Genomic DNA, 72,089 nt, shown 5'->3' with positions numbered 1-72,089 from the left:
CATGATTATTTTGTTTCCATTTCTAAGTAGGACTGAAGTATCCACACTTTGGTCTTCCTTCTTCTTGAACTCCATATGGTCTGTGAATTGTATCATGGTATTCTGAGCTTTTGCCCTAATATCCACTTATCACTGACTCAAAATGAAATTCATGGTAATTTTGGAGCTGTTTGACCCATTTAGACATGTTATATTTTATTTATATTTTGCTTATATATTATGGTTTCTAGTTTTGTGCTTATGTTGTGTGTGTGTGTGTGTGTGTGTGTGTGTGCATGAGCATGTAAGTGTGCACATGTGTGCTCAAGCACATACTGTTTTTTGTTTTGTTTTGTTCTTTTGTATTTTTTGTTGTTGTTGTTGCTTTGTTTAGTTCTGGTTTATTTGTTTTTCATTATAATGTTTTGAAAGAAAAAAGAAAGGAAGGAAGGAAAGACAGATGACAGACAGAAAGCATGCAGGTATGTGTTATCTGAGTAGGGGTGGTAGTAGAAAGGATCTATGAGGAGACAGGGGAGGGCAATCATGATCAGAATATAGTATATGAAAAATACTATCAATAAAAAAGAAAATCACATTATTCATGAAACCTGATAATATTCAAATAAAAACATGTACTAGCAGAACTATTGTTCCTGTACAAGACAAAATTCTAGCAAGTATTTTGTAGCTAGGCATTCTAGAACACTGATTTTTTGACAGACCATACAAGCTTCACCCTGAAGCAATCCTTTCTGAAGTAAGGATGTCCCTTTTCTGATGTGACCAAGAGGAATTGCAGGTACTGGGGACCTTTGAAGCTATGCTTCTTTCTATCTTAATTCTGAAAGCATGACAGGTTACAATGAAACAGAATTTCAGGTTAAGTTTATTTCATTTACATTTCAACAACATAGTAGTGATAGTCTGTTACTTAAGATTCTTACCATATGCCTGGGGAGATTGCTTAATGGTTAAGAGCACTAGCTCTTCCAAAGGATGCAAGCTCAATTCCCAGCACCACAAAATTACTGACAACTGCCTATAACTCTAGTCTCAATGAATCAAGCACCTTTTTCTGGCCTCTGTAGGCACCAGGCATGTGCATGGTACACAGGCATACATTTAGGCATAAAAAAAACCCATCCCCATATGCATAAAATAAGCAAAACAAAATTTAAAAAGTTATTATCACAGACATAAAGCAGGTAGTCATACTCTTGATTCTTTTATACTAAATAAATACTTCACATGTATCTTTTTTTCCTAGTGAAATATTTAAGATGAAGACTATTAAGGGTTCTTTTTTTTTTAAATGGGTCTCTGTTAACAGTGATGAAATTTTGTTAAACTGTCACAAAGATGATGGATATAAAATAGAAAATTTGTGACCAAAATACTACCAGTGTCTAAAATCTAGCACAAATATAAAATAATGAGCTGAAGGAAAGATAGAGATCAGTGTGTCTCCTGATCATGGAAGCAATTAGAGCCAGGGTCTGACCTTGTCTGTGAAAGCTCAAAGGTTCTCTGATGGAGTGACATTTGCCTGCTAGGAACCCTGAGCCAATATCTCTACTTGAAGCAGCACAAGAGAGACAATGGGAACAAATATTTGTGGTTTCAAGAGTGATATAGAAAATTGAAATAGAATAACACAAATACAAAGTAAAGGTTGCCAACTAGTTGAAAGGGGTTGCCGATTTTTCAGTTGTTTCTACAAGGATAGAAGATTCCAGATGTATTTGTAGGTTCTGATTCTACACAAGAGGCCTAGGGACTTAAGGATATAGCCACAAACTCCAAGGCCAGAGAAATGTCAGCAAAAAGAAGGAATGAGTAAATCAAAACAGGAAGGATAGACCAAACACCAAAACTCACCCTAGTCAATATACGATTAGAAACTAATGTTCTAAAAGATGTAAATTTAAGGTTTATTTTTTTTAAATCAACAGGAAATTCTTGAGTTTATTGTAGATAAGATTGCATTTATAAAATACATTTAAGAACCCTGTGCCAGTGCTCTCTGTACCCAAATCCCACTGGGAGAACTGGTCTCCCAAGAGTGCTGACATACCTGAGAACACAGGTAAGATCACCACTTCTGCTCAAAGATCTGGCACAAGAGGGACCCACACAGAGCCATCAGGACACAGGAACCAAGGAACAGCCAGGGTCAGGATCCTTTTGGTTTCCTTTTGTGCCCTGGAGCTGACCCTGAGCCACAACTGTCCATACCCAAATACCTCCTGGAGAGAACTGGTCTCTCAGGATTGCTGACACACAGGCTTACAGGAAGGACAAGCCACAGTCAGAGTCAGCAAGACCAGGTAACACCAGAGATAACCAGATGTCAAGAGGCAAGTGCAAGGACATAAGCAACAGAAACCAAGGCCACTTGGCATCATCAGAACCTAGTTCTCTCACCACAGCAAACCCTGGAAACCCCAACACACTGGAAAAGCAAGACTCTGATTTAAAATCACATCTCATGATGATGATAGAAACATTAAGAAAGACATAAATAACTCCCTTAAAAAATACAGGAGAACACAAGTAAACAGGTAGAAGCCCTTAAAGATGAAACACAAAAGTCCCTTAAAGAATTACAGGAAAACATGAACAGGTGAAGGAAGTGAACAAAACCATCCAGGATACAAAAATGGAAATAGAAACAATAAAGAAATCACAAAGGGTGACAACCTTGGAGATAAAAACCTAGGAAAGAGATCAGGAATCATAGATGCAAGCATCAACAACAGACTACAAGAGATAGAAGGGAGAATCTCAGGTGCAGAAGATACCATAGAAAACATTGACACAACAGTCAAAGAAAATGCAAAATGCAAAATGCTCCTAACCCAAAACATCCAAGAAATCCAGAACACAATGAGAAGATCAAACCTAAGGATAGTAGGTATAGAAGAGAGCAAAGATTCCGAAATTAAAGGGCCAGTAAATATCTTCAACAAAATTATAGAAGAAAACTTTCCTGACCTAAAGAAAGAGATGCCCATGAATAGACAAGAAGCCTACAGAACTCCAAATAGACTGGACAAGAAAAGAAATTCCTCTTGTCACATAATAATCAAAACACCAAATGCAGTAACAAAAAAAGAATATTGAAAGCAGTAGGGGGAAAAGTTCAAGTAACATTAAAAGGCAGACCTATCAGAATTAAAACAGGCTTCTCAATAGAGACTATGAAAGTTAGAAGATCCTGGCAGATGTCATACAGAACCTAAGAGAATACAAATGCCAGCCCAGGCTACTATACCCAGCAAAACTCTCAATTACTGTAGATGGAGAAACCAAGATATTCCATGATAAAAACAAATTTACAGAATATCTTTCCACAAGTCCAGCCCTTCAAAGGATAATACATTAAAAAAACAAAACAAAACAAACAAACAAACAAAAAAACTCTAACTCAAGCAGGGAAACTACACCTTAGAAAAAGCAAGAAAGTAATCTTCTTTCAACAAACCCAAAAGAAGATAGCCACACAGACATAATTCCACCTCTAACAACAAAAATAATAGGAAGCAACAATCACTTTTCCTTCATATCTCTTAACATCAATAAACTCATATCCCTCAAAAAAGACACAGACTAATGGACTGGACATGTAAACAGGACCCAGCATTTGGCTTTATAGGGGAAATACAATTTAGTGACAAAGACAGATACTACCTCAAAGTAAAAGCCTGGAAAACAATTTTCCAAGCAATTGGTCCCAAGAAACAAAGCTGGAGTAACCATTGTAATATAGAATAAAATCGACTTTAAACCACCAGCTATCAAAACAAATAAGCAAGGACACTTCATCCTCATCAAAGTAAAAATCTACCAAGATGAACTCTCAATTCTGAACACTTATGCTCCAAATGCAAGTGTATCCACATTCATAAAAGAAACTTTAGTAAAGCTCAAATAGACATTTCACGTCATACAATAATAGTGGAAATGTCAACGCTCCACTCTCATAAATCGACAGTTCATAGAAACAGAAACTAAACAGATAGTTGAAACTAACTGAAGTTATGAACCAAATGGATTTAACAGATATCTATAAAACACTCAGTCATAAAACAAAATAATATACCTTCTTCTCAATACCTCAAGGTACCTTCTCCAAAATTGACCATATAATCTGTCACAAAGCAGGCCTCAACAGATACAAGAAGATTGAAAGAATCGTATACATCCTATCAGATCACCAAGGATTAAGACTAGTCTTCAATAACAATACAAACAACAGAAGGCCCACATATACATGGAAGCTGAACAATGCCCACTCAATAATAATTGATCAAGGAAGAAATAAAGAAAGAAATTAAAATGTTTTAAGAATTTACTTGAAACAAAGGCACAACATACACAAACTTATGTGACACAATAAAAGCAGCACTAAGAGAAAAACTTTTTTGGAGCTTTGAATACTTCCAAAAAGAACCTGGAGAGAACACACACAAACAGCCTGAGAACACACGTGAAATCTCCAGAACAAAAAGAAGCAAATACACCCAAGAGGAGTGTACAGCAGGAAATAATCAAACTCAGGGCTAAAATCAACCAAGTAGAAACAAAAAGATCTATACAAAGAATCAACAAAACCAGGAGCTGGTTCTTTGAGAAAATCAACAAGATAGATAAACCCTTAGTCAGACTAACCAGAAGGGACAGAGGCAGTATCCGAATTAACAAAATAAGAAATGAAAATGGAAATGTAACAACAGAAACTTAAGAAATTTAAAAAAAAATATATATATATGTATGTATATGTATATAAGATCCAACTACAAAAGCCTATACTCAACAAAACTGAAAAAATCTGGATGAAATGGACAATTTTCTAGACAGATACCAGGTACCAAATTTAAATCAGGATCAGATAAACCATCTAAACAGTTCCATAACCCCTGAAGAAATAGAAGCAGTCATTAAAAGATATGTACTCACTGATAAGTGGATAGTAGCCCAGAAACTTAGAATACCCAAGATACATGAAACAATTTGCAAAACACATGAAACTCAAGAAGAACGAAGACCAAAGTGTGGACACTTTGCCCCTTCTTAGAATTGGGAACAAAACACCCATGGAAGGAGTTACAAAGTTTGGAGCTGAGATGAAAGGATGGACCATCTAGAGACTGCCACACCCGGGGATCCATCCCATAATCAGCCTCCAAACGCTGGCACCATTGCATACGCCAGCAAGATTTTGCTGAAAGGACCCTGATATAGCTGTCTCTTGTGAGGCTATGCTGGTGCCTGGCAAACAGAAGTGGATGGTCACAGTCAGCTATTGGATGGAACACAGGGCCCCCAATGGAGGAGCTAGGGAAAGTACCCAAGGAGCTAAAGGGGTCTGCAACTCTATAGGTGGAACAACAATATGAACTAACCAGTACTCCCAGAGCTCGTGTCTCTAGCTGCATATGTAGCACAAGATGGCCTAGTCGGCCATCATTGGGAAGAGAGGCCCCTTGGTCTTGCAAACTTTATATGCCTCAGTATGGGGGAACATCAGGGCTAAAAAGTGGGAGTGGGTGGGTAGGGGAGTCAGGGGGTAGGGTCTGGGGGACTTTTGGGATAGCATTTGAAATGTAAATGCAGAAAATACCTAATTAAAAAATATATAAAATGAAAAACGAGCAAATAAACAATCAAAAAATGTCTCTTAACCAAAAAAGGCCCAGGACCAGATGGGTTTAGTGGAGAATTTTTTCAGCCCTTCACAGAGACCTAATGCCTTCACAGAGACTCTTCAAACTACTCCACAAAACAGAAATAGAAGGAATACTACTCAATTTGTTTTATGAAGCCACAGTTATGGGTGATATCAAAACTACAAAATGAACCAACAAAGGAAGAGAACTTCAGATAAACTTCCCTTATGAATATTGATACAAAAATACTCAATAAAATTCTGGCAAAATGAATCCAAGACCACATCAAAATGATTAATCACCAAAATCAAGCAGGCTTCATCCCAGGGATACAGGGATGGTTCAATATATGGAAATCCATCAACCGAATCCACCACATAAATAAACTCAAAGGAAAAAAAAACAACATGATCATCTCATTAGATGCTGAGAAAACATTTGACAAAATTCAACATCCCTTCATGATAAAAGTCTTGGAAAGATCAGGAATTCAAGGCACATACATAAACCTAGTAATATACAGAAAACTAGTAGCCAAAATCAAATGAAATGGAGAGAAACTTGAATCAATCCCTCTAAAATCAGGGACTGCCCCCTCTCTCCCTGTCTATTCAATACAGTACTTAAAGTTCTAGTTAGAGCAATTAGATAACAAGAGGAGTCCAAAGGGATACAAATTGGAAAGGAAAACGTCAAAATATCACTATTTTGCAGATGATATGATCATATACTTTTGTGACCCCAAAAATCCCCCAGAGAACTTCTAAACCTGATATCATTCCATCTTCTGAGGTCTTAAATTTCTTTCTTCAGAGACTTGAAGGTGTCTGAACAGAACAGAACTTTTACTTGTCTGGTTAGGGTCACACCAAGATATTTTATTTTATTTGTGACTATTGTGAAGGTTATCATTTCCCTAATTTCTTTCTCAGTCCATTTATCCTTTGAGTATAGGAAGACCAATGATTTGTTTGAATTAATTTTATATCCAGCCCATCAAAATTCTAACTCAATTCTTCACAGAGTTAGAAAGTGCAACTCTCAAATTAATATGGAATAACAACAAAAAAAATCTAGGGAAACTATTCTGAACAATAAAAGAACTTCTAGGGGAGTTCACCATCACAGCTGAACTCACGCTGTACTACAGAGCAATAGTAAAAAATCTCAGATAGGAGCATCGGCAGCAGACATCTTCGTTCCAGGACTCTGCCAAGAGTATTCTGCATAGGTGAGAGTGCAGAATACAGAAGCTAACAGCTTCTGGGACAGGTGGGAGCCACAGAGCTTCTAATGCAGCCCCCTTTTCAGGCCCCAGACTTCCGGCCACTTTCCTGGCCAGAGGATAGGTGTCTGCCCGGCCTGGGAGCTCTTGGCCTGAGCATCTGCTCCAGACATTTTGGTTCCAGGACTCCTCCTAGAGTACTCTACACAGGTGAGAGTGTAGAATACAGAAGTTAACAGCTTCTAGATCAGGCCAAAGCAACTCAGCTTCGGGACAGGTCCTATTTTGGGCCTTCATCTTCAGCCAGGAGGGAGGTCCTAATGCCAGATATCTGTTCACACCTCCCCTGTAAGAGGAGAGCTTGCCTGCAGAGAGTGCTCTGACCAGTGACACTCAGAGGAGAGATCTAGTCTCCCAGGTCTGCTGATAGAGGCTAACAGAATCACCTGAGGAACAAGCTCTAACCAGAGACAACTAAATCAACTAACTCCAGAGATTCCCAGATGGCAAAAGGTAAACTTAAGAATCTTACTAACAGACAGCAGATGCTGGCGAGGATGTGGAGAAAGAGGAACACTCCTCCATTGTTGGTGGGATTGCAAGCTTGTACAACCACTCTGGAAATCAGTCTGGCGGTTCCTCAGAAAATTAGACATAGTACTACCGGAGGATCCAGCAATACCTCTCCTGGGCATATATCCAGAAGATGCCCCAACTGGTAAGAAGGACACATGCTCCACTATGTTCATAGCAGCCTTATTTATAATAACCAGAAGCTGGAAAGAACCCAGATGCCCCTCAACAGAGGAATGGATACAGAAAATGTGGTACATCTACACAATGGAGTACTACTCAGCTATTAAAAAGAATGAATTTATGAAATTCCTAGCCAAATGGATGGACCTGGAGGGCATCATCCTGAGTGAGGTAACACATTCACAAAGGAACTCACACAATATGTACTCACTGATAAGTGGATATTAGCCCAAAACCTAGGATACCCAAGATATAAGATACAATTTCCTAAACACATGAAACTCAAGAAAAATGAAGACTGAAGTGTGGACACTATGCCCCTCCTTAGAAGTGGGAACAAAACACCCATGGAAGGAGTTACAGAGACAAAGTTTGGAGTTGAAATGAAAGGATGGACCATGTAGAGACTGCCATATCCAGGGATCTACCCCATAATCAGCATCCAAATGCTGACACCATTGCATACACTAGCAAGATTTTATGGAAAGGACCCAGATGTAGGTGTCTCTTGTGAGACTATGCCGGGGCCTAGCAAACACAGAAGTGGATGCTCACAGTCAGCTAATGGATGGATCACAGGGCTCCCAATGGAGGAGCTAGAGAAAGTACCCAAGGAGCTAAATGGATCTGCAACCCTATAGGTGGAACAACGTTATGAACTAACCAGTACCCCGGAGCTCTTGACTCTAGCTGCATATGTATCAAAAGATGGCCTAGTCGGCCATCACTGGAAAGAGAGGCCCATTGGACACGCAAACTGTATATGCCCCAGTACAGGGGAACGCCAGGGCCAAAAAGGGGAAGTCGGTGGGTAGGGGAGTGGGGATGGGTGGGTATGGGGGACTTTTGGTATAGCATTGGAAATGTAAATGAGCTAAATACCTAATAAAAAATGGGAGAAAAAAGAATCTTACTAACAGAAACCAAGACCACTCACCATCACCAGAACCCAGCACTCCCACCTCACCCAGTCCAGGGCACCCTAACACACCCAAAGAGCTAGACATGGATTTAAAAGCATATCTCATGATGATGGTAGAGGACATCAAGAAGGACCTTCATAACTCACTCAAAGAAATACAGGAGAACACTGTTAAACAGGTAGAAGATCTTAAAGAGGAAGCACAAAAATACCTTAAAAATTACAGGCAAACATGACCAAACAGGTGATAGAATTGAATAAAACCATCCAAGACCTAAAAATGGAAGTAGACACAATAAAGAAAAGCCAAAGTGAGGCAACGCTGGAGATAGAAACCATAGGAAAGAAATCTAGAACCATAGATGAGACCATCAGCAACAGAATACAAGAGATGGAAGAGAGAATCTCAGATGCAGAAGATTCCATAGAGAGCATTGGCACAACAATCAAAGAAAATACAAAATTCAAAAAGATCCTAATTCAAAACATCCAGGAAATCCAGGACACAATGATAAGTCCATACCCAAGGATAATAGATACAGATGAGAATGAAGATTTTCAACTTTAGGGCCAGTAAATATCTTCAATAAAATTATGGAAGCAAACTTCCCTAACATAAAGGAAGAGATGCCCATGAACATACAAGAAGCCTACAGAACTCCAAATAGACTGGGCCAGAAAAGAAATTCCTCCTGACACCTAATCATCAGAACAACAAATGCACTAAATAAAGATAGAATATTAAAAGCAGTAAGGGAAAAGGATCAAGTAAATATAAAGGCAAGTCTATCAGAATTACACCAGATTTTTCAACAGAGACTATGAAAGCAAGAAGAGCTTGGACAGATGTTATACAGACACTAAGAGAACACAAATGCCAACCCAGGATACTATACCCAGCCAAACTTTCAATAAACTTAGGTGGAGAAACAAAAGTATTCCACTACAGAACCAAATTCAAACATTATCTTTCCATGAATCCAGTCCTTCAAAGGATAATAACAGAAAAAAAAAACAATACAAGGATGGAAACCACATCCTAGAAAAAGCAAGAAGGTAATCCCTCAACAAACCTAAAATAAGGCAGCCACAAGAACAGAATGCCAACTCTAACAACAAAAATAATAGGAAACAACAATTACTTTTCCTTAATATCTCTTAATATCAATGGACTTAACTCCCCAATAAAAAGACATAGACTAATAGACTGGCTACACAAAGAGGATCCAACATTTTGCTGCTTACAAAAACCCATTTCAGGGAAAAAGATAGATACTACCTCAGAATGAAAGGCTGGAAAAAAATTTTCCAAGCAAATGGTCTGAAGAAACAAGCTGGAGTAGCCATTCTAATATGTAATAAAATCAACTTCCAACCCAAGGTCATCAAAAAAGACAAGGAGGGGCACTTCATACTCATCAAAGGTAAAATCCTCCAAGAGGAACTCTCAATTCTGAATATCTATGCTCCAAAAACAAGAACAGCCACATTCATAAAAGAAACTTTAGTAAAGCTTAAAGCACACATTGCACCTCACACAATAATAGTGGGGGACTTCAACACACCACATTCACCAATGGACAGATCATGGAAACAGAAACTAAACAGGGACACAGTGAAACTAACAGAAGTTATGAAACAAATGGATCTAACAGATATCTACGGAACATTTTATCGTAAAACAAAAGGATATACCTTCTTCTCAGAACCTCATGGTACCTTCTCCAAAATTGACCACATAATTAGACACAAAACAAGCCTCAACAGATACAAAACTATTGAAATTGTCCCATGCATCCTATCAGATCACCATGGACTAAGGCTGATCTTCAATAACAAAACCAATAATAACAAGCCTCAACAGATACAAAACTATTGAAATTGTCCCATGCATTCTATAAGATCACCATGGACTAAGGCTGATCTTCAATAACAAAACAAATAATAGAAAGCCAACATTCATGTGGAAACTGAACAACACTCTCCTCAATGATACCTTGGTCAAGGAAGAAATAAAGAAAGAAATTAAGGACTTTTTTGAGTTTAATGAAAATGAAGCCACAACATACCCAAAGTTATGGGACACAATGAAAGCATTTCTAAGAGGAAAACTCATAGCTCTGAGTGCCTCCAAAAAGAAACTAGAGAGAGCACACATTAGCAGCTTGACAACACACCTAAAAGGTCTAGAAGAAAAGGAAGCAAATTCACCCAAGAGGAGTAGACTGCAGGAAATAATCAAATTCAGAGGTGAAATCAACCAAGTGGAAAAAAAGAACTATTCAAAGAATCAAACAAACAAGGAGCTGGTTCTTTGAGAAAATCAACAAGATAGATAAACCCTTAGCCAGACCCACTAGAGGACACAGAGAAAGCATTCTAATTAACAAACTCAGAAATGAAAAGGAAGACATAAGAACAGGTCCTTAGAAATCAAAAACACCATCAGATCCTTCTACAAAAGGCTATACTCAACAAAATTGGAGAGCCTGGATGAAATGGACAAGTTTCTAGACAGATACCAGGTTCCAAACTTAAATCAAGATCATGTTAATGATCTAAACAGTCCTATATCCCCTAAAGAAATAGAAGCAGTCATTAATAGTCTCCCAAACCAAAAAAAAAAAAAAAAAAGCCCAGGACCAGATGAGTTAATTCACAGTTCTATCAGACCTTCAAAGAAGATCTAATCCCGGATCTTCACAAACTATTCCACAAAATAGAAACCGAAGGTACTCTACCCAACTCATTCTACGAAGCCACAATTACTCTGATACCTAAACCACAAAATGACCCAACAAAGAGAACTTCAGACCAATTTCTCTCATGAATATCAATGCAAAAATCCTCAATAAAGTTCTCCCTAACCAAATCCAAGAACACATCAAAACAATCATCCATCTTGACCAAGTAGGTTTCATCCCAGAGATGCAGGGATGGTTCAATATATGAAAATCCATCAACATAATCCATTATATAAACAAACTCAAAGACAAAAACCACATGAGCATCTCGTTAGATGTGGAAAAAGCATTTGACAAAATCTAACACCCATTCATGATAAAAGTCTTAGAAAGATCAGGAATTCAAGACCCATACCTAAACATGATAAAAGCAATCTACAGCAATCCAGTAGCCAACATCAAAATAAATGGTGAGAAGCTTGAAGCAATCCCACTAAAATCAGGGACTAGACAAGGCTGCCCACTTTCTCCCTACATATTCAACATTGTACTTGAAGTCCTAGCCAGAGCAATTCGACAACAAAAGGAGATCAAGGGGATACAAATTGGAAAGGAAGAAGTCAAAATATCACTTTTTGCAGATGATATCATAGTATATATAAGTGACCCTAAAAATTCCACCAGAGAACTCCTAAGCCTGATAAACAGCTTCAATGAAGTAGCTGGATATAAAATTAACTCAAAGAAGTCAATGGCCTTCCTGTACATAAAGGATAAACAGGCTGAGGAAGAAATTAGGGAAACAACACCCTTCTCAATAGTCACAAACAATATAAAATACCTTGGCGTGACTCTAACTAAGGAAGTGAAAGATCTGTATGATAAGAACTTCAAGTCTCTGAAGAAAGAAATTAAAGAAGATCTCAGAAGATGGAAAGATCTCCCATGCTCATGGATTGGCAGGATCAATATAGTAAAAATGGCAATCTTGCCAAAAGCAATCTACAGATTCAGTGCAATCCCCATCAAAATTACAATTCAATTCTTCAATGAATTAGAAAGGGCAATCTGCAAATTCATCAGGAATATCAAAAAACCTAGGATAGCAAAAACTATTCCCAACAATAAAAGAACCTCTGGAGGAATCACCATGCCTGACCTCAATCTGTACTACAGAGCAATTGTGATAAAAACTGCATGGTCCTGGTATAGTGACAGAGAAGTAGACCAATGGAATAGAATTGAAGACCGAGAAATGTACCCACACACACATGGTCACTTGATCTTTGACAAGGGAGCAAAAACCATCCAGTGGAAAAATGACAGCATCTTCAACAAATGGTGCTGGCACAACTGGCGGTTATCATGTAGAAGAATGCGAATTGATCCATTCCTTTCTCCTTGTACTAAGGTCAAATCTAATTGGATTAAGGAACTCTACATAAAACCAGAGACACTGAAAGTTATTGAGGAGAAAGTAGGAAAAACCCTCGAAGATATGGGTACAGGGGAAAAATTCCTGAATAGAAGAGCAATGGCTTGTGCTATAAGATCAAGAATCTACAAATGAGACCTAATAAAATTGCAAAGCTTCTGTAAGGCAAAAGAAACCGTCAATAAGACAAAAAAACCACCAACAGATTGGGAAAGGATCTTTACCTATCCTAAATCAGATAGGGGACTAATATCCAATATATATATATATATATAACTCAAGAAGGTGGACTCCAGAAAATCAAATAATCCCATTAAAAAATGTGGCTCAGAGCTGAACAAAGAATTCTCACCTGAGGAATACCGAATGGCAGAGAAGCACCTGTAAAAATGCTCAACATCCTTAATCATCAGGTAAATGCAAATTAAAACAACCTTGAGATTCCACCTCACACCAGTCAGAATGGCTAAGATGAAAAATTCAGGTGACAGCAGATGCTGGCAAGTATGTGGAGAAAGAGGAACACTGCTCCATTGTTGATGGGATTGCAAGCTTGTATAACCACTCTGGAAATCAGTCTGGCGGTTCCTCAGAAAACTGGATATAGTACTACGGGACGATCCTGCAATACCTCTCCTGGGCATATATCCAGAAGATTTCCAACCCGTAAGAAGGACACATGCTCCACTATGTTTATAGCAGCCTTATTTATAATAGCCAGAAGCTGGAAAGAATCCAGATGCCCCTCAACAGAGGAATGGATACAGAAAATGTGGTACATTTATACAATGGAGTACTATTCAGCTATTAAAAAGAATGAATTTATGAAATTTCTAGGCAAATGGATGGACCTGGAGGGCATCATCCTGAGTGAGGTAGCCTAATCACAAAGGAATTCACACAATATGTACTCACTGATTAGTGGATATTAGCCCAGAAACTTAGGATACCTGAGATATAAGATACAATGTGCTAAACGCATGAAACTCAAGAAGAACAGAAACCAAAGTGTGGACAGTTTGCCCCTTCTTAGAATTGGGAACAAAACACCCATGGAAGGAGTTACAGAGACAAAGTTTGGAGCTGTGTTGAAAGGATGGGCCATCTAGAGCCCGCCATATCCAGGGTTCCATCCCATAATCAGCTTCCAAACGCTGACACCATTGCATACACTAGCAAGATTTTGCCGCTAGGACCCTGATATAGCTGTCTCTAGTGAGCTGGGGCCTAGCAAACACAAAAGTAGATGCTCACAGTCAGCTATTGGATGGATCACAGGGCCCCGAATAGAAGAGCTAGAGAAAGTACCCAAGGAGCTAAAGGGATCTGCAACCCTATAGGTAGAAAAACATTATGAACTAACCAGTACCCCGGAGCTCTTGACTCTAGCTGCATATGTATCAAAAGATGGCCTAGTCGGCCATCACTGGAAAGAGAGGCCCTTTGGACTTGTAAACTTTATATGCCCCAGTACAGGGGAACGACAGGGTCAAAAAGTGGGAGTGGGTGAGTAGGGGAGTGGGCGGAGGGTATGGGTGACTTTTGGGATAGCATTGGAAATGTAAATGAGGAAAATATCTAATAAAAAGTATAAAAAATAAATCTCAGATAAATGCAAATCAAAATGACCCTGTGTATCTACCTCACATCAATCATAATGGCTAAGATTAAAACCTCAGGTGACAGCACATGTTATAGAGGATGTTGAGAAAGATGAACAGTCCTCCATTGCTGGTGGGATTGCAAACTGGTACAGCCACTCTGAGTATCAATCTGGAGGTTCCTCAGAAAATCTATGTGAATATCTAGCAATATCATCTTGGTAATATACCCAAAGATGCTGTACCATGCCACATGGGTATGAGTTACACTATGTTCATAGAAGCCTTATTTGTGATGGCTAGAAGCTGGAAACAACTCAGCTGTCCCACAACAGAAGAATGGATACAGAAAATATGGTTCATTTACACAATGGAATACAATTCAGCTATTAAGAATGAGGACATCCTGAATTTTGCAGGCAAATGGATGGACCTAGAAAATATCTCAAGTGAGGTAACTCAGACCCAAAAGGACATGCATAGTATGTACTCACTAATAAGTGGATATTGGCCAAGCAAAACAAACAAAATTGCCGAATACCGAAGATATAGCCCACAGAACTTAAAAAAATCAATAAACTGAAGAGACCAAGGAGAAGAAACCAACCACAAAGGGGGAGAGAGGGAGGAATCTGGGAAGGACAGGGCATGAGGGGGTGTGTAGAGAGGGAAACATCATCAGGTATTGGGAAAAGGACTGAAATCCCTGAGGGCCAGTAGAAAGAATGGAAACATGCAACCTCGGGAGGTAGGATATGTGTGTGTGTGTGTGTGTGTGTGTGTGTGTGTGTGTGTGTGTGTGTGTGTGTGTGTGTAAGGCTCCAGAATGTTCCAGAGTCCTGGGAGGTGAGAGACCCTCAGGACGCAAAGAGAGGGAACTTAGATGAAGTGCCATACATTGGGGAGAGTGAACTTGTAGAGCCAACCTCCAGCACAAAGACAGGGCATCAAGTGAGGGGTGAGGTTGCGATCCCACAGTCAAAACTCTGATCCGTAATTGTTCCTGTCTGAAAGAACTGCAGGATGGAAATGGAGAGGAGCCTGAGGAAAAGAAGCTCCAGCGACAGGCCTAAAGTGGGGTGGAGCTCAAGGGGAGGTCCAAAGACCTGACACTATTATGGAGGCCATGGAACACTCACAAAAAGGGACCTATCCTGACTGTCCTCCAAAAGACCCAACAAGCAGCTGAAGAGTAAAATACAGATATTTACACCTAACCAATGGACAGAATCTGCTGACCCCTGTGGTTGAATTAGGGAAAAGCTGGAAGAAGCTGAGGAGGAGGATTGAGGAGGAGGATGACCCTATAGAAGGACCAGCAGTCGCAATTAACCTGGACCCCTGAGATCTCTCAAATACTGGACCACCAATGAGGCAGCATACAGCAGTTGATTTGAGGGCCCCAACACATATACCACAGAGGACTTCTGGGTCATTATTTAGTCAGAGAAGATGCATCTAACTCTCAAGAGACTGGAAGCCACAGGGAGTTTAGAGGTCTGGTGGGGTAGGGGATCAAGGGGGAACAGGAGGGCAGGGAGGAGGTATGGGATGTGGAACAGTTGGAGGGTAGACCGGGAGGGGATATAAAACCCGGAGTTTTAAACAAACAAACAAACAAACAAAATACTGCATGGTATTGGTACAGTGACAGGCAGATAGATCAATGGAATATAATTGAAGACCCAGAATTGACCCCACATACCAATGGGCACTTAATCTTTGACAAAGGAGCTAAAACCATCCAGTGGGGAAAAAGACAGTATTTTCAACAAATGATGCTGGTTCAACTGGTGGTCAACATGTAGAAGAATGAAAATTGATCCATTCTTATCTCCCTGTATGAAGGTCAAGTCCAAGTGGATCAAGGACCTCCACATTAAATCAGATTCACTGAATCTAATAGAAAAGAAAGTGGGGAAAAGCCTTGAACACAAGGGCACAGGGGAAAAATTCACTCTAAGATCAAGAATCGACAAATGAGACCTCATAAAATTGCAACGCTTTGGTAAGGCAAAGGACACTGTCAATAGGACAAGAACCAACAGATTGGGAAAAGAACTTTAACAATCCTACATCTGCTAAAGGGCTACTATCCAATATATATGAAAAATTCAAGAAGTTTGACTCCAGAGAACCAAATAACCCTATTAAAAATGGGAAAAAGAGCTAAAGAGAGAATTATCAACCAACCAAGGAAACTCGAATGGCTGAGAAATACATAAAGAAATGTTCAGCATCTTTAGTCAGTCATCAGGGAAATGCAAATCAAAAGGACTCTGAGATTCCACCCCACACCAGTCAGAATGGCTAAGATTAAAAAAAACTCAGGTGACAGCAGATGCTAAGGAGGATGTAGAGAAAGAGCAACACTCCTTTTTTTGTTGTTGGTAATGCAAGCTGGTACAACCACTCTGGAAATCAATCTGATAATTTTCAGAAAATTGGACATAGTACTACCTGAGTTCCCAGGTATACCACTCCTGGGCATATACCCAGAACACACTTCAGCATGTACTAAGGACACATGCTCCACTATGTTTATAGTAGCCATATTTATAATAGCCAGAAGTTGGAAACAATCCAGATGTTCCTCAACTGTGGAACAGATTCAGAAAATGTGGTACATTTACATTATGAAATACTTCTCAGCTACTAAAAACAATGACTGCATGAAATTTGCAGGCAACTGGAAATATCATCCTGAGAGAAGTGACTCAGTTACAAAAGAAAACACATGGTATGTACTCACTGATAAGTGGTTATTAGGCAAAAAACATGGAATATCCATGATTCAACTCATGGACTGCATGAAGCTGAAGATCAAGGAAGACTGAAGAGTGGACACTTCAGTCCTACTTAGAAGAGTGAACAAAATAATCATGGGATGTAACGTGTGAGAGGGACTTGGGAGGAAGAGAAGAGGGGGAGGGAAAAGAGAGGGGCAGAATCAGGTATGGGATGAGATGGAGGAGATATACAGAAGGCACAGGAAATTGAAGAGTGGTGTGTAGCAATAGGGGATGGAGAATTGGGGCAGCAACCAACCAGAAAGTTCCAAATGCCAGGAAAGCCAGCTTCTCAGGACCCCATGAGGATGACATTAGCTGAAACACCCCAATATGGGGAGGAAGAACTTTTTGAGACTATATCCAGAGATTAGGAATGGCTCCCAGGTTGAGGGATGGGGCCACTCACCATCTCCAAAGTTTAACCCAGAAATGCTCCTGTCTAAAGGAAATATAGGCATAAAGAGTGGAGCAGAGACTGAAGGAAAGGCCATCCAAAGACTACACCACCTGGGGATCTATTCCACATGCAGACACCAAACCCAGACACTATTGCAGATGCCAAGAAGTGCTTACTGACAGGAGCCTGATACAGCTGTCTCCTGAGAGGCTCTGCCAGATCTTGACCAATACAGATGCAGAGGCTTGGAGCCAACCAATGGACTGAACACAAGGACCCTAATGGAGAAATTAGGTGAAAGACTGAAGGAGCTGACGAAGCCTTATCTGGCATCAAGAGGAGGGGAGACCCTTGGTCCTGTGAAAGCTTGATGCCTCAGTGTAGAGGAATGCTAAGATGGTGAGGTGGAAGTGGGTGGATGGGTGGGGGAGCACCCTCATAGAATCAGGGTATAGGGAAATGGGAGATGGGCTTTGCAGAGGGGAAACTGGGAAGGGGAATATCATTTGAAGTGTAAATAAATGAAATATCCAATTAAAAAAAAACAAAATACATTTAAAATATTTTAAGTTAATTCACATTCAATATTAAAAGAGAAAAATAAAAATATAATTCCTTTTAAGGTGATAGAGGATTTTCTTAATACAAACAAATATTTCTTTAAAAAATGTGTTGTTTTAATTTCATTTATTGCAAGGAATCCAATTCTCATTTTTTATAGATCCTCATTTTTAGCTTTTTCTCTACAGAGAAGCAAATAACATTATAATTTAAAAGACCAATAGTGCTTTCAATAATTTATAATTTTAAAGAAATGAAATTTTATCTGTTTTCTAGGGAAGATATAGTCTCTGAGGGCATGATTAAAAACCACTCATGAAAAATTAGTGATTATCCATTTATAATTTTTAAATTTATAAGTCATTTAAATTTTTATTAGATATTTTCTTCATTTACATTTCAAATGCTATAGCCTTTCTTAGTTTTCTCTCCAAAAGTCCCCTATAGGTCCCCTCACCCTGCTCCCCAACCCACACACACCCACTTCTTGGCTCTGGCATTCTCCTGTACTGAGGCATATAATCTTCCTCCAATAGGATTGCAGAACCCTTTAGCTCCTTGGGTATTTTCTCTAGCTCCTTTATTGGGGGCCCTGTGTTCAATACAAAAGATGACTGTGAGCATACACTTCTGGATGTGGAAGGCACTGGCATAGCCTCACAAGAGATAGTTATATTAGGGTCCTGTTACCAAAATCTTGCTGGGATATGCAATAGAATCTGGATTTGATGGGATGGATCCCTGAGTGGGGCAGTCTATGGATGGTCTTCCTTCAGTCTCTGCTCCAAACTTTGTCTTTGTAACTCCTTCCATGGGTATTTTGTTCCCCATTCTAAGAAGGAACGAAGTATCCACACTTTGGTCTTTTCTTCTTGAGTTTCATGTGTTTTGCAAATTGTATCTTGGGTATTCTAAGTTTCTGGGCTAATATTCACTTATCTATCAGTGAGTGCATATCATGTGATTTCTTTTAGATTGGGTTACCTCACTCAGGACGATAGCCTCCAGATCTATCCATTTGCCTAAGAATTTCATAAATTAACTGTTTTTAATAGCTGACTAGCACTCCATTGTGTAAATGTACCACACTTTCTGTATCCATTCCTCTGTTCAGGGACGTCTGGTTTGTTTCCAGCTTCTGGCTATTATAAATAAGTCTACTATGAATATAGTGGAGCATGTGTCCTTATTACCAGTTGTAACATCCTCTGGGTATATGCCCAGGAGAGGTATTGCTGGATCTTCTGGTAGTACTATGTCCAATTTTCTGAGGAAACACCAGACTGATTTCCAGAGTGGTTGTACCAGCTTGCAATCCCACCAGCAATGGGGGAGTATTCTTCTTTCTCCACATCCTCACCAGCATCTGCTATCACCTGAATTTTTTATCTTAGCCACTCTGACTGGTGTGAGGTGGAATCTCAGGGTTGTTTTGATTTGCATTTCCCTGATGATTAAGGATGTTGAACATTTTTTTCAGGTGCTTCTCAGCCCTTCTGTATTGCTCCATTGATAATTCTTTGTTTAGCTCTGTACCACATTTTTAATGGGGTTATTTGAATTTATTGAATTCAGCTTCTTGAGATCTTGTATATATTAGATATTAATCCCATATAAGATTTAGAATTGGTAAAGATCCTTACCCAATCTGTTGGTGGCCTTTTTATCAAATTGACAGTGTCTTTTGCCTTACAGAAGCTTTGCAATTTTATGAGGTCACATTTGTTGATGCTCCATCTTAGAGAACAAGCCATTGCTGCTCTGTTCAAGAATTTATTCTCTGTGACCATATTTTCAAGGCTTTTCCCCACTTTCTCCTCTATAAGTTTCAATGTCTCTGGTTTTATGTGGAATTCCTTGATCCACTTAGACTTGAGCTTTGTACAACGAGCTAAGTATTAATCAATTTGCATTCTTTTATATGATAACAACCAGTTGAGCCATCACCATTTGTTGAAAATGCTGTCTTTTTTCCACTGGATGGTTTTAGCTCCTTTGTCAAAGATCAAGTGACCATAGGTGTGTGGGTTCATTTCTGGGTCTTCAATTCTATCCCATTCATCAACCTGTCTGTTGCTGTATGAGTAACATGCATTTTTTTTTTTATCACAATTGTTCTGTAGTACAGATTGAGGTCAGGCATGGTGATTCCACCAGAGGTTCTTTTATTGTTGAAAATAGGTTTTGCTATCCTAGGATTTTTGTTTTTCTAGATGAATTTGCAGATTGCCCTTTCTAACTCTGTGAAGAATTGAGTTGGAATTTTGATGGGGATTGCATTGAATCTATAGAGTGCTTTCAGCAGGATAGCCATTTTACAATATTAATCCTGCCAATCCATGAGCATGGGAGATCTTTCCATCTTCTGAGGTCTTTGATTTCTTTCTTCAGAGACTTGAAGTTCTTATCATACAGATCTTTCACTTCCTTAGTTAGAGTCACGCCAAGGTATTTTATATTGTTTGTGACTATTGAGAAGGGTGTTGTTTCCCTAATTTCTTCCTCAGCCTGTTTATCCTTTGTGTACAGGAAGGCCATTGACTTCTTTGAGTTAATTTTATATCCAGCTACTTCATTGAAGCTGTTTATCAGGCTTAGGAGTTCTCTGGTGGAATTTTTAGGGTCACTTATATATACTATGATATCATCTGCAAAAAGTGATATTTTGACTTCTTCCTTTCCAATTTGTATCCCCTTGATCTCCTTTTGTTGTCTAATTGCTCTGCTAGGACTTCAAGTACAATGTTGAATATGTAGGGAGAAAGTGGGCAGCCTTGTCTAGTCCCTGATTTTAGTGGGATTGCTTCAAGCTTCTCACCATTTATTTTGATGTTGGCTACTGGATTGCTGTAGATTGCTTTTATCATGTTTAGGTATGGGCCTTGAATTCCTGATCTTTCCAAGACTTTTATCATGAATTGGTATTGGATTTTGTTCAAGGCTTTCTCATCACCTAACTAGATAATCATGTGGTTTTGTCTTTGAGTTTGTTTATACAGTGGATTATGTTGATGGATTTCTGTATATTAAACTATCCCTGCATCCCTGGGATGAAGCTTACTTGATCATAATGAATGATCGTTTTGATGTGTTCTTGGATTTGGTTTGTGAGAATTTTATTGATAATTTTTGCCTGTATATTCATAAGGAAAACTGGTCTGAAGTTCTCTATCTTTGTTGGGTGTTTATGTGGTTTAGGTATCAGAGTAATTTTGGCTTCATAGAATTAATTGGGTAGTGTACCTTCTGTTTCTATTTTGTGGAATGGTTTGAGGCAATAGGAATTAGTTCTTTGAAGGTCTGATAGAACTCTGCACTAAACCCATTTGGTCCTGGGCTTTTTTGTTTGTTTGTTTGTTTGGGAGACTATTAATGACTACTTCTATGTTTTTAGTGGATATAGGACTGTTTAGATTGTTAAACTAATCCTGATTTAACCTTGGTACCTGGTATCTGTCTAGAAAACTGTCCATTTCATCCAGGTTTTCCAGTTTTGTTGAGTATTGGCTTTTGTAGTAGGATCTGATGACTTGGATCTCCTCAGATTCTGTTATGTCTCCCCTTTCATTTCTGATTTTGTTAATTAAGATACTGTCCTATGCCCTCTAGTTAGTCTGGCTAAGGGTTTATCTATCTTGTTGATTTTGTCAAGAAAACAGCTCCTTGTTTGGTTGAGTCTTTGAATAGTTCTTTTTGTTTCCACTTGGTTGATTTCAGCCCCCAGTTTGATTATTTCCTGCTGTGTACTCCTATTGGGTGAATTTGCTTCCTTTTGTTCTAGAACTTTTAGGTGTGCTGTCAAGTTGCTAGTATATTTTCTCTCTAGGTTCTTTTTGGTGGTGGCACTCAGTGCTGAGTTTTCCTCTTAGTACTGCTTTCATTGTGTCCCATAAATTTGGGTATGTTGTATCTTCATTTTCATTAAACTCTAAAATGTCTTTTCTCTCTTTCTTTCTTTCTTTCTTTCTTTCTTTCTTTCTTTCTTTCTTTCTCTCCTTCCTTCCTTCCTTCCTTCCTTCCTTCCTTCCTTCCTTCCTTCCTTCTTTCTTTCTTTCTTTCTTTCCTTCCTTCCTTCCTTCCTTCCTTCCTTCCTTCCTTCCTTCCTTCCTTCTTTCTCTTTCTTTCTTTCTTTCTTTCTTTCTTTCTTTCTTTCTTTCTTTCTTTCTTTCTTTCTTTCTTTCTTGATCAAGTTTTCATTGAGTAGTGTTTTTCAGCTTCCATAACAATATTGGCTTTCTATTATTTATGTTGTTATTGAAGATCAGCCATAGTCCTCGGTGATCTGATAGGATGCCTGGGATAAGTTCAATATTTTTGTATCTGCTGTGGTATGTTTTGTGACCAATTATATGTTCAGTTTTGGAAAAGGTACCAAGAGGTGCTGTGAAAGGTATATCCTTTTGTTTTAGAATAAAATATTCTGGAGATATCTGTTAAATCTATTTGTTTCATAACTTCTGTTAGTTTCAATTTGTCTATGTTTAGAGTCTTTTTCCTGGGTTTGTCCATTGATGAGAGTGTGGTGTTGAAGTCTCCAACAATTATTGTGTGAGGTGCAATGTGTGCTTTGATCTTTACTATAATTTCTTTAATGACTGTGGATGCCCTTGCATTTGGAGCAATAATATTCAGAATTGAGGGTTCATCTTGGAAGATTTTACCTTTGATGAGTATGAAGGGCCCCTCCTTGCCTTTTTTGATAACTTTGGGTTGGAAGTTGATTTTATTCCATATTAAGATGGCTACTGTAGCTTGTTTCTTTGGACCATTTGATTGGAAAATTATTTTCCAGCCTTTTACTCTGAGGTAGTGTCTGTCTGTTTTCCTGAGATGGGTTTCTTGTATGCAGCAAAATGTTGGGTCCTGTTTCCTTAGCCAATGTTTTAGTCTATATCTTTTTAATGGGGAATTGAGTCCATTGATATTAAGAGATATTATGGAAAAGTAATTGTTGTTTCCTGTTATTTTTGTTGTTAGAATTGGGGTTGTGTTCTTGTGGCTGTCTTCTTTAGGTTTGTTGAAGGTTTTACTTTCTTCCTTTTTCTAGGTCATAATGTCCCTCCTTGTGTTGGAGTTTTCCCTTTATTATTCTTTGAAGGGTTGGATTCCTGGAAAGATATTGTATGAATTTGGTTTTGTCATGGAATACATTGGTTTCTCCATCTATGGTAATTGAGAGTTTTGCTGGGTATAGTAGCCTTGGCTGGCATTTGTTTTCTCTTAGGGTCTGTAAAACAACTGTCCAGGATCTTGTCCCTATGAAAGTCTCTGTCTGGTGAGAAGTCTGGTGTAATTCTAATAGGTCTGCCTTTATATGATACTTGACCTTTTTCCCTTACTGCTTTTAATATTCTATCTTTATTTAGTGCATTTGTTGTTCTGATTATTATGTGTAAGGAGGAATTTCTTTTCTGGTCCAGTCTATTTGGAGTTCTGTAGGCTTCTTGTATGTTCATGAGCATCTCTTTCTTTATGTTAAGAAAGTTTGCTTCCATAATTTTGTTGAAGATATTTACTGGACCTAAAATTGAAAATCTTCATTCTCGTCTGTACCTATTATCCTTAGGTTTGGCCTTCTCATTGTGTCCTGGATTTCCTGGATGTTTTGAATTAGGATCTTCTTGCATTTTGCATTTTCTTTGTTTGCTGTGTCCATGTTTCCTATGGAATCTTCTACACCTGAGCTTCTCACTTCCATCTCTTGTACTCTGTTGCTGAGGCTTGCATCTATGGTTCGTGATCTCTTTCCTAGAATTTCTATCTCCAGATTTGTCTCCCTTTGTGATTTCTTTATTGATTATACTTTAATTTTTAGATCTTGGACAGTTTTGTTCAATTTCATCACCTGTTTGGATGTGTTTTCCTGTAAGTCTTTTAGGGATATTTTTGTTTCCTCTTTAAGGACTCCTACCTGTTTAGCAGTGTTCTCTTGTATTTCTTTAACTGAGTTATTAATGCCTTTCTTAAAATTCTCTACCAGCATCATGAGATTTGATTTTAAATTAGAAATTTGTTTTTCAGGTGTGTTGGGGTATCCAGCACTCACATTGTTGGAAGTACTGTGTTCTGATGATGCTGAGTGGTCTTGGTTTCTGTTAGTAAGTTTCTTACATTTGCCTTTTGCCATCTGGTAATATTTAGTGTTAGATGTTCTAGCTCTCTCTGGCTGGAGCTTGTTCCTCCTGTGATTCTGTTAGCCTCTGTCAGCACTCCTGAGAGTCCAACTCTCTCTTGAGTTCTAGTGGTCACAGCACTCGCTGCAGGCAAGCTCTCCTCTTGCAGGGAAGGTGTACAGAGTTCTGTAGCTCAGCTCTCCTTCCTGGGTGAAGATGAAAGCCCAAAGTGACCCTGTCCAAGAAGCTCTGTTGCTTTTGCGACCTGTGTGCTCCACTGCCTGGACTGGTCTCTGAGAGACCCAGGAAACAAATGGTGCTCTCACCTCTGTCCCAGCGTCAGAGCCCTCCCTGGAGGACAACTCTTACAATCCAATTTTTATGCTCTATAAATTGAGATAAGGTAGCTGTCTAATCTTTTAGAAACACCAAAGATGTATTTCTGTAGTTTTAGAATTTTCAAGAAACTATTTTGAGTGGCAGTGGTTTCTCAGGAAGATGATTATATCACTGTGTAATAACATTTATGTTATGTTTTATGTATTGCTTTTGAGTGACACATTAGCTTTTTTAAACCTTCTTCATGATTTTGTCACATACATGGTTCCAATAATATTGACTCAAAAATATTACTTCTCAGCATGCAACAGAAGTATATACATATATATCACATTTGACTAGAACCCTACATATTTTGTTTGATAGTGAATTTTTCAGTCTTGTAAATCCATTTAAAATTGAAAGAAAAGGAACATCCTATAAAACATTGGTGTATTTATTTATTGTAAGTTTAAATATATATATTTTATAATTATACTAAAAGTGGTCCTAGATGAACCAGTATTTGTTATAATATTTCACAAAAAATGTATTCATTATTTCAGTATCTGAATGGGAAAAGCAACAATGTTAAATTTTATAACAATTATCCAAGAATGTATTCAAAGTTTCTGTATGACAGATGACATTGCTTAAAACAGAATGACAAGGTGGGATCTATTTTTTGCACACAGGAGGAAAAATGCAATATCAGATATATATGAACAACTTCTAGAAGTTAATAGGGAAAGAAAGTCCAAGAAAAGAATGAGAAGCTTCCTCCTGCAGCAGACAGGAATAGATACAGGAACCCACAGCTAGAAAGAATGCAGAAATAAAACATCCTTGAAAAACACACCTCTAAAAGGGATGCCTCCATCAAATCCCTCCCCTTAGAGTTCAGGAAACACTGGAAAGAGGATGCTGATTGCCTATAAGATTCAGAGGGAATAGAGGGCACCAGGAGAGAGAAGCCTTCTGAATCAACTGAGTAAGGCCCATATGAATGCACAAAGACAGAAGAAGCATGTACAGGGATCTGCATTGCATCCTCTGTGTCTATGTTGTAGCTTTCAGCTTAGTATTTTTATGGGACTCCCAAGTGTGGGAATGACTGGGTGTCTGATTCTTGTGCCTACTCTTGAGGCTCTTCTTTTCTGTTGAGTTCCCCTGTCCAGCCTCTATGTGATGATTTCATTTCATCTTATTTTTAATTTGACGTTTGGTTGGTATTTCTTGGAAGCCTGTGCTTTTCTAATGAGAGAAAAAAATGGGAGTGGATCTGGAGTGGAAAGGAAGTGGGGGAGGACCTAGGAGGAGCAGAAGGAGGGGAAATTGTAATCAAGATATGTTTTATCAGGAAAAAAAACTATTTTCAATAAAATGAAACTAACAAAACAAAATAAGCAAAAAGAGGAAAGAAAGAAAACTGAGTAGAATCTGTGAGTACAGGATTTACATACCAAGCATGCACCTCAATTTGCCAGCAACAAGTAATCTTTCTTTTCAGTTAAAGTTTTAATCAGCTTTATGTATTGATGGTATCCACATGAGAGTTCATTCTCACTATTTAAAAGAATATTCTCTATATTTAAACTTGAGAAATGTTTGGATGAATGGACCTTGGGTTAGTAGTGATAATTAGATTACCTAATCACCTAAATTAGAAAAAAAAAGCATTCAAATATTAGGGAACTAAATATATGCAGACAGCTCAAAATGCAATTTTTTTTTTGTTTTTTTTTGTTTTTTTTTTTCCATTTTTTATTAGGTATTTAACTCATTTACATTTCCAATGCTATACCAAAAGTCCCCCATATCCACCCACCCCCACTCCCCTGCCCACCCACTCCCCCTTTTTGGCCCTGGTATTCCCCTGTACTGGGGCATATAAAGTTTGCAAGTCCAATGGGCCTCTCTTTCCAGTGATGGCCGACTAGGCCATCTTTTGATATATATGCAGCTAGAGTCAAGAGCTCCGGGGTACTGGTTAGCTCATAATGTTGTTCCACCTATAGGGTTGCAGATCCCTTTAGCTCCTTGGCTACTTTCTCTAGCTCCTCCATTGGGAGCCCTATGATCCATCCATTAGCTGACTGTGAGCATCCACTTCTGTGTTTGCTGGGCCCCAGCATAGTCTCACAAGAGACAGCTACATCTGCGTCCTTTCAATAAAATCTTGCTAGTGTATGCAATGGTGTCAGCGTTTGGATGCTGATTATGGGGTGGATCCCTGGCTATGGCAGTCTCTACATGGTCCATCCTTTCATCTCAGCTCCAAACTCCGTCTCTGTAACTCCTTCCATGGGTGTTTTGTTCCCAAATCTAAGGAGGGGCATAGTGTCCACACTTCAGTCTTCATTCTCCTTGAGTTTCATGTGTTTAGCAAATTATATCTTATATCTTGGGTATCCTAGGTTTGGGGCTAATATCCACTTATCAGTGAATACATATTGTGTGAGTTTCTTTGTGAATGTGTTACCTCACTCAGGATGATGCCCTCCAGGTCCATCCATTTGGCTAGGAATTTCATAAATTCATTCTTTTTAATAGCTGAGTAGTACTCCATTGTGTAGATGTACCACATTTTCTGTATCCATTCCTCTGTTGAGGGGCATCTAGGTTCTTTCCAGCTTCTGGCTATTATAAATAAGGCTGCTATGAACATAGTGGAGCATGTGTCCTTCTTACCTGTTGGGGCATCTTCTGGATATATGCCCAGGAGAGGTATTGCTGGATCCTCCGGTAGTACTATGTCCAGTTTTCTGAGGAACCGCCAGACTGATTTTCAGAGTGGTTGTACAAGCCTGCACTCCCACCAACAATGGAGGAGTGTTCCTCTTTCTCCACATCCTCGCCAGCATCTGCTGTCACCTGAATTTTTGATCTTAGCCATTCTGACTGGTGTGAGGTGGAATCTCAGGGTTGTTTTGATTTGCATTTCCCTGATGATTAAGGATGTTGAACATTTTTTCAAGTGCTTCTCTGCCATTCGGTATTCCTCGGGTGAGAATTCTTTGTTCAGTTCTGAGCCCCATTTTTTAATGGGGTTATTTGATTTTCTGAAGTCCACCTTCTTGAGTTCTTTATATATGTTGGATATTAGTCCCCTATCTGATTTAGGATAGGTAAAGATCCTTTCCCAATCTGTTGGTGGTCTTTTTGTCTTATTGACGGTGTCTTTTGCCTTGCAGAAACTTTGGAGTTTCATTAGGTCCCATTTGTCGATTCTCGATCTTACAGCACAAGCCATTGCTGTTCTGTTCAGGAATTTTTCCCCTGTGCCCATATCTTCAAGGCTTTTCCCCACTTTCTCCTCTATAAGTTTCAGTGTCTCTGGTTTTATGTGAAGTTCCTTGATCCACTTAGATTTGACCTTAGTACAAGGAGATAAGTATGGATCGATTCGCATTCTTCTACACGATAACAACCAGTTGTGCCAGCACCAATTGCATTCATTAATATGTTTATGTACTTTCCCTTGAATTCCTGACATTTCTGTTACTTTTCTAGGAACAAATACTGTGCCACACCAAGCTCATAGTAAAGCTGAGCAAGATACTGTGATGTGCTTATTATTTTCAAACTGATTCCCCATACTCACTTAATATTATGAATAACAGACTAATAAAATGGCTCAGCAGTGGCTAAAGGCAATTTCTGTGCAAGCATTATGACATGAGTTAGATCAGGAGAAGTGAAGATGGAAAGGGACAAGAGTATCCTGACAGCCACAGTATGCTTTGTGGCACATGTGCACCCGGACACATGCTCATCATATATAAATATAATAATAATAAGTGGAAACTTTAAAAGTAAATTTAAATTTTCCTGTTACGTCACAGTAAGTTTCCAAATGGATAAGAATCCTTATAATTAGTTCAAACGGGGTTTTATTTTTATTTTAAAATTAAGCATTTCTATTTTGAGTATATTTAGTAGAAATGAAGCAAAATAGTTTCCAAATAAGATTTCTATTTTGTTTTAACTATACCTTTTATCTTCTTTCTTATATTAAAAGTTGAGTTAATATAGGAGTTTGCTGAGTGAGTCTCTAATTCATACTAACTTCTGTATCTTTACAGTCCCCTACATAGCTCCAGTAGAAAAAGAAACATAAATTTAAAATGTTATTCAAGATAAAATAAGCTGATAAATATTCTATCCCAATAAGTTGAACTGTTACTAATGCTTTGACTTGCTTTCTCCTACTTAGCATAATTATATATTGCACATTTTACATATGATCAGAAATAATTCTAGCAAGTGTCACATGTGAAATCAATTTGCAAACCTAGACAGTTCAACATATATCCCAATATTTTGAGTTTGTCTATTTGTACCTATACAATCAAAAACAGTATCACCCAGCCTTACAGATAGTACAGCTCATACTATTCACCAAAATCTAAATTTTCTATTTTTTATTGTCTCATGTTGTACTGCTTTGTCATGGTTAAGTTACTGTTCTTAATAGTGGTTGTAGGTATGAAAGGTGGTGTATCATTCCTTCCAAAACTGCAAAGTTGTGCTCTTTTACATGAACTATTTAAACTTGCCTGCTGGACCAATGAACAGGATCCACTGAAGAGCTGTAAGTGCCTAGTGGAAAAGAGGGGATCCTAGAGACAAACAGCCTATGTCTCTGCTAGCAATCTGAAAATACAAGAAAACTAATTATATATGTTCCCATTTGAACTTGAAGGCCAGAGAGCTAGGCAGGACAATGGAGCTGGCCCAGAAATTGAGATGCTGTATTGATTTGAATAAAAATAGGAAAAACTTAATAGCCCAGATTGTCTTAGTTAAGGTTTTACTACTGTGATACCATGACCAAGGCAACTTTTATAAAGAGCAACCTGTAATTGGGGCTGCCTTACAGGTTCAGAGGTTTAGTCCATTATCATCAAGGCTGCAGCATGGCAGTATCCAGGCAGGCATGGTGCAGGAGGAGCTGAGAGTTCTACATCTTCATCTGAAGGCTGCTAGCAGAATAGTGGCTCCCAGGCAGCTAGGATAAGGGTCTTAAAGCTCACACCCACAGTGACACACCGACTTGTGAAAAGGTCAGCTCAGGACCTTTGGAACATTCCACCAGGCACCCCTCCCTTCCTGGAAGACAAAGGTCATGAAGCTCACAGGCATCACACCCCTTCAGAAGGGAAAGGTTGATTACATTCCTCAGAAAGACCACAGGGGAGACTCACCATGTGCCACCTGCTGATAAGGGAAGCCCAGAGCATGTAGACGGGCAGCCTGACCATTGGCCACCCACAGACAAGGGACTCTGTTACTACCTGATTCTCTGAGTACCAATCAGTTTTAAGGTTGCACTGTTCCACCAATTTTGTGCCTAGTTGCTGTTGCTCTATTCTGACACTAAAAACTATAAAACTGGCTGAACGAGCTGGGCGTTGGTGGCACACACCTTTAATCCTAGCACTTGGGAAGCAGAGGCAGGCAGATTTCTGAGTTCGAGGCCAGCCTGGTCTACAAAGTAAGTTCCAGGACAGCTAGGGCTACACAGAGAAACCCTGTCTCGAAAACCAAAACCAAAACAAACAAACAAAAAATCAAAACTGTGTCTTGAAAAACAAAACAAACAAACAAAAAAAAACAAAAACAAAAAAAAAATAAAAAAAAAATAAAAAAAAAAATAAAAAAAGAAAAACAAAACAAAACAAAATAAAACAAAACAAAGCAAAACAAAACAAAACAAACCTGGCTGAACGTGATGCCCAGGGTCGCTGTCTCTCCTTCAGATGTACTGGAGTAATAAATTCATCTTGCTTTTGCAACAATCCCCATCTTTACATTGTTCACTCTGGGATCCCTGGTAGCTAAGGCTTGTCAGAGTCTTACACTCCAACAGGGCCACATCTTATAATAGTGCTACTCCCTCAGCTGAGCATATACAAACCATCACGCAGATTAAAGCTCTCCTGCTTCAGAAGCTCCCCTTTGCATTTTCTTTTGATTTATTTAAATCCCCATTGACTGGATAAATAATAATGAATCCATAGATAAAACAATAGCACTATCAGAGTTCTTCCTTTTAATATGCAAGACAAACATGCAAAGTCAAGAATGTGTATATGTATTAGCAATAATCACCTAGAAACAGCTTTAAACTCCTATTTAATATAGGTATCTGTGGGTTAAAATGATGTTCTGCATCCAGCCTGCTAGGGCTAGGGCCGCTCATGGAGGCAGACATGGGGAGTTTGACTGCAAGTACCCCACACCATCGCTAGGTGGTCAGCAAGCTGTGAGAAGCCACAGGACCCTGGTCCAGGGGTGGCAAAGCACAGTCTGAGTTCCCTGCAGACTGCCTGAGTTGGCTCAGACTCTCGGGCACAGACACCATAGATGCCGCTGAGTGTCGCAGAAGAGCTGGCTCTGAGGTCCCAGGCCTGAAAGGAGATTGAGGATGACAGGTTCTCAAACTCATGGGCGCTGCAGACATCGCTGGATGCCATGGAAGAGTTGAGAAAGAAGTAGGGAGGGGCTCACGGGGTTGGCTCTGGCTCAATGCCAATGGCAAAAAGCCTGGAGGAGAGCCCTCCAGTTGGTTCCCATGGAGAGGACAGTCTTTGGCTTGCTCAGTGGGCTGCTTGGCTTGGTGGAAGCTGTGGCTGAGAACACAGGGAGGCCTTCTGTGGGAGACTGGACATGGCTCTTTAGAGGAAGACCTGCTCCATTGCTCCAGCATGGAGGATCCCAATGAGAAGAGACAGTCCATGGTTTTAAGGTGTTTATTTTCGTGGTATAGAGTTGTGATGAGTGAAACCTTACCCCACGTTCTCAGGGTGGGCCTGAGCTTAAATAACTTTGTCAGGGAGAAGTGTCGGGAATGGGAGCTAAGAGGGTAGTTGAGGCAGAGACAAGCAGAAAGGAGAGAGGAGAGAAGTAGAGACCAGCCATGGCTATGTAGAGAGAGGGGGGAAAATTGGGAAGGGAGTAAGGGAGAGGCAAGAGTAAGAGAGTAAGAGAGGGAGGAGGGGGGAAGCAGCCCCTTTTAAAGTGGGTCATTTTGAATATTAATCTCACCCTAATATGTCTTTATAGATACACCAAGAAAGATGGCCTAATATCTGGGTTTCCCATGGCCTGGTTAAGTCAACACACATGGTTTGCTATCATAAAGTCTTAAAATACAAAGTACACCAAAATATACATATCCAAAATACAAATAAAAGGGAAAATAGTTATTCACAAGTAGCCAATCTCCTATCATATGGAAATGAACCTATTGTATTTAGAAATGACAGGGGCCAAGACTTTTTCATATTCCCACTAAGCTATCCTGTTTGTTTATTGGACCCTGGTCCTGTTTCCTGTGCTGATATCACACTGAAATCTATCACTGAATACTTCTGAAAATTCTCACAGTATGTCCACAACGGCTCAACCTTTTTTTACTTCAATTATGAGGCCTTTGTCAATAACCTTCCTACAGCTCTGACAAGCCATATTCTTCAGTGTACAAAATTTGCACTGCACAAAATTTGTGACCCCATCACTGAAGTGAAGCTTGCTGCTGTTGCTAAGTTCTGAAAAATGTCCATAGCTGATACCACTTGCCAGCAACTGCTGTTCTGCACCGTGATGGTGAAGAAAATGGGCCTGGAATTGCGTGGCCTTGGCTTTAAAACCTGGCTCTGCTACTTGTAATTTGCATCACTTTGGAAAACAAAATTAATCACTCTAAGCCTTACTTTTCTCACCTGAACACTGGACTATTTGAGACTTGCAAATTTGTTGTGATGCTGAACTGAGATTGTGAATGTTAAATATTTAGTACAATGCTGGGTAGAGAATAAAAATCTTAGACACTAGGAAACATCTTATTTTGTCAATTAATGGCTGCTGTTGCTACTTTCCCTTGGTTGCTTCAGCTCTAGAGGGGTGTTTGTATAGACTACTTTAACATTGGCAAGAACTGACTGGCTTCTCGCCATGGTTCTCACTAAGCCCCACACAGCATTTTGACTCTGTGAGACTCTCTGGCATTAAAAAAAAAAAAAAAAAAAAAAGCAAGCAACTCCCTGGCCTGTGGGATGGGCCAAAAGCTTAGTCTTTAGGAACTGTTCGTTCTCATGGCAGGAAAAAGTAAGGGAGAATATCATCAGACAAAAGTGAATATGATTGAGCCACACTGTTAAGAACATACTTACTAGCCGGGTGGTGGTGGTGCACGCCTTTAATCCCAGCACTTGGGAGGCAGAGGGAGGCAGATTTCTGAGTGCGAGGCCAGCCTGGGCTACAGAGTGAGTTCCAGGACAGCCAGGACTACACAGAGAAACCCTGTCTCAAAAAAAAAAAAAAAAAAAGAACATACTTACTAAATTAACTCATCTTAGACTCAATGTTCTTATCTCTAAAATGGAGATGACTGTGGCTCACAAAGTTGCTGGGTGAAGGAAATGACATTATATGCATGAGAATATTCACAGCATTTGAGTAGATAGTTAATTTTGTACTTGTTGCGTATTTTGAAACGGTTAGTCTCAGGTTTCTTTCATGTTTCCAAAATTATTAAATATTTAAAAAGCAGATCTTGACTTTTCAATACTTTTTATTTAGAAAGGGAACCGGGATTATTAAACACATAACTGATTCTAAGGTCCAAGCAGAAAGTATATAAGGTGAGACCACAACAACTTGTAATAAATGAAATTAATAAAGTAACCCATGTGTCATCTTGAGCACTCAATGAAGTTTAGTGGAAATATCTCAGGGGCACATAGAGTTTTCTCAATGGCCAAAATTATAGGATATTGAGCAATAAATATGTAAAATAGTAAATAATAGCATACCGTAAATATCCACGAGCCACACTGATGTGAATAAACAATTAGGTATCTATATGGAGGCAAACATAAATTAGCTGTAAATAAGAAAGAATTCCAAATAATTTATGTGTATGTTCTACTTTCATGGTGAAAGAGCTGTCATATGCTAGCTATGTATAATGACATCCAGGGCACTATGTTCAAATACAGATGAGACTAGGAGAGTAGCTTTGCATTGGGAAAACCTGAGAGATGCTACAAGGTCAGATAACTACAGTGGACATTAAATATGGTAAATCATGTTGATATGTATATATCACTAGTATGTGATCAAAAATGAAACTGTATCTGCGGTCTTTGTTCTCAAAACACTTAACTCTAGTATAATCATGAGGTAAAAATAGAAATTCTGGTCAAAGGTAATTTTTCAAAAGTACATCAATATCATTTCTCAGAACTGTTATAATAATAAACAAACAAACAAACAAACAAACCAAACAAACAAAGCTAAGAACTATCACAGAAAGGAGTGTAAGGATACACAGTAGCTATTAGGTCATAAAATCTCCATTGAGAAAGTAAAAAAGCATATGGGGTAAAAAGCTAAAAAAAATGGCCATCACATATAGAAGTAGAATGTCATCTGGAAGTCTGTTAATGAAAATACCAAACGTAAGTAAAGACATAGTCTACAGAATAGGATATTAAAAATTGCATAATACAATAGATACATCAACTAATGAAATAAACAATACCTCAAAATTGAAATACAAATGACCAAAAAGCACATGTGAGAATATTGAACTTAACTAGCTGTGGTAGGCAGTTTGAATAGAAATGGCCTCCATAAGCTCATATATTTTACTACTTAGGATTAGGATGTGTGGCCTTGTTGGAGAAAGTGTGTTACTGAAAATGGGCTTTGAGTTTTTTGATACATTTTGAACCAATTTTTATACAGGAGAAGAAATATACGAGGTATAACTTTTGTTTTCTTATATTCATTAGTATTTGACTTTTTAAGAATTAAAAACAAAAATATTAAAATACAAATAAAGCCACAAGAACAAGTTTTATAAGACAACAGTGTTGCATTGATGTCACATATCATGTCATGTAGTCTCCAGAAAAGTCAACTGTTGCTTTCAAAAGGAAATGAAAGTGACTTTTTGATATAAAATAAAGCTCTTTGACTATGATATACTTCTAATTCAATAGACTGTTAAATTGGTCTGTGACTGTTTGGGGCTTAGGGTTTTAGAAATTAAAAGAAATGTATAATAATTCCTCCATACATAATTTGCTATGTGATTTCCTTTTTTTTTTCTTGGATTAATAACTTTTCAGAAGTGGGGTTTGTGGAATGAGCCTGAATTTCAATAGGTTCTAGTCATGTTGTGTTGCTAAATATTTGAAAGATTCATTCTTTTCTCATTTAATTCTATTAAAAATGTGTTCTAATTTTGACAACACTGGATGTTACAGATATTTTTGTCCATAATTATTATGAGCAAAAGTAATATTGAGAATTTCTAGTTATTAAAGTGGTTATACATTTATAGAATTAAAAGCTATTTGTAAACTAGAAATTCAATAGAAGCAAAATATAAATGGAATGTGACATGATGTTGGCATGGCAACAAACAGCAGAAATCAGGAATGTCAATAGAAAGATGTAGCCTTTGGGCTACTTCTACATCTAAGCATATTCTTTGTTTTCATTTCAGTTACATTGAAAATGAATGCCTGTTCACTTTACTGTGATTTACAAAATGCATTATTTAATTCAAGGTTTTGCTTCCGTTTTAATTGTGAATCTCTCTCTCTCTCTCTCTCTCTCTCTCTCTCTCTCTCTCTCTCTCTCTCTCTCTTTGTGTGTGTGTGTGTGTGTGTGTGAGAGAGAGAGAGAGAGAGAGAGAGACTGTGTGAATGTAGAGGTGAGAGAATAACTCTAGGAAGTCCATTCTCCCTCTCATGTGGCATCTAGGGATTTTCACTCAGAGGAATCTGGGGATTTCAAATCTTTAGATGTGCACACAAAACACCTACTGGTTGAACTGTCTCAACCATCTTGTCTACATAGTTTTTAATTATTTGTGGTGTGTGTGTGTGTGTGTGTGTGTGTGTGTGTGTGTGTGTGTGTGTAGAATACAATGTTTATACAGAACAGGCACTTTCATGGATCAAAGTTAGTAATAGCTAAGGGGACCACTTGAAGGGGGAGTACTTATGGGATGAAAGTAAACAGTAGCCAGCAGACCAAGCTGATATTGCCTTTATACTATATTAGTAAGTTTTTGGACAGACTGATTTTCCTGAGGACTTCTCCTGTCCAGGTGATTGACAGGTCTATTTAGATTTACTTACTTTTTAAAATGTTTATTATTATTATTAGCTTTTAATACTTATACAAAATAATAGTTTCTATTAGAATGATTTTATACTTATTAGAATGATTTTATACTTATATGTAATATATTTTGAGTTCATTCCCATTACCCTCCCTTGTCCTCCTCCCCTTCTCATTTACCCCAATTAATTCCATTTCTTCTTTTATGGTGTGTGACCCAGTAACATTCTCAAGACACATGCATAGGATCAGAGGATTTGACAGAAGTCTGTAGCCTTGAAAACAATGTCTCTCTCTTTCTTGGGAACCACTAACTACTTATTGCAGGTGTCACTCTGTATCTCTTCCAAGCACTCATGTATAGGTTAGTTTTTTGCATTTGCTTTTCTGAAATCTGTACTAAGATGTTTTCAAAGATCTGTATGCTTCCTTTTTACAAAGTCAATACTTTCTGATCCTCATTTTCACAGTCATGGTAAAAAATAATAAAAAATAAATCCCATGTTTCTATGTCGAACCCCTTCTACCCTTATCTTCTGTCAAAGAAATACTTGAATGCATTAACATGTAATTTAATAACTGCTGGAATCAGATAAAGAAATTTGTTAACTACTTAAACTTCTAGATGTTATGTTATATATAAGTAGTCTATCTAATGCTTTATTTGCAAAATGTAAAGGTAATACTGGCAATATCACTGTATATACAACAAAATCACTTGGAAAACTCAAATATATTACATAGTTCTGCCTTACCAAAAAATGTTTTTCTTTCTTTCTTTCTTTCTTTCTTTCTTTCTTTCTTTCTTTCTTCCTTCCTTCCTTCCTTCCTCCCTCCCTCCCTCCCTCCCTCTCCCTCCCTCCCTCCCTCCCTTTCTTTTCTTTTCTTTTTCTTTCTTTCTTCTCTCTTTCTTCTTTCTTTCTTCTCTCTTTCTTCTTTCTTTCTTTCTTTCTTTCTTTCTTTCTTTCTTTCTTTCATTTTGAGTTTCTCAAGTCAGGGTTTCTCTGTGTATCCCTGGCTGTCCTGGAACTCACTCTGTAGACCAGACTGGCCTTGAACTGACTCCCGAGTACTGAGATTAAAGGCATGTACCACCACTGCCTGGCCAAAAAATGTTTTCTTAAAAGAGTGGGAACTTGTTCTAAGTTTTTTTTTTTTAAACTTGGAAGTCAAACAAATGCATAAGTTAACAGAAAAAGGAAAACAAACATCAAAAATAATATTTAAAATATTTCTCAGAATTTCTAAGCCTATTTGAGAGATACAGGTATACAAGTACATGTCAACTGTCTTTTTGTGTTGAAAAGGGGTAATTTGTATATTTCACAGTGATAGAAATTTTTCTGCCCCTTCTGGTCGCCACCATCACTCGGTCACCTTGGGCAGGGAGTCGGCAGACACCCCCAAGGTTCCTAGAGGACTCTTCACTCGTTCTTAGGACCACTGGTGAGTGGAACACAACTTCTGTTGCATTAGGGAAGCAGAAAACCCGGCCTGACAAGTTGCACAAGTCCCTTCCTGTCAGCACCAGCATCTGGTCACCTTGGGCACAGAGTCATCAGACACCCCCATGGTCCCTAGAGGACTCTCCACTTGATCTTAGGACCACTGACCAGACAGCTCTATGCTCCTCAAAGGAGACACTTCCAGGAACTATAACAATCCCAGGATCTTTGACAACAGGATCCCAGGATAAAAGGAGCTTGATCATACCAGTATTTAAGTGTCTCAGAGGAACCTGATTGCCAAGAACTCTGACACACCCAGAATCTCAGGTTCACAGGAGCCCACAAGCAAAGGATCACAGAGAAAGCTGGACTCTGAGGAGTCCTGAATCAACTGGGATTATAGGAAAGACAGGCTCCAATCAGATATATTGAGGACAGCAAATACTTGAGATAATAAGATGGCAGGAGGCAAGCATAAGAACAGAAGCAACAGAAACAAAGGTTACTTGGCATCATCAGAACCAAACTCTCCCACCATGACAAAGCCTGGATAGACCTTCACACCAGAAAAGCAAGACATGGATCTAAAGTCACTTCTTATGATGATGATGGAGGACCTTAAGAAGGAAATACAGGAAAACACAAGTAAAGAGCTAGAAGCCTTTAAAGAGGAAACACAAAAAATGCCTTAGAGAGTTACAGGAAAACAATACCAAACAGGAGATGGAATTGAAAAAAACCATCCAGGATCTAAAAGGGGAAATAGAAACAATAAAGAAAACCCAAAGGGAGACAATTCTGGAGATAAAAACCCTAGGAAAGAAATCAGGAACCATAGATACGAGCATCAGCAACAGAATACAAGAGATGGAAGAGAGAATCTCACGTGCAGAAGATTCCATAGGGAACATGGGCACAACAATAAAAGGAAAATGCAAAATGCAAAAAGATCCTAACTCAAAACATCCAGGAAATCCAGGACACAATGAGAAGACCAAACCTACGGATAATAGTTATAGGTGAGAATGAAGATTTTCAACTTAAAGGGCCAGCAAATATCTTCAACAAAATTATAGAAGAAAACTTCCCAAAACTAAAGAAAGAGATGCCCATGAACATACAAGAAGCCTACAGAACTCCAAATAGACTGGACCAGAAAAGAAATTCCTCCAGACACATAATAATCAGAACAGCAAATGCACTAAACAAAGTCAAAATATTAAAAGCAGCAAGGGAGAACGGTCAAGTAACATATAAAGGCAGGTCTATTAGAATTACTTCAGACTTCTCACCAGAGACTATGAAAGCCAGAAGATTCTGGACAGATGTTATACAGATGCGAGAGAATACAAATGCCAGCCCAGGCTACTATACCCAGCCAAACTCTCAATTACCATAGATGGAGAAACCAAAGTATTCCATGACAAAACCAAATTCACACAATATCTTTTCATGAATCCAGCCCTTCAAAGGATAATAACAGAAAAAAAAATACAAGGACAGAAAATATGCCCTAGAAAAAGCAAGAAAGTAATTCTTCAACAAACATAAAAGAAGACAGCTACAAGAACAGAATGCCAAATCTAACAACAAAAATAATAGGAAGCAACAATTACTTTCTCTTAATATCTCTTAATATCAATGGACTCAATTTTCCAATAAAAAGGCATAGACTAACAGACTAGCTACACAAACAGGACCCAACATTTTGCTGCTTACAGGAAACCCATCTCAGGGAAAAAGACAGACACTACCTCAGAGTGAAGGACTGGAAAACAATTTTCCAAGCAAATGGTCTGACAAAACAAGCTTGAGTAGCCATTCTAATATCTAATAAAATCAACTTCCAACCCAAAGTTATTAAAAAAGATAAGGAGGGGCACTTCATACTCATCAAAGGTAAAATCTTCCAAGAGGAACTGTCAATTCTGAATATTTATGCTCCAAATGCAAGGGCAGTCACATTCATCAAAGAAACTTTAGTAAATCTCAAAGCACACATTGCACCTCACACAATAATAGTGGGAGACTTCAACATTCCACTTTCATCAATGTGATCATGGAAACAGAAACTGAACAGAGACACAGTGAAACAAACAGAGGTTATGAAACAAATGAATTTAACGGATATCTACAGAACATTTTATCTTAAAACAAAAGGATAAACCTTCTTCTCAGCACCTCATGGTGCCTTCTCCAAAACTGACCATATAATTGGTCACAAAACGGGCCTCAACAGATACAAAATTATTGAAATTGTCCCACGCATCCTATTAGATTGCCATGGACTAAGGTTGATCTTCAATAACAAAATAAATAATAGAAAGCCAACATTTACGTGGAAACTGAACAAAACTCCCCTCAATGATAACTTGGTCAAGGAAGGAATAAAAAAAGAAAATTTGGTACATTTACACAATGGAGTACTACTCAGCTATTAGAAAGAATGAATTTATGAAATTCTTAGGCAAATGGATGGACCTGGAGGGTATCATTCTGAGTGAGGTAACCCAATCACAAAAGAACTCACATGATATGCAATCACTGATAAGTGGATATTAGCCCAGAAACTTAGAATACCCAAGTTACAAGTTGCAAAACACATGAAACTCAAGAAGAATGAAGACCAACGTGTGGTCACTTTGCCTCTTCTTAGAATTGGGAACAAAACACCCATGGAAGGAGTTACAGAGACAAAGTTTGGAAATGAGATGAAAGGATGGACCATCTAGAGACTGCTGCACCAGGGGTCCATCTCATAATTAGCCTCCAAATGCAGACACTATCGCATATGCCAGTAAGATTTTGCTGAAAGGACCCTGATATAGCTGTCTCTTTTGAGGCTATGCTGGTGCCTCGCAAACACAGAAGTGATTCCTCACAGTCAGCTATTGGATGGAACAGTGTCCCCAATGAAGGAGCTAGAGAAAGTACCCAAGAATCTAAAGGGGTCTGCAACCCTATAGGTGGAACAACAATATGAACTAACCAGTTCCCCTAGAGTTCGTGTCTCTAGCTGCATATGTAGCAAAATATGGCCTTGTCGGCCATCATTGGGAAGAGAGAGCTCTTGGTCTTGCAAACTTTATATGCCTCAGTACAGGGGAACACCAGGGCCAAAAAGTGGGAGTGAGTGGGTAGGTCGAGTGGGGGGCGGAGGTTATGGGGGACTTTAGGGTTAGCATTTGAAATATAAATGAAGAAAATACCTAATTAAAAATATTAAAAAAAAAGAGATTCTTCTGGACTAAATTCAACTGAGAAACTATGGATGATAACATTCAGAGGAAATCCAAGGATAATAACACGACTCTGAGGTCAGGGTGCATATGAAGATTATCATGGTCAATTCATATATCCTCCTATTGTACTCAAATTCATGAGGATGGATTATACATGTAGGATTGGGAAGTAAAGACCTATTGCAACATTTCTTTTTTTTTTTAATTTTGAAATCTTAGAAAATTAAGTTTCTTGACTTATGAAAGTTAGGAGAACTCTCACTTATGCCCTCTCTCCCTTGATGCTTGTTCCAATAAAGTTTCTGTGAATATAATTATCTACTTGTGTTTATTATGGATAGAGTGGGCTGTATTAGTAACTGGAAGACCAGACAACTCCAGCTTTTTGGATTACTAGGCCCTGGCCCACCAAACAGCTAAAAGGTCAGTGAATAGTTTCAGGGTGGCCATTATCAAAGAATATGATTGAAGATTGTACTGGATAGTAGAAAGGCAAGGCCTTCAGATAGATAAAAGCTCAGAGGAGACAAGAGGCTATGGTGAGAGAAACAGAAATGCAGAAGAAAAGTGCCAGAAGAGCTGAGGAAGAGCCAGAGATGACTGGCCTGGTGGCAGGAAGGGCTCCAAAATCTCTCCAGTGGTGGTTGACAGAGTTGTTAACATTAGCTGCTGAGTGCTAGGCTTCTGTCCCCTAACTCTCAGAGTAGCTGGCTAGCAGTAACTGAGCTGTGCTTGCCTTCTCAAGACTTGCCTCTGAGCAGAATGAGAGTCTCCAGGCAACTGACAAAAGGAGAGGGAGGCCAAAGTGCTTTATTCTGGAGGCCTTCTTGCTGTCAGATTCCTTGAAAAGTAGTACCTTCTCTCTTTAAGGTGATTTCCCCACTCTTCTACAGGATACCCATTTGATAACTTTAAGAAATTTCTTTTTTCTATGTTGGATTATTTTTCTTCCTTACTTGAATTTTTGAATGAAAATTTAGTAGAAACTTTTCTTAAAATAACTCCCTTTGGGTCTTTGTTCCTTTTTTGGCACCAGATTGATTAAGAGAGGAATATTTTTTCTTTACCTGTTCACTCCTGTGGTTTTATTTCACTTATGTAATTTTTCATTTTGTTTACTACTACTATTTGTGTGTCTGTGTTTCTGTGGAGGCACACAATGGCATGCCACAGTGCATGTGTAGAGGTAAGAGAAGTGTTTGGGATTTGGTTCTTTCCTTCCATCATGGGTTCTAGAGAATAAATTTAGGTTGTCAGGCTTGTTCAAATAAGAGTTAACCTGCTGAGCCATGTCACCTCTCTTTCTGCTTTAACATTCTCGTTTCCACCTTTTCTCATCTCTTTTCACGTCAAATTCTATTCAATTATGCTTGTCAAAAAATCTCAACATAGGGGCTATATCCCAGGTCACAAATTTTTCTTAATTTATCTTGAGATTAGAAAGCTTAGGTTTGTACATTTCTGAGACTGGAAGACTAAAACATCTGCAGAGAAAGTCAAACTTTTTTCCCAAAGTATACATTTTGCATTTTAAAAATGAGTCAAAACTTGCTTCCTTAAGGGTTCTGTAGACCATCCTGATTTTAGACCTAAGAGGTCAAGAGCAAGAGTATATCCATAGTGATTACTGTCTGAGTGATGAAATAAAATTGCATTTGTTAAAGTTCTACTAATTGTCACCTACTGCACAAGGTAATTGCTATCCATGCACTATATGGCCTAGGACATGTGGAACAGTAGTAGTGTATAAATGGAGGCACTATAGTAGGTTTAATAAGTTTCCATTCATTAAAATTCCATGATGCTTCCCAGAGCTAGATTTCTTCTTTTATATATCTTACAAATAATGATAACACTAGGATTTCTGTGTGCTTCTTTCATCTTTTTTAGGTTAAAAAGAATACTGTTGCTTAATTATTTCTTGTATAAGAAAATTTCAAGTTACTTTCCTATTTGGTCACTCTACTTTGAAAAATAGTCACCCTGACCACCATCTGTTTGTTTTATATGCTACCTTTTGAAACTTTTGACTTGTATCAGGCCTACATTATACTCAGATGATATAGTAATGAAAAACATCAGACCTTTACTAAACACACACCGCTACCCATAACCAGGAACTGGACTTTGAACCTGGATTCTTAATGAATTTTCGTGTTCATATTCCTGTCAGCTTTAACCTGCTTTAAGTGTGTGAATGGTTTTTGCATTCCAAGTCTATACATTTAATGCCACAAAGGCAAGTCACAGCCTTGTTGACACTCAAATGAGCTATGGCATGACAGTAAGAGCTTCCAAGAAAGCACATAAGACCACATCTTTAAATAATTATTTAAAAAAAAATCTCTTCCCCCATAAATGCTGAAATCATCATAAATATTCAATCTTGTCCTTTATCTTCAGGAATTCATTCTTAACACATAGAACTTCGATTTACTTCATGCAATACTTTATATTCCCTGCAAAGCCCACATTTAAGAAGGAACTATAATGTCGTCATTCTATATCTACTGTCCTTATGGTCATAGATCCCTGATATTCTCAGGGCCTGAATTCTAGTATTTCTGACATGATACCTAATTCTATAGTATTCTTGACTAACCTTTACTTGAGTTCAAATTTGATAAGAATTTCTTTTGTTTTGTTACTTAGTTCTAGTATAAAAATTGTTGTCTATTGTTTAAACGCTATGCCACTCTCCAAAGCTTAAAAATTTAACATTATAATAATATATATCTGTTTGAAATAAGTATATAAAGTCAAGGCTATACAAAGGAAAGGATGCAATTAGAGTTTCTGTAATTACAGTCTTTGAATGTCACATTTGGTGCTAAGCATGCTAGCAGCAAGGGCAAACAAGGGGACAATTCTAAATACTATAATTTCCAATATCTGCCAAAAGAAAACACACCAATTCTTTAGGAGAAATACAATTTTTCTTTGTATGGTGAAACTTAATAAAAGTTCTTTTCATGGCAGCCAAACTCACTTTAAATGCCATAAGAAATGGGAGCTATTTTCAGTGCCCCTCTCTATAATAATGTTCCCCTAATTTTTACTGTGCTTAATAAGATAGTGTTGTGATTATATGTAAGGATTTTGGCAGGACTATCAGACATGTGGCTTTTTTGGAATAAACTTGAAAAGAAGGGAATACAGTAGATGGATCTGGAAAGTGCAAACAAAGAAGTGAATAGGTTTGTTAGATATTATAGATAGAACAGTATGACAGGGAAAAACTAATTATTTACAAAACTTTGGAAAGGAGAGATGTATGGAGATTTGATGGCGAAGATATATGGTGAGATATTTGATGAATACAGAATGAGATTCCAGGTCTGAGGTTCAGAGAGACAGTGAGGCAGAAAGCTCTTTGGGAGTAAGATGTTTGTTTAAAAAGCATTATGAATGCAAAAGACTGCAGCAGCCGTACCTCAAGCTGTACTACAGAGCAATTGTGATAAAAACTGCATGGTACTGGTACAGTGACAGATAGGTATATCAATGGAATAGAATTGAAGACCCAGAAATGAATCCACACAATTATGGTCGCTTGATCTTTGACCAGGGACCTAAAACCAACCAGTGGAAAATAGCCAGCATTTTCAACAAATGGTGCTGGCACAACTGGCAGTAATCATGTAGAAGAATTCAAATTGATCCATTCTTATCTTCTTGTACAAAGCTCAAGTCTAAGTGGATCAAAGACCTCGACATAAAACCAGAGACCCTGAAATTAATAGAGGAGAAAGTGGGAAAATACTCAAAGATATGGGCACAGGGAAAAAAATCCTAAACAGAACAGCAATGGCTTGTTCTATAAGATCAAGAATTGACAAATGGGACCCCATAAAATTGCAAAGCTTCTGTAAGACAAAAGACACTGTCAATAAGACAAAAGGCCACCAACAGATTGGGAAAGGATTTTTACCAATACTAAATCTGATAGGGGACTAATATCCAATATATACAAAGAGCTCAAGAAGCTGGACCCCAGAAATTCAAATAACCCCATTAAAAATGGGGTACAGAGCTAAACACAGAATTCTCAACTGAGGAATACTGAATGGCTGAGAAGCACCTGAAAAAATGTTCAACATCCTTAATCATCAGGGAAATGTAAATCAAAACAACCTTGAGATTCCACCTCACACCAGTCAGAATGGCTAAGATCAAAAATTCAGGTGACAGCAGATGCTGGCGAAGATGTGGAGAAAGAGGAACACCCCTCCATTGCTGGTGGGATTGCAAGCTTGTACAACCACTCTGGAAGTCAGTCTGGAGTTTCCTCAGAAAATTGGACATAGTACTACTAGAAGATCCAGCAATACCTCTCCTGGGCATATACCCAGAGGAAGTTCCAACTGGTAATAAGAACACATGCTCCAACTATGTTCATAGCAGCCTTATTTATAATAGTCAGAAGCTGGAACGAACCCAGATGTCCCTCAATAGAAAAATGGATACAAAAAACGTGGTACATTTACACAATAGAATACTACTCAGCTACTAAAAACAATGAATTTATGAAATTCTTAGACAAATGGATGTATCTGGATATCATCCTTAGTGAGGTAACCCAATCACAAAAGAAGTCATTAGATATGCACTCATTGATAGGTGGATATTAGCCCAGGTATATAGAACACCCAAGATACAATTTGCAAAACACAAGAAAATCAAGAAGAGGGAAGACCAATGGATGGATATTTCATTCCTCCTTAGAATAGGGAACAAAATACCCATGAAAGGAGTTGCAGAGACAAAGTTTGGAGCTAAGATGAAAGGATGGACTATCCAGAGACTACCCTCCTGGGGATCCATCCCATAATCAGCCACCAAACCCAGACATTATTGCATATGCCAGCAAGATTTTGCTGAAGGGACCCTGTTATATCTGTCTCATATGAGGCTATGCCAGTGCCTGGCAAATACAGAAGTAGATGCTCACAGTCATCTATAAGATGGAACACAGGGCCCCCAATGGAGAAGCTGGAGAAAGCACCCAAGGAGCTGAAGGGGTCTGCAACACTATAGATGGAACAACAATATGAACTAACCAGTACCCTCAGAGCTCGTGTCTCTAGCTGCATATGTAGCAGAAGATGGCCTAGTCGGCCATCATTGGGAAGAGAGGCCCCTTGGTATTGCAAACTTTATATGTAGCAGTACAGGGGAATGCCAGGGCCAAGAAGTAGGAGTGGGTGGGTAGGGGAGCAGGGTGGGGGGAGGGTATAGAGAACTTTTGGGATAGCATTTGAAATGTATATAAAGAATATATCTAATAATTTTTTTTACTGTCTTTCAAAAAGAAAAGGAATCAAATTACTGCAGTTACTGGAATTCTTGCAGGTTACAGGAAATAGAGAAATTTTACAAAATGGTGCAGCTATGACTAGCATATAGACTGAAAAAAAATGTATTGCTGTGGATTATGGAGATTAGCTGTAGTAACTCAGGGTAGAACCAAGGTCAACATTAATGCTTCAAATGGCACTTCTGTCATCACCTACCAATTTACTCTTAGTAGCTTTCTCAAAAGGGTTAATTTGACCTTGTTACTATGGTGCTCCGACTTTGTCCATCTTCCCACACCAAGTTGAAATTCTTTTCTTTGCAAAAGCTATGATCTTGGCCCAAACAACACTTTCTTGTGGGAGCACTCATTGGATTTTAATGAATGTCTGGGTAGACCCTGAGAGAGAGCTGTGTTCTCACAGTGCGGGGGCAGGCTTGCCTCTTTCAGCCATTGGCACCAATCACAATGTTCTCAGGAGAAGGAGTGTTAGTAAACCTTCATTTGTGAGTGTGTGTGGCTGAAGAGAATTGGCTGCAAAAGAGAAGTTCAGTTCTCTTGTTCCTGAAAGAAGTTAAGGCTCTTTCCAAGTGACTTCCTCTAATGTGCTTGGTAAACTGCCCCCATTGGCTAATGTTTGAGCCTCTCAAACACAAGGTTAAAAAAAAAATCTCCTTAATACCTAGCAATTCCAAAAATTTATTTAATCTTTGGAAAGGATATGTATGTTAATAGTTTTTATAGTGCCCTAAGAATTTCTGGGGGGAGATGGAGGGTAGGGCGTTACAATGGGGCTTCGTGTGAGTTACCCAACTCCAAGTTGCCCAGCAGAATACTCTTAGCTACTCCACTGGATAAAATAGAAGTGCTAATCTTGTTACCCTGCTAGATTTAGCTCATTTTTTAACTTATAGGAGCCCATTTTATTCCTCTAGAAAAACTTCCTTTAAATATTTGTCTCCAGTTTATTTTTAACCCCTTTTTCTCTCAAAACCTTATTTACTTTGTGCTTCCTCCATGGTGTTTTACACAGTCATCATAGGCAATGTTTGTTTCTCTTATCCTGGTGTTAGGTCTTATGTATTGTTGGGATATTTTTTTCTGACTTCAACTGGAAGCCTTACATCTTTTACTCAGTTGGATACCTTACACCTTCTACTGTCTGTAACTTACTAGAAAGTAAACATTCTAGGAGATGGTATTCACCACTTACTTTTCACTCCTATTCCTGTTAGGATTGTTTCATGAATTAAAAAAAATACATAAATAAGAAATAAAACAAAGATGATCAAGTCAAGTAAAACTGAAGAGACTCAACCACAGGGATAACAAGTGAAAACAACCGAATACCAGTGACTCTTGGATACTAAAGATGCAGCCAGGGAAACAGAGGGGAACAGGGAAAGTCAAAAGAATGCTTACTGTTGTCATAAGCAAACAGAGCAGGAACTAGAGTTAGCAATGTTTCCTGAGATCCCAGAAGTAGACTTAGTGAAAATTCATATAAACTTAGCTCTTTGTAGGAGTTAGTATTAGCTAACAAGATGGATTTTGAACTTTTGCCCACCTCAAAGAACTACTTCGATTAATATCTGGGCATGGAAACCAGGGACGCTAAAGTGTTTATGGCTAGCATTCAATAAAAATGAGATTTCTGATAGGAAAACTGTTACTTTCAAAGACAGAACAAAATGTGCAGATTTGTTTTAGTGTGTTTGCCGTTGTGTGTCAATAATAGGAACTGATGAGTGGTGGTTTCATGCACAAGTCCTGGCCTGTATAGGAATATTGACCTCACTTTCATCTTTCTCCTTGGATAGGTAATGAATACAGGCTCTTTGGGGGTGCTACACACCCATCATATTTTTTATTCTGCTCTTGGTCCAGAAGTTCTTGCCTGAATTTCCTTTTTGCTATTGTTTGCCTCATGTTCTTTTGTTAAGCAGTATCTTGGTGAGTTTTCTGAAGAAAAGCCTTTGGCACATCACTCTTATTAATTTGATTTGGGCAATATTCTGTCATTATCCCTTATTAGTGTGGCTCTCCCTGGGACAATGTGAACAAGTACCTATTCTACTTAGAGAGGGGCCACTGACAGAATAAAGTAATGGTTCCTCTGAAGTCCAACTTGGAGGATCAATAAGTTTATTGAGTTTAACAGAGCATGGGTTAAGGGGTTACTTATAGTCGTGAATGACTCAGAGTCAAATACATCACCATAAGGTCTACTCTAGCATAAATGAAGACTCCTCAAAGCTACATCCCTTAATTTTGCATTCTCCCACCTCTGATGGTCTTAACATGGGTAAATTATTTTGCTCAGCTTGGCTCAGGTCCAGGTGCTGCTCTCTAGCCTGTTAGGCCTGCTGCTGAAGCTGGCTGGCTCCTTGGTTTCAATAGGCCAGCATAACGGGCATCACATATTAGTCAGCTAGAACTGACTGCTGAAAGGGCAGTGATCTGAGCACGCAATACTTCCTTCCCAATAAAGCTGATAGTGCATCCCCTAAGGAGTAACTGCCTACCCGTAGGATAAGTTTAGTATGTTCTTTCGTGAATGCTGATAAGGCTTTAAAATTGTCTACCAGCACAATATTTGGTTATTCTTTTTTCCTAGGAAGTCAGGCTTGACACAAATCTTGAAATATTCACCTTTAATTGACTCAGATACCTTTGTCTATTTTCCCTTCCTCTCATAACATCAATATGGGTTTTACAAAGTCAAAACTGATTTATATTCTGGTCTGGACTATTCTGATATGCCAGAGTTTCTCTTATGTCACCATGATCTTCAGCAAAATCATGAGTATGTCACACTAGCTGCTAAAGTTTCTCTTACTTCATAAAGCATATGTCTCATGACGGGGGGGCCCACAAAACCATAAAGATGCCAGACTACAGGCTCACATGCTGAATCAACATCACTTTGAATCTTTCTGTGAATACAGTTTTCTCTGGTCCAATGAATAGACTGTGTTACCTTTCTCATGCCTAATTCTGTCAGCAATGCCTGTACATCTTCTATATTTTAGGTCCTCATAATTGTTGGTTTTTTTTTCCTTAGGATTTAAAATCTATTTTACTTGTCTCCTAATTTACTTATGCCTCCTACTATTAAATATGACCTCGACTTGAGTTTTGTTACTTGTATACTTTAGTCTCATTTTTTGTTTGTTAGTTTTTTTGGATGGTATGTTAACTTGCTTCTCTTTTTTCTCCATATATATATATATACATATATATATGGTCTCCTGAATGGTTTTGTGCATCTTATTTTTTTTATTTTTTTATGAATATAAAATCTCCCTTCAAATCTGTTTTAAACCGTCAGTGTGTGCTAATGCTCATTTACCACTTACTTTTATTTTTACTGTAAGATCTCAGCTGTAGCCAAAGCTGGCCTTGAACTCAAAACCCTCCTGCCTCAGCTTCTTAAATTTTAGGACTACTGGACTGTGGCCTCACATGAAGCACATGAAGCTAATATTTCTTTGCGTTTAAAAACTTCTTTCCTCATTGATCAAAGTATTTCACTTGCTAGGACTTTACTAATTTGTTGTTGGTTCGTTTGTTGGTTGGTTGGTTTAGTTTCATTTTTTTATTTATGTACTGCATGCTTTCTTGTATGGTGAGATAATCATTCTATTTATAATATTATATGCAATATTTAATGTGAATGTATGATAAACACTGAACAGAAATCTTCTATGTGCTAGAGGGGTTTTTTAGTTAAGCAGAATTTGCTTAGGATGAGTTTGCAGGCAGCTAAATTCTGCGTGGAACCTAACTATTTAGAATGAAAAGAATTTACTCTAGTGTAGTAGTTGGGGTTTTCTAGAAAATAGGTACTGACAAGTTGAATTTCTATCTATCTATCTATTATATATATATGTATATATATACATATATAAACGTTGTTTAAGTCATGATAACTGAAACCTTAAGTATGTAATTATAATTGTTTTAATTTAGCTGCTTGTATCAAAATGTAAATTATATAGAAAATCAACATTACTAAAATTAAAATGATTGTAAAGATAAGAAGCTTGATATTTACAAATGTTCACATTTTTAGCATTGTTATTTAATTTGGTGTAATATTTGTGAAACACTTTAACTGCTTGTTGAAATATGGTAATAATTGTGATTAATGTAAAATTCACACATAGACTCAGTTATTTGAAGCAAACATCTGAGCTTGTTTATATCTTGACTGATATGCAAATATATCAATCATTCCTTTGGTTGCAATTTAAGATCAATATGCTTTGGAAATTAAACACTTAATTTTATTTTCACAACTGGATTTATGAATTAGAAACAGCATTTGTGGATCAGCATCGGCTGTGTGATATACCTAATGACAGCTAGCTCTGTCTCTTTAATCTCTTATTATGGGTTCACCAGTCTTTCTCATCTTGTGTACCAACCAGTTTAAAAAAATAATTGCATTCATTGTCATACTTCTCTACTGGGGACGTCACGTTTTCTTATGTTTATGAGACTCTTATGTTTCAGAATGTTATTTTGTCTTCATTCCACATTAATTTCATCTATGTAATTTTTCATTCCTTTCATTTCTATGTCCTGACATTAGGAGTCTGGGGCACTTTGGAGGTGTGGGCATAAGGAATTTATCATTTCATTTTAATGCTTTTGGCTTTTCTGCTGAAACAGAATTGGCTATTTCTTCAAGTGTTTTAGATGAATGTCTGCATTTTGTGCCTTTCCCAACAAACTAGTTTCCTTTGGCTGCTATAACTGTGTTACAGAATGGATAATTAGACAAACAACGTAATTTGACTCTTATCCTGGAGGCTAGAATTCAGAAACAAAGATGTCTGGAGGCTGTACAATTTCAGAATGTTTGGACAGCAGGAATCTCCTTTGCCTCTCTGGTCCTGATCACTGGCTAAAAAGTTCATGTATTCTTTGGGTTGCAGAAGCCTCACTCCAATGGCTATGTCTCGCATGGTCTCCTCCTACTTTTAATGGCCATCTTTGTGGCTCTTCTTTTCAAAAGGCCATTAGTTATGTGTGTTTAGAACTGACTTTTTTATCCATTGTAACTTAGTTATTTACATCTCCCAGATAGCTTTCTGTTCTGAGATTTTGGGAATAACATGAATTTTAAGAGGGAGGTGTATCTTTAACACAGAAACCTTGCCTGGCAGGCAGCATTCTAAGCATTGTAGTGACTAGTTTCTCTTCCTTGTAAAGCACTTTGAATTTTTATCTATCTATCTATCTATCTATCTATCTATCTATCTATCTATCTATCTGTCTATCATCTACATTTGTGCTTGTATACATATGTGGTGTTTTGAATGTGTGTATGTATACCTCAAGACAAGTTCAGATATCACTGCCTATTATTTTCTATCAGTTGAGACGGATTCTCTCACTGAACTTGAAGCTTGTTTATTCAGTTCATTTATCTAGAGAATTATCTTCAGGGATGTATCTGTTTCCTCTCCTTGCCTCCAAGACATGGGCTCCAGGTATATGCCACCATGCCCAGCTTGGGTGCTAGGAATCTAATCTAAGATCATCTGTCTTGCACAACATTCATTTTATCAACTGAGCCATCTCCATAGACCCTGAGTTGCTCTTTTCATTAAGCATCTCCAAACATATTATACTTATACCTGCCTGCATTCTTTTCACCTTCAATCTTGTGGCACAGTTAAAATTCTATTTCGATGGACAGACAGAAGAACAGAATCAAGTGGGTAGGAAGGATAAAAAGAGGTAAAATGTTCCTTAACTGAAGAGCATGCTTTATGTTATAGTAATAATTAAATGCTAAAGACCAGGAATTTGAGAGGTAGTGGCACACTAAGAATTTGAGTGGCAGGGGCACAGATGGAGTTTGGCAGGATAGGAGAGTGGGGAAGTAATATAAATATAGTGCTCATATATGAGATTCTAATTAAATTAAAATTTAAAAGTTGCTTGGAAGTTATTTTCTTGTGTTTATGCTTTTTCTGGCCTGTGAAGATCTGGTCAGGTTGAGATAAAGAAAATTAAAAAGTCCTTAAAAGTATCTGTGGATATACATTCTATACTCTATAATATATACCACATGAGATTTAAAATAACACTCTTCCGGTTATTACCACAGAAAGGAGCATGCATACATTCCCGTTGTACTGTGTTTTGTGTAGCATCTATGTTATGGTACTTCTATTGCAGGTATAATGCACACATCCCACCGATTCAAGAAAATCTATTCTCCAAAAGGTTTATAATCATATTGCCTTAGTTTTAATAGTTTCGGTTTTTCAGGTTTCCACACTCACTTTTGCCTTTAATATTCAGATAAAATATTTGGGTCTCTTCTTATGATTCTTCGGCCACTTCCATGCATTTAATGCTTACCAATGTTTCTTATGAAGTTCTTGTCTCTAGTGTTCTAGAATTCTACTCCTACCAAATCATGCAAGTTTGCCACGCATGGAGGTAAGTGGAGCATGACAGGAGCAGAGGCAAAGGGAGTTCCCAGGGCACTTCTACAAATCCAATACACTTGCTCTTTTGTTGTTTTTAATTTCTTAAATTGAGGAGTATGTCATTCTCAGTGGATTTGCCTGTTATAACAAAAGTTAGTATGATAATGACATTAACATACTGATAGGAGAGGTCAAAGACTTCAGCAACCCATCTCTATATTTGTGGTCAAATGATTTCCAGCTAAGAACACACCATAGGGAAATGGTAATCCCTTCAATAAGTAGTGTGGCAAAAAACAGATGTCTACATGAAGTGGGCTTTTTTTTTTTTTTTTAAATTTCACACCATGACCAGAAATCTACTCTAAAATGGTTTATAGGCAAATACTTCCTTAACTTCTACAACTTCTAGAGGAAAAGGAATGGAAACTACAGGGATTGTTCTGGAAAATAGTTGTTTTATATGTGTAGCATCCGTACAATAAAACAAATAAGATAGGCAGTTGATACTCCATCTACTTATGTCTTTACAACAACAAAACAATTAGCAAAATGAGAAATCAGTTGAGGGAGTAGACAGAAATATCACCACTATCTGTAGGAATCTGCATGATTTTATGCAATTAAAATGAACATAACTTCCCTAAGATTTTGCTTTTTCACCTTTAAAATGAGTGGTTGGTAGTGTTCTAGTGTTATAGATAGCAATAAGTTATAATTCAATAGAAGTCAAATTAGTTAAAAATTGACTGTTAAATAAATAATTTTCTAATGTAAAAGATTAAAGACAAGCAGTAATTGCTCAAGCAGAATGAAATGACTCATAAGGAGAGTCTTTAAAAGAGACAAAGTTCAGAGCTGAGACAGAAGGAAGGACCATCCAGAGACTGCCCCATCCATCCCATATACAACTACCAAACCCAGACACTATTGCATATGCCAGAAAGATTTTGCTGACAGGACCCTGATATAGCTCTCGCTTATGAGGCTATCCCAGTGCCTGGCAAATACCGAAGTGGATGCTCACAGTCATCTATTGGATGGAACACAGGGTCCCTGATAAAGGACCTAGAGAAAGTACCCAAGGAGCTAAAGGGGTCTGCAACCCTATAGGAATGGCAAGGCCAGGAAGGGGGTTTGGGTGTGTTGGGGAGCAGGGCGGGGGGGGGAGGTTTTGGGGATAACATTTGAAATGAAATGAAGAAAATATCTAAGAAAAAAAAAGAAAGAAAGATATCATTCATCTTTTGTTTGTTTGTTTGTTTTGTTTTGTTTGTTTGTTTTGTTTTTTGAGACAGGGTTTCTCTGTGTAGCCCTGGCTGTCCTGGAACTTACTTTTTAGACCATGCTGGCCTCGAACTCAGTAATCCACTTGCCTCTGCCTCCTGAGTGCTGGGATTAAAGGCGTGCGCCACCATGCCCAGCTGTCATTTATCTTTTTTGTACATTATGATGCACTTCACCTAAACCTACAGGCTTTGAAGGCCAAGTCCTCATTTTACATCTGGCAGTTTTAGTCATTGTTTTAACTTCATGCTTATTTGAATGTGTAATCACATTTGAAAGCCTCCTGGGATTCTATGCACATACCTTTCTTCTAACAATGCATTTGTCAATCTAGGGCCCTTATCTGCACATACTATTCACATAGACCTCTCTTTTAATTGTATACTTGGCAGTCTGAGATGTTTACCTGTGCATACTTTATAACATAACCTCTTTCCAAACAACAACTGAATAACAACTATCAATCCAGGACCCCCATTTGCATTGAGCACATCCCATTCCCAATAGCAGAATAAATTTCTCTACTCTTTAATGACCAACAAATTTAGAATTTTACAAAATGTATTCATAATACCATCAATAGAATGATCTGGCCTATTAGTGGTTTTGAGTGCATGCTTAATACGGTGAAGTGTCCTCTATGTGACTTTTAGTAAGAATCCTGTATTTGCTCACTTATGTCTATGCATTAGTGGGCATGAATGTGATGAAATTCAGATGAATTGTGAGGAGGAGCATGAATCATAGAGAAATGGTTTTACTACCAAAAGTCTGTCAACCAAAATAGATACCAACTTACATTATACCCTCCATGATCAAATTGCTCCCCTTGAAATCCATAGAAGGAACAGTAATGAAGGCTTTCTTATTGTATAATAATGGAGTCCCTTCATTCACCGATGCCCTCAGTCTTGACAGTTCATTCCCTTCTACAATGCACTATTGCTCTGCTTTGAATAAAGCATTCTTGCAACTTTCTAAATATGTGCGCACATTTATTTCATTCACTAGTAAAATGCCTAGGACCTAAAAATACCTGGCCCAGACCTGAACGTAACAAAGTGATAGAATTTGCTTTAATTGTAGAAGAAGATAAGCATTTGTAACTGATCTGAGCAAACTTTTAGGCAAGAACTTTGCATAACTTTAATAAATATTTCCGCCTAGTTACAAGTCCATTAATATCTCAAGAAGCCAGAATGATGGAATAGCTTTATTCCCCATGTAAATGGGCATGCTAAAATATGTGGCAAGTGTGCTTGAATCTAATTTAGGGAGTATCCTCTGTCTCATATTTACTTCTGCTTACGTGTAAGCACATCAAATTTCATAAAAGAATAAGCCTTTATCTATCATTTTCAGTGCTTTCTTATAACACCCATGAGGTTAAACCAAGCATGTTATAATAAATTAGAAACAAATATGAAAAGGACCTGCCTAAGGAAGAGCTCCATCATGAGACTGGGTTTGCTGTGTATTTAAACAAAGTCATGATTCATTAGCACAGGGCTTTAACAATCAAATAAACAAAACTGTGTTCTACAAGGCATCCATTAGCACATTGATGTGCATAAATCACCAGCCATGTGACTTAGGACTCAACCATTTGCCAAACAGCTGCTTTCTCAGCTCAAGTAATGAAGGGGGGGGGGGTGGAATCCCCAGCTGAAGCCAATTAGTGGATAAGCATTCATTCCCAAATATCTGAGGCAGTTGAGTGGTTTATTTTGGAGGCTAGATATGTTGTTACTCAGACCCAAGGAAGAAAGCTCCTTTTACAAAAAATTGAGCAGTTTATGTTAACCCTTGTTTGTACTGGGCTCTCTTCCAAAGAACAGGCAGAGACATAAGCAAGCAAACAAACAAACATGCAAACAGATAATTAAGATCTAAAATCCTTGAAAGCAGTGCAGTGAATCATTTATTTAGAATTGCTTGTTCCTTAGCTTGTGGAATATTCTAAGCATTCCTGGTTCTAGACTATGTGAGTGTAAAATTCTAGTGTGAAGCAAAATATCTAATTTCAAGCACAAATTATATTTTAAAAAAGACACAAGACACGTGATCAGACTGAAGCAGACTTTAGGAAAGACTGATCATATTTCATGTGCTTAAATTCTAAAAAGAAAGCTATCACTACTCAAGAACTAGCTTTAAGCACACATTGCATTTCAGAATGGTGTGGTGCTTAAAGAGAGAAACACCTCTTCTAGGCCCAGGTGTTTGAATGCCTGCTCCCTGGCAGGTAGTGGTATTTGGTGAGGTTCTGGGACATGCAGCCTTTAGGAAGTATGCCACAGCCAGTGTGCTTTGAAAGCCCACTCGATGTTGTTTTCTGTGCTTTGCGTTTACAGTTGAAGAGGTGACCTTTCACTGTACTGCTCCTGCAGCCTCAACTACAGCTTGCTGCAGGCATCTCTGCCTGGCAACCTCGTGCACACTCCTCTGCAGCTGTAAACGCAAGCAAATCTTTCTCCCATAACTTGCTTTTGGTCAAGGTGTTTTATCATGTCAACAGAGAAGTGACTACATCAGTTAGGATCTATACTAAATGTTAGCAAAACCTGAGTTGTCCCTAAAATCTCTCTATTACAGTATTCTATATATTGCCTCCTGCCAAAATAAAGGTATAATCTGGAACCTTCTTTGCCTTGATAATTCTGGTAACTACATTAATTAATAAGGGTCACTAATGAAACTATAATAAACATAACACATTTTTCCTAGGAAAAGTTAGCACACAAGTAACCAAGACAGCATCTTTCTTACAAGCTACCTTAATGCACACAATAAATAAAGCAGAATGTTAATTGTGACTGAGCTATATACTAGTGAAAGAACATCTAGTAAATTTTAATATCTCTCAATTTGACTCTGGGACCCCTTTGGGGTTGAATGTCCCTTTTACAGTGGTCTACTAAGACCCTTGGTAAACACAGATATTTGTATTATAATTCATAGTAAGAGCAAAATTACAGTTATGATAAGCAACAAAAATAGTAAAAAATAAAAGATTCTTGTCTGTTTCCTTCATAGGCACTATGGAAGAAATATGGAGTGACAGAAGATGGGGATTTAATTCACTATCAAACAATTCCTTATGAGAGCTCTTTCTCTTTGGGGGTTGAATTTTAATTTTTAATTTTTGACATGCAGAGATGTATATTACTTTATGCATTATTGCTTTCAAACTTTCAAACAGTTTCAGCTAACCCATAACCAACACACTAAGATTCAGAGAACTTAAGTTTTCCAAATAAATGAAATTGATTTTTTTCTGTGATGCAATAAGACCTAAATAAAACAGAAGAGAAAAATATTATCATTTACTATTAAAAATAGTAGGTAAGTATTACAATAAATGAATTTATTCATGATGTAAAATAAATATATTTGAAAAGATATGGTCTTATGATAGCTATAATAATAATTTTAATTCTAATATTTCACTTAATTTACTTTATTGTTTGTATAAGAAATTTTTGATAGCATGAGAAAATTCAAGGAAGTCATAATCTAAAGAAATTCGTGATTAATGTATAAGATAATATTATTTATGGAAAAATCTACTAACTTTGTGCTTTTGAACATTAACACATTATATTCCAACAATCAAGGAAGTTATAGCCCTTAAAATATTATTAAAATAGTAATACAAGGTAGAGTAACAATAGAAATTATACTAGTTATATTGTAACTGTCAGCTTTTCACTGCTTACTATTGAGAAGAAAACAACTCTAAGTATGTGAGGTCAATTTTGTTCACAGTATCAGAATTTTCAGACATGCTCTGGTCCTTTGGGTCTGTGATGATCCAGTTGGTAATAGACGGAACGCAGGGCTCTCTCACTTTCTGGATAGATGTGAGTGAAAAACCAAATAAACAAACAAACAAACAAAAAAAAAAAAAAACAAAAAACCCACAGGGGAAACAAATTTCACAATCTACCTTGCAGTTATGCCTAATGATCTAAAACCTTTGAATAGGCCTTAAATCTTTCTACCACCTTCTAATGCATCACAATGAAAACAATCCCTTTGTGCAGAGGCCTTTTGGAGATATTTTGTGACAGGGCAAGATAGTGCAGAGGTTCTTCCATCTTGAATACTTGCTGAGGCCATTTTAGGTTTAATTAGAACTTGATCTTTTTGATAGAGGATCCCACGAGTATCCCACAGAAAATTAGCAAACTCTTTGCTAGGTCAGGATGCCCAGTTAACTTCTCTTAGCTTCTGTTAAGCAGCTTGCTTCTGTGAAGCCCCCTACATTCTAGGATGAGAATTTTGCCTATGAAAACCTGGTGCTCCTGACACTCGGGGCTACACTAAGGACTTGAATACCTATACCAGAATGTAGTGTCATCCAGCTGGAATATAGACTTTCAATTGGCTACAAACTGTGTCTAAATGAATAGTCTCCTCTGGTAGGTGTCTTTTAAGAATTTTAACTCTAAACTACAACAAATATTAAAGAAAACAAAAAGCAAAACAACAACAAACCCAGATGGTAATTGCAGTCAAACTATGCAAAATGTGTTCATGCAAAAGAAAGATCCCAGCACATACTTTTATTTGGATAGTTGAAAAATCACGTTTTTACATTTGCTTTCAATTTTTCTGTGAACAATAAAACTATTTCATTTGTTTGTATTTAAAAAAAAAACAGTAAAGGGTAGTGTGTGTGTGTGTGTGTGTGTGTGTGTGTGTAAACATATGTAGGTGACTGTGTGGGATCTGAGACCAGTAGATAGATAACCTTGGGATTATACCTTAGACTCTATCTACATATTCTTTGAGACAGGGTTGCTCACTGGCCTGGAAGGAACTCATGAGTACACTGGACTTACCAGCCATTTCATGTCTTTCTCCAGCACTGCATTACAAACACAAGACCCTTACCACACTTAATATTTGGTGTGGGTTCTGAGACTCCACCTCAGGTCCTCCTATATTGTGAGGCAAGCGCTGTAGTCATGGAGCTGTCTCCGAATTCTGTAAAAGGCAAGCCATTATGTTGCTTTATTATTTATGTCATTCCTTCTTTATTATACTATGCTGTGTATAAATGTGAATGTGGCTTTATGACCAGGGCACTTCCTGGCTCTTGTCTAGGCACTCTCCAGTGAATGGCAGCTCTCACAAAACAGTTCTAGGATTCCAGCAGGGCATTCTCCTACCAAAATCAGAGTTGCAATTCACCACAGTGTTCAGCTTACTTTTCTGAGAATTTTTCCTTCTTTCCTTCCTTCCTTCCTTCCTTTTTATGATGTACTCCTTCCTTATGTGCATTTGAATGCTGGTTTCCAGTCTGGGGGTTGCCTTTGGTCCTTTTTTTTTTGGGTGTTTGCATTAGAGGATAAAAGCTTCAAAACAGGGCTTTTTGAGAAATCCTTTGGATTCCACTTGAAAAGCAGACACATGATCAAAATAGCATCCCTCAAGCATCGCTGGCAGGGCTGGGGAGTGTTGAAGTTTCCTTTATTCTCAAAACTGGCACTGGTTGAAGAACTTTGCAGACAGTTGACACCTTAGAGAGAGGATGCTCACAGCTCTACTCAGAGTGTAATTAAATTAGTGGACCAAATTTCCTGACCTCTGGGTGGGAGCTGGAGTGACATGAACGATCTAAGCAACCTTTTCATATTAGCTTCTGAGAGAAAAACTTAAAAAAAAAACTTTCTAAATATAGTATCAGCAAGATTTATTTTATTTATTTCTTTTTTTGGTGGCTCTTTGTGGAGCTGTGTCTTTAGTCTGAATAACATTTCCTGTCACTTTAAAGTTACTTTAAAACAAAATGACATTAGTCATTTTTTTATTATTGAAAAGGGGGGATTAAAATAAAAAAGAAGCCTTTTGGTAGGCTTGGAGTTGGCGCTCCTCACTGGCTTGGCTTAAAAGGCATCGCTTGGGTCTGAATCGCTTTGATTTATGGTCACTTGAAGTGATCCCTAATGTACATCCTCTGTCTCCATTTCTTGCTTCGCTGCCAAACCTCCCAACACATTCTATTATTCTGGAATTGGTTTAGTTGACTTGAAAGGAAGTTCTCTCGGTCTCAGAGTTTCTCAGACTGGTTTTGTATGTGTGTGTGTGTGTGTGTGTGTGTGTGTGTGTGTGTGTGTGTACTAATCACAGGGATACTGGAAATCTTCATTGGACAATGTGGTACTTAGTATAATGTCCTAGATAAACTTTCTTGTGGTTTCGTTGTTGTTAAATATTCCAGAATAATAACATTCTTAATAGAAACTTTGGAAAACATAATAAATATATTTAAACTAATGGCATTATAATCCGGCACATAGTACTGTAATTATTACTCTTATGGTTAAAAAATTACATTTTGGAAGGAATTAGTTCAAATTTATTATTTTTCTCACCAAACCTAGTGTATCTACCTTGTTTCTACAATAAGAACATTTTAATATGAGCTTTAAGAAGAAAAACAAGACAAGACAGCTTTTCTATTTCTTCTTAGAAATGTGTGACCGTTTGTTAAAGTAGTGCATGCTTCAGAGTTACACTTGTAGAATAAGCAGGAGATATTATTCACGTTGAGGATATGTTGACCTGTGTATTTTACCAAACAATACCTACTAATAGAAATGCATTCAGTCATATACTCAGGATGGCCAAAGGAGGGGACCATACCGGATCTCTTCCTCCATAAACAGAAACAATGGAATAAGTCTAAAGCTGCATTAGAACTGACTACAGGAGGTCATAGTGGACCATCAAAAGAGACAGGAATCTTCAAAGATCTAGAGACTGGAAACAACAGCAATAGAACCCTAAGCCATTTGAGAACTTGTTACTGAGGCCACAGATAGGAGAAGGGAACCTCTTCCTGGCAAAGGTAAAGGTGAAAGACTAGTGTCAACTCAACAGTGGTAATCCTAGCTAAATAATTGGAAGTCTGAACCAGAACTTTGCTTTGAAAAAAAGATATTTCTCCTATAATGACACAAGTCATTGTAGCTATGAGACACCATGAAAAATAAACGACTGAGTTTGGACTACACCAGTGGCAAACTCTTCCATATGAATGCCTCTGAGCATCTTCAAATGTATTCCATTGTTCTGACTTCATTGAAAAATGCCTTTCAAAACAATGATGATGGTGATGGCAATAATCTGATTTATAGGTGCCTTGCTGACTGGCTAGCTGTCAGGCTCATGCTTTGAGTATTGTGAAATGGAATGGAATAGGAAGCACCACCCAAATAGCCTGGAGGTCAGGGTATTTGAAGGGAGTTCCTACTGATACCTGTCTTGCGTAGTTCCCCTGGTTACCCTTGCCCCATACCCAGTCTGTCCATAAACCCTGCTGCCACCTCTGTGCATGCAGAATGAAGGCCTATACCATATATTAGGAAAAGAATTTCAAGTTGTTTGTTACTCCTGGGACTACCAGTGGTAGAAGTTCTGTTTAGGGTCAGAATTAGTATAAACAGTATCTGATATTGCCTGATAGGATATAAAAATTCTAAACTTAGAAAAAACTTGATACTAAATTCTATGTTTACCACATCTGTCTGAGTTACTAGCCTGACTCTACTCTTGTGTGGGTCTTTTCAATATGTCCTGGTACTTCTGTGTTTCAAGCCACTAACTACATACAAAGAGGCTATAAAGAAATTATATCACAAGGTCTAACTGAAAACAAACCTAACAATACAAACAAGCAAGCACACAGGACATATCTTCAAGAGAAAGACACTTAGTAAGAAAGATAACAGATAAAATTTGTACCTGACCCATCAGCTACACAAATTTCACCATAAGAACATTGAAAATATGGAAACAAGGAACAGAGAATGAAACATTCTAGTAATAAAAACACATGAGTAGAACACCTGATTTAAAAAAAAAAGAAAAAAATAACCTTATAAGCTTACTGATGTCCAAGAGAGTAGGGAAATTGTTAAATGTTAGTCAGGCAAACGAGGATTTGAATAAGAAATTCAACAGAAATGGAAATTTTGTAGAGAAATAAAAAATTTGAAAAGGCAAAGATATATTAAAAAGTATTTGTGAAAGTTTTAGTGATAGAGTAGATCAAGCAGAAGAAACAATATCTGAAGTTTAGAACTGCCTATGTTACAAATTGGAGAGAAAAAAATCTAAGAAAAATGAATAGAACACTCCAGATCTTTAAGACACCTTAACAGATACCCATGGATGTTGATTACCCATGAATAAAGAGTGGGGTTGTTAATGACATAGAAAACTTATTCTGTACAATGATAGCACAAAGCCATAGAAGGTTTATAGAATTAGAATTAGACATGGCCATAAAATGTTTTCATAACACATATTGTACTTTAAAATATCCAAAACATAGTACAGAGGAAACCTTTGAAAATATGCATGCAAACAGTGCCAAGTCACATTTAAAGATGTTAAGACTAAGAGCAGATTTCTTAGCAGAAACCTACAGGCCAAGATGCAATAGAAGGATGTATTCCAAATTCTGACAAGGTATCTTTGAGACAAAACAATAGCCTAGTAACTTTATTCTTCAAAAATGAAAGAGAAATAAAATCCTGAAAGAAGAAACATATTGTGGTAGTGCAACATGAGCAGATGAGCCTTGCAAAAAGATGCTTAAGAGAGTTCTTAATCCCCAAATGAATGAAAAATAGCTATTGGCATGAAAGCATGTGGAAATATAAATCTCACAAAAGAGAAACAGAAAGGATTCAACATCAGTACTGAAAACCATCAAAGCACAAGAGCTGAAGAGTGAGTCCTAAGTATCAAAAGCAACCTCTAAAGTAAATGCACTATGATGCCAAAATAAAAGATGATGCCAAACAAAAACAAAACAAAACAAAACAAAAAGCACAACTCCCTATTCAAAATGCACCCAGGCACATACAGACAGAAGATGATACTCCATGAAAAAGTACATGAGGTATGAACAGATTTATCATCTGACAAGGCTAGCTTTAATGTGACTTTCTTCACCGTGCTATGAACAAATACCTGACAAGAGCAACTTTGGGGATAGAGTGCCACTCTACTCATGGTTCTGGGGACTAACCTAACTAGGGCAGTGTGGGAATGAAGAAAGGACAAACTCACAAACATACATAGAAGACCTGAGGTTGGGTTTTTTGGGGAATAGGATAAAAAACCCAGAGAACCTCTGAAGCTCAGCTGTGTAATATACACAGTTGAATAGGGAAGTAGGAATATTACATATGGCTGAACAAGGCAATGGGGTTGGGTTATTAAGTACAGCTTAACAAGGGAGCAGGATTATCACACACAGTTGAACAAGGGAGCCTGTGTGAAGCACTGGATTCAAAGTCACTATTATAAACAATAAACACACACAACAACAAAATAATGATCTTTTGAAAGAGCCAGAAGATGAAAACACTCTACTTAGTGCCAAATAGAAGAACAAAACCAGATGAATTAATCACACTCAATTAAATAATTGTCAGAAAAGAAATAATACTGAGAATAAGAAGAACAAAATATCTGTGAAACAAAAGGGTTGCATTTGTGTTGAAATTTTGCTGCTGTTGTTTTTGAAGAGAAGCAGAATCGTTAATACTCTAGCTAGGCTAACCAAGGAAGGAAATAGAGAAAGGGGGTTGGAAAGAAGCTTCAGAAAGTAAAAAGACTGTATAGCCAATGCCAACAGGAAGATTTTAAAAAAAATCACTAAAAACCACTATGAAAAACACACATGCCAAGCAATTGGAAAACCTAGATGAAATGGAGAGAGTTCTTGACATAGATCATTCAAATTGAACCACGAGATCATGGAAAACAATGGACTAAAGGCAAGGATGATGAAAACAAGGGAATAAAAGTCTTCCAACTAGGGATGGAGAGATGGCATAGATGGTGAGCTGCTCTGCTTTTCTGGAGTACAATCTCATCAACCCCATCGTGGCTCACAAGCATCTATAATAGGATCTGATGGCCTCTTCTGGTGCACAGAGTACATGCAAACAAAGCCCTCATACATAAAACACATAAACAAATAAACCTTTGGAAAAAAAGAAGTCTTCTGAAGCTTAGGGCCGCTCAGCCACACTGCTAGTGACTGACAAGTTCTTAATGAAGTATTCCTTACCTGTCTAAAACTATTTCAAAGAACTCAGAGGACCCTTCCATTGTCATTCCTTGAGGTCATTAACTGTCAGTCAAACTGTGTAAGGATACAGTGACAAAACAAAACCATAGAACAATTTCCACAATGAACATAGATGCAAAACTCCTCAGCAAGTACTAGCAAATTGAGTTCAATGTCATTTAACTGGCCAGAGAGGAGTCATCCTCAGGTGTATTATGATGCCTACATGTGCTCGGTAACCTCCTTTTGATGGGATGGTAGTTAGGCAGCAGGATTTCTTAGGAAGTAAGGTGGAAGGCTATTTTAAGTTTTCCAATCAAGAGCTGAGAGAACAGGAATAAGGGTGAGAAGAGAGAAAGTAGGGTGGAAAAGATACTAATTAGAGCTAGAAATTGCAGACTAAGAATGAATGGTAAAAGGATAGATTATATAAACTCAACCAAGGAGTTTTGAAAAAATACTGTAGATCAATCCTGCCTTTAGCAATCTCAACAAATTAAGTAGACTGGACAACACAGTTGTGATTGAAGCTATGATTTAAGATTTCACAACAGACCCAGTTTCAGTGTGTCTATTTAGGTACTGCAGCAAATTATTTAAAGAATTCCATATTCACCTAAGCAACCTACTATAAGTGATGTTTCCTTAAATTTTCTTTCTTTTTTCTTTTTTTAAAATATTTTTATTAGGTATTTTCCTCATTTACATTTCCAATGCTATCCCAAAAGTCCTTATACCCTCCCCCCCCCACTCCCCTACCCACCCACTCCCACTTTTTGGCCCTGGTGTTCCCCTGTACTGGGGCATATAAAGTTTGCAAGTCCAATGGGCCTCTTTCCAGTGATGGCCAACTAGGCCATCTTTTGATACATATGCAGCTAGAGTCAAGAGCTCTGGGGTACTGGTTAGTTCATAATGTTGTTCCACCTATAGGGTTGCAGATCCCTTTAGCTCCTTGGGTATTTTCTCTAGCTCCTCCATTGGGGGCCCTGTGATCCATCCAATAGCTGACTGTGAGCATCCACTTCTGTGTTTGCTAGGCCCTGGCATAGTCTCATAAGAGACAGCTCTATCTGGGTCCTTTCAGCAAAATCTTGCTACTGTATGCAATGGTGTCAGTGTTTGGAAGCTGATTATGGGATGGATCCCCGGATATGGCAGTCTCTACATGGTCCATCCTTTTGTCCTTAAATTTTCAATGTCACCCTTCTGATTCTCAATTCAACAGGAAAGGGTGCATTTGTGTTCTTTGAATGGCAAACACATCACCAAACAACAACCCTAGACTGGATCTCCTTGTTACTAAATGCACAGCACTTCTACACTTTGGAGATCTATTTCAGAAATATTACAGAAGACTTTAAGGAATTCCAGTTTCCTTAAGTGACAGTGATAGTTCTGTTTTGGCCAATTTATTGGGCAACCTAACCTTTATCCTTCGCTCTAGTATGTAAGAAATCCCACTGCTTAAAAACAACTGAATCAAAAGCAAAGGAACAGAGACAAAAGAGATGTGTCCTAAGCCTCTCATAGCTATAAAGTAAGGGAAGCAAGCATGTATTTTTAACTGATATTTATCATGTACTTTAAACCCAGTAGCTTTTTGATGTTTTATTTCCTTTCAATATTTTATGGAAAATTACCTGCTATATGAGGAGGTAGGGTGTATGTCTTCCTCAAGCTGATACATACAGTCTGATTACTCAGAAATGCTAAGGATGTTGTAATGATTCTCTGTGTCATATCCAATCAATAACATCATATATTCTAGTGCTGTTGGTTTCACCTACTATTACTTGGAACCAACAAGAATAGTCTATCTTTCTCTAGCTTGCATAATAAACAAAGTGGTTACTCTATTCATTTATCATCAAATTCTTTGTGTGGAACTATTATCAGGGACCCTGGAAGGTTGTTTTGTGCTTGTACATAGGATTGTAATCACTGTATAAAATTGCTAAGGTCTCTATTATAATAATGCAAAAACATTTATTTGCCATAAACTACAAAATAACAGTCTGTTAAACACTCCATTTATATACATTGTTGCCTTTCCACACATGATGTCGATTTTTATTCCTTGAAATTGATTTAAATTATTTATTTCTATACCACTCTTTTTACTAAAAATGAGTAGTGGATGGAAATAAATGCTTCAGTATCATTTCTGTCATTGTTCATATCAGAGTGAATTAAGTGTCTGGTATCTCTGGCAAGCATTGACTACTACATACTGTAGTCTCCCCTCCCCCAGCCTGAAACCTGCTTGCTCAGGGGTAGAGCTTCCTGCTCATTCGTTCTGCCACTCCCACTGCTGGACCGTGCCTCTTTGCTGTTTGGAGCCACACACGTGTTCACCCTGCTACTGGACTTTGAGATTATTTGGTGGGAATCGGGTCCCCTCCCCCTTCCTTCATAACTGAGTGTCAGAACAAGTAAAATTGAGCTTTAATCAGAGTGACCTTGACTTGGCTCCGTTCTTTCTTCTGCCCGTCTAGTTCCTCTCTTTCAGCCCTAGTTGCCATCTCAGTTAAACCGTTCATTGCGAGCTGCTGGTCAGCCACAACATACCATTTAGTTAAAGTTGAGTGTCAGGAAGAGGTGCATGCAAAAGATCAGTGCCTATGTCACTAATTATACATAGAGGTGAGACAGGCAAAAGTTTACTTTTATTTATATTTTATGTTTTATGCTATCATAATTTACTACTTACTGTTATAAAATCTTTGGCAAGATCACCTGTTAAGCTTTTAATTATTTTTTCTTTACTTGTATGTCAGTATCTTCCTGTATTTAATGAATATGTTTCTGGTAAGTGGTCAAATAGGGATAGATGGACATAAGTCTGTGAAGCAGAGAGCAAAGAGAACCACTTTTGTATGTAGATAAAGTACTTATCTCATAAAATATATAAAATAAAAGCAAGTTGATGTGAGATATTTTGCTGGTAATTGTCAATAACAGTGTGATTTTTTAAAAAATAAATTGTAGATTTTTTAAAACATTTTTGAAGCATTTGTACAATTCAGAGTTCCTTCTTTTGAAGGATCTTGTTATTGTTAGAAAAACCAATCAACAAGGAAGAGCTAGAATAAAGGAAAAGTTGAATTATGTGTGCCTCTATGAATAAAATTAGATCACTACCAAAAATATTAATATTTTCTCTCAGGTCCTAGTATGATTAATGTACACACTCCAGAGATATACACCCAGGGAGAATTTATTTTGTGTTAGAAAGGCCTGTCTGTGGAGGAAGATGCTTCTGCTGCAAAATAAATTAGTTGTATTGAAAGAGGGGAGTATATTGAACTTTAGATGATTTATTCAATCCTTTGCAATTCATGCTTAGAATAATGTAAATAAAATCTCCATCAGGAAAACAGTCTGTACTAAGCACTGATGGTACAGCATTGCTTAGAATATTATATCTGCTTTTCTACAAGAAACAGATGTTGACATTCACAAATGAGGAGACACAACCTGGTCCTGGGAACTTCAAAGTGCATTTGAATATTGGGTTACTGATAGCAAAATATAGCTGTAGTCTTCTAAAAGACAGGCATTTGCTATATGGTCCAAGCCAAGAAAAAGCTTTACAGTCTACATTTTGTAAATTTATGGGTGGGCTCTACTTTTGTCTTGAAATATTTCTGTAGCAGAGTGATTGCTCTAATTTATCAAAAGAGTAATTTCAATAATTGAAATCACATGTGGTTGCTTGAAATCCCTTGACTATTTTATTCTGTGACATGTTACTATGGGTTCTTCCTCTCTGGTATTATCAGACACATGTCTCAGAGGCCAGCAGCCATACTTGCTTGTCATTTGCTTACATAACATCTGTGGGTGGGTATATCTGGCTGCTACTTATTGAAGGATGGTTGGTTCCCCTAATAGTACAATTGAGAGAAGTAACGTTCTTTAATGAATTTTAGAAATACTGAGGAGGGCAGAGAATTATTCACAAATGGAGGAGGGGAAATAGAGGATAAGAGAAAGTAGCAACAAAGGTTAAACTAAACTAACATTGTATTTAAAAAGTCTTTGGAAATTTCATTACTTTGTAAGTCTATTAAGACATAATTTAAAATATTTTAATAGAAATAACCTACATGGGTGGATAATGCTTCTTGCAGGTGAAATAGGTTATTAAGCAAAACCCCAGTAACAGGTTAGGAATATGTCCATACAGCTAAAAGGTGTTCAGATGCCTCCCAAAACATTAAAGGCTATTGTTGATGCCCTGGCTTTCCCATTAGAACTATACTGTAAGAGAAATCAAGTTGGCTATGAGGTGGAATTTTCATCCTTATGTGTCTGCATACATTATGCTGGAAGATATCACATATGCTGTTGGCAGAGAAAAGTCATTAATTGGCTTTTCGGTGTGCAACTGATGAGCTACAATAATGCCCTTCCTGGTAAGATATACTCATTGGTATAATAGTGGAATGACTATTATGGGGTAGCCATCTGATTTCTGATCGAATTTGAGACCCACTCCATAGGAGTTAGTTCATATCTGGTACTATACACATCCTTAAATGATGTGGCTGAAGAGGACGTAGTGGAGAACCTATAGCTGTTGCTTTGTTAAATGTAGCTGATGTCAAATAACTTTCTAACGAAAGTGTATACCCACACATTAGTGCTGTTCTTGGCCTTCAGGATTCCTTAGTAGATCAAATTAAGATGGCTTAAATTACATCTTAAAATTTTCATTCCCTGTAGTTAATTTTGCATACACTAGTCTTAGAAATAAACACAAGTTAAACAACCTGACAGGTATTCCCCAAGTGGCTTGTTTTCCAAAGTCCTGAGAACCAAACCATAAGTTTCCTAGGTCTTGTAACTCAGCAAGGCTTGTGAATGGAAATAGTGCCCAATCACATTCTGCCTTATAAGGTAAATGCAGATGAGATTTTTAAAAAGTTTCCTTTTACAGTGAGCATAAGTTAAAGCAAAGAGTCACAGCTCTTAATTTGACCCATCTTACACAAGATATCAGTATCCACCTTTTTTGGTGCTCAGGGAATGTTGTGAAGTAGGAAGCAGAAAGAATGTGAAAACAGAGATTGGGAAGGATCATCTAGAAAACATCTTCCGGACACAACAGGCAAAATAATCTCATGAGTTTGGAGGTGTGATTGCCTTCCTAAGACTCACATGAGATTTCTCTGTTATGATTTTATCATGATTGAGGAGAGTATCATGAGGCTCCCCATGTGTGATGGGAAGGTTTCATTTTCTTCCATGGTGTGGTCAGTAATAATTTGCCCATGGACCATTAAGTAATCACCAAGTCATGTAAATAAAATTAAGTACAATCAGTAAAGGGAAAATATTTTTAAAAATCAAAATAGGATGGGACTTAATTGAAAAAGAAAAGTTTTTGTATGATGAAAGACAGTAATAGGGGTGGAAATGACCAATATTCATCATATACATGCATACACTTGCTAGAGAATAGAAGAAAATGAAACAATGCTTTTTATGTTTGTGGTTATCAAATGCCATTATATAAAATAAAATTTGAGCCAGAAACAGTCTTCCAAGATGCCATAAAAAGTTTTACATCTGAGGTTTGATTGTGATTTCCTTTCATTTGATAGGTATTTATTGATTGCTTCCTTATTACTCATTAAGGACTGGGAATACAGAGGCAAGTCAAACAAATAAGGTCCCTGCTTCTTGAAGCATCTATTCCAGTGAAAAGAGGTGATATAGATAACTTCACATATAAAATCCATAAAGGGAAAACAAATAAGAGGGACTTGGGAATCCTATGGAAGTCACTTGAGATGTCATTGTGTACAAAACATTTTTCAGGATCCAGTGCGTGAGTAAACTTGAAACATCAAGGACAACAAAAGCCAGAAAGATACTCAAAAAATGCAAAGTGTTCAAGAAACCAAACAAGATCCTGGGTCTAGTTAGGTATTTGATAGGGACAGAGACATTGGTAAATTAGAAATACATTCATAGCCCCACAGTCTGTGGTCATGATCCCTGAGTAAACACCTGGAAATCAGTCTCTGGAACACAAATTATCACATGTGATTTTTATTAGGGACTTTCTCTGGATCATCTCTGAAGAGTACACATGACATAGACTGGAAAATAGCAAGATCTTATATAATATAACTCCCCAAATATGTTAGTCACATCCATGGTAGCTGAGGTGGCGCCTGTGAGTTTTGCCATCATGTTGCTGCTTCTAAAGGGAGGACCTTGGGAGAAGCAGATATTTTCTGCTAAGACAATACACCTGATTGATATTTGATGGCTGGCTTGGTATCATTCCCAGAAGGTAGTGAAATAACTTCATGCCTGAAAGTGGACTCTTACATGGATTTTATTTGAAGTACAATGGGGAGCCATTTTGCAAAATGTAATCTGATTTGTGGTTTCATGTGATTTTTTTTGGCTTTTTTTTTTTTTTTTTTTTTTTTTTGGCTGTACCAAAGGAAACCAAACATTGCATTTGTGTAAAAGCAAGAAGTTTGGTCAAACTTGCCAACTTTTTTTTTTAATTACTCAAGGAAGCTTTTTAAAATTCAGGTCTGGTGATATGATATTAAGACTAAGAAAACTAGCATGAACACTTCTCTCCATAGATTGGTAAAATAGTAAAATCTGACTTTAGTGAATGACTGTGCTTGTGTGTGTGTGTGTGTGTGTGTGTGTGTGTGTGCATGCACATGGAAAGGAAGAGGGAGGGAGTCAATTTTAATCTTATTTCCTTATTAGTCATAATATCAACCTGAGTTTTACAGTGTGAAATTTTCTGTTTCTCATTTCTGAATCTGAGGTCTTACTTTAAGGACTCAATGTGGGTTACACATGATAGATCTTCAGATGGACTGTGAATTTCATTTGTTTTAAAGAATGTCCAACTTGATGCTCAGCTTCCCTATGAAATATATACTTACTAGATGATTGACCTACTGATAAATGTTATGATAGCTTCAGTGTATGGCTGTCAAGTAGATACATGAGGGAGATTGTCATGGTGATGGAATTATTCTGTATATTGACTGTGACAGTGGTTACATGATCTACATTCCTCAATAAACTGACAGAAATACTGATGGCCATCATGTCTATTTCAACAGCCTGATTTTGATATTGTTTATCCATATATGCAAATATATGCAGATATAATTACTGGTAGAAACTGACAGATGCATATATAACCTCTCTTGTGCTGTACTCCCAATGTCCTGTGCGTGAATAATTATTTTACTATATAATTGTTAACATATATTGCTTCTCGGCTTTTTAGCTAAGATCAAGTGTATAAATCTCAACATATGTATTTATGCTAGCATATATCATAGATATATATATATCATAGATATGCCCCTACATACCTTCCTTATTGTGCCCATTCTGGTGACAAACACTGCTTCAGAGACAATGAGAACAAGAGAACTTTTATTTCCTTCTCCCTGTATCATGATTCCCAGACCCCATGACTATGGCTGCCCCATCTCTTCTCTCACCGAGAATGGATTTTGGATTAAGAACAAAATCTGTTACACATGTTTTCCTATATCAAAATACTTTGAAATACTTCTTTGGTTATTACAGCATGCACTCTCGTTAGTTAGCAGAGGTATCCTTATTCCAATTTGGGATGTCTAGGAGATAGGTGACTTTGTTGAGGGCTAAAGCTAATATAATAGAATAATAAAATACTTGGGCCCACATCTGCTGACATACACTCCAGTGCCTTTTCTGCAGGCTCTTATTGTTTTCTCAAGTTGAGTACACACTAGTGAATTCATGATACAACACAGGGAAGTAATTTATAGCACATGGTCTGTTTATTTCTCATTTCCTAAAGCACCTGATTAAACAGTTCTCAAAGGGAACTGACATGATTAGTTCTCTGTATTCTTTGGCATTTTTAAAGGGACGCAGAAATGTGATGTTTCTGACCACTCATCTAACCTGTGCTGCCTTGATTTGATCTGCTACTTTGTACTTTAATTACAGGTGATAAGGGCAGTTAATTTTAAAAGGTATGGGATGGTTATCAGGGGCCTCCTGCCTTCCTTCTCTCCTTCCTTGGTTTCTTCCTTCCTTCCTTCCTTCCTTCCTTCCTCCCTCCCTCCCTCCCTCCCTCCCTCCCTCCCTCCCTTCCTTCCTTCCTTCCTTCCTTCCTCCCTCCCTCCCTCCCTCCATGCCTCCCTCTCTCCTTCATTCCCCTCCCCTTCTTACCTCCCTCTCCTCCCTCCTCATTATCTTTTCTCTCTTTTTGTCCTTTCTTTCTTTCTTTCTTTCTTTCTTTCTTTCTTTCTTTCTTTCTTTCTTTCTCTCTCTCTCTCTCTCTCTCTCTCTCTCTCTCTCTCTCTCTCTCTCTCCTTCCTTCCTTCCTTCCTTCCTTCCTCTCTCTCTCTCTTTCTTCAGCCATTTTCTTTCTTTCATCTTTTCTTCTTCTTCTTCTCTCTCTCTCTCTGGCTTTATAACTAAAAAGGAGAAACTAAATTCTTGGTAAGGAAGGAAAATTACCTCTCTGAAATACAAAGTCTCCACCATCTGTTTCCCTCATTTCCTTGGATCTCTTAAGATGGGCTTATCTCTCTTGGCTCTTGGAGTCTTAAATTGAAAACATCACTTTGATTTATGTAAGCTGCCTTGATTTATGCACTGTTAAAAT

General features: G+C 37.8%; 1 long non-coding RNA gene and 1 pseudogene across 1 annotated transcript; one reads left to right on the top strand and one right to left on the bottom strand.

Moving 5' to 3' along the window:
• Window positions 1-30,597: 30,597 nt before the first annotated feature.
• On the bottom strand, window positions 30,598-58,216 carry Gm40624. Its single transcript, XR_871580.1, has 3 exons — window positions 58,173-58,216; window positions 33,275-33,320; window positions 30,598-30,868 (listed from the first exon to the last, which is right to left on the bottom strand). It is a non-coding gene; the product is annotated as a predicted gene, 40624 (long non-coding RNA).
• Window positions 58,217-70,689: 12,473 nt separating this feature from the next.
• Gm51835 lies at window positions 70,690-70,802 on the top strand (annotated as a pseudogene).
• Window positions 70,803-72,089: the final 1,287 nt, after the last annotated feature.

This window comes from Mus musculus, chromosome 10 (genome assembly GCF_000001635.26).
Source record: "Mus musculus strain C57BL/6J chromosome 10, GRCm38.p6 C57BL/6J".
Classification (NCBI taxonomy): Eukaryota; Metazoa; Chordata; class Mammalia; order Rodentia; family Muridae; genus Mus; species Mus musculus.
This window is presented reverse-complemented; position numbering and strand designations above follow the sequence as displayed.